Source organism: Mesoplodon densirostris, chromosome 19 (genome assembly GCF_025265405.1).
Source record: "Mesoplodon densirostris isolate mMesDen1 chromosome 19, mMesDen1 primary haplotype, whole genome shotgun sequence".
NCBI lineage: Eukaryota > Metazoa > Chordata > Mammalia > Artiodactyla > Ziphiidae > Mesoplodon > Mesoplodon densirostris.
In genome coordinates, this window is record NC_082679.1 from 23,578,227 (window position 1) to 23,648,836 (window position 70,610).

Genomic DNA, 70,610 nt, shown 5'->3' on the forward strand with positions numbered 1-70,610 from the left:
CAGAGTTCTACCGTTAAAACTGAGTGGTTTGGGAGAGGATATGCTTACGGTCCTCGCTAGAGCCTGCCTTGGTTGAGGCAGTTCGCTCCACGTCGGAAACCCTGCATATAGAAGTTCGTTCGTGGACGAACCCAAAGAGTACACAGTGGGAGAAAAGCTGCTTTTGTTATCCCTGCAACTAAAGCAGAGTTCTACCGTTAAAACTGCGTGGTTTGGGAGAGGATATGCTTACAGTCCTCGCTACAGCCTGCCATGGTGGAGGCAGTTCGCTCCTCGTGGGAATCCTTGCATAAAGAAGTTCATTCGTGTAAGAGCCCAAAGAGTACACAGTGGGAATAATGCTGCTTGTATTCCACCTGCAACTAAAGCAGAATTCTTTGGTAAAACTGCCGTGCTTTGGAAGAGGAAATGCTTACAGTCCTCGCTACAGCCTGCCTTGGTTGAGGCAGTGCGCTCGACGTCGGAAACCCTGCATATAGAATTCATTCGTGGAAGAGCCCAAAGAGTACACAGTGGGAGAAAAGCTGCTTGTGTTACCCCTGCAACTAAAGCAGAGTTCTACCGTTAAAACTGCGTGGTTTGGGACAGGATATGATTACAGTCCTCGCTACAGCCTGCCTTGGTTGAGGCAGTTCGCTCCACGTCGGAAACCCTGCATAAAGAAGTTCATTCGTGGAAGAGCCCAAAGAATACACAGTGGGAGAAAAGCTGCTTGTGTTACCCCTGCAACTAAAGCAGAGTTCTACCGTTAAAACTGCGTGGTTTGGGAGAGGATATGCTTACAGTCCTCGCTACAGCCTGCCTTGGTTGAGGCAGTTCCCTCCACGTCGCAAACCCTGCATATAGAAGTTCATTCGTGGAAGAGCCCAAAGAGTACACAGTGGGAGAAAAACTGCTTGTGTTACCCCTGCAACTAAAGCAGAGTTCTACCGTTAAAACTGCGTGGTTTGGGAGAGGATATGCTTACAGTTCTCGCTACAGCCTGCATTGGTTGAGGCAGTTCCCTCCACGTCGCAAACCCTGCATATAGAAGTTCATTCGTGGAAGAGCCCAAAGAGTACACAGTGGGAGAAAAACTGCTTGTGTTACCCCTGCAACTAAAGCAGAGCTGTACCATTAAAACTGCGTGGTTTGGGAGAGGATATGCTTAGAGTCCTCGCTACAGCCTGCCATGGTGGAGGCAGTTCGCTCCTCGTGGGAATCCCTGCATAAAGAAGTTCATTCGTGTAAGAGCCCAAAGAGTACACAGTGGTAGTAATGCTGCTTGTATTCCACCTGCAACTAAAGCAGAATTCTTTGGTAAAACTGCCATGTTTTGTAAGAGGAAATGCTTACATGCCTCGCTACAGCCTGCCTTGGTTGAGGCAGTTCGCTCCACGTCGGAAACCCTGCATATAGAAGTTCATTCGTGGAAGAGCCCAAAGAGTACACAGTGGGAGAAAAGCTGCTTGTGTTACCCCTGCAACTAAAGCAGAGTTCTACCGTTAAAACGGCGTGTATTGGGAGAGGATATGCTTACAGTCCTCGCTACAGCCTGCCTTGGTTGAGGCAGTTCCCTCCACGTCGGAAAACCTGCATATAGAAGTTCATTCGTGGAAGAGCCCAAAGAGTACACAGTGGGAGAAAAGCTGCTTGTGTTACCCCTGCAACAAAAGCAGAGTTCTACCATTAAAACTGCGTGGTTTGGGAGAGGATATGCTTACAGTCCTCGCTAGAGCCTGCCATGGTGGAGGCAGTTCACTCCTCGTGGGAATCCCTGCATAAAAATGTTCATTCGTGTAAGAGCCCCCAAGAGAACACAGTGGGAGTAATGCTGCTTGTATTCCACCTGCAACTAAAGCAGAATTCTTTGGTAAAACTGCCATGTTTTGTAAGAGGAAATGCTTACAGTCCTCGCTACAGCCTGCCTTGGTTGAGGCAGTTCGCTCCACGTCGCAAACCCTGCATATAGAAGTTCATTCGTGGAAGAGCCCAAAGAGTACACAGTGGGAGAAAAGCTGCTTGTGTTACCCCTGCAACTAAAGCAGAGATCTACCATGAAAACTGCGTGGTTTGGGAGAGGATATGCTTACAGTCCTCGCTACAGCCTTCCACGGTTGAGGCAGTTCGATCCACGTGGGAATCCCTGCATAAAGAAGTTCATTCGTGTAAGAGCCCAAAGAGTACACAGTGGGAGAAAAGCTGCTTGTGTTACCCCTGCAACTAAAGCAGAGTTCTACCGTTAAAACTGAGTGGTTTGGGAGAGGATATGCTTACGGTCCTCGCTAGAGCCTGCCTTGGTTGAGGCAGTTCGCTCCACGTCGGAAACCCTGCATATAGAAGTTCATTCGTGGACGAACCCAAAGAGTACAGAGTGGGAGAAAAGCTGCTTTTGTTATCCGTGCAACTAAAGCGGAGTTCTACCGTTAAAACTGCGTGGTTTGGGAGAGGATATGCTTACAGTCCTCGCTACAGCCTGCCATGGTGGAGGCAGTTCGCTCCTCGTGGGAATCCTTGCATAAAGAAGTTCATTCGTGTAAGAGCCCAAAGAGTACACAGTGGGAATAATGCTGCTTGTATTCCACCTGCAACTAAAGCAGAATTCTTTGGTAAAACTGCCGTGCTTTGGAAGAGGAAATGCTTACAGTCCTCGCTACAGCCTGCCTTGGTTGAGGCAGTTCGCTCCACGTCGGAAACCCTGCATATAGTATTCATTCGTGGAAGAGCCCAAAGAGTACACAGTGGGAGAAAACCTGCTTGTGTTACCCCTGCAACTAAAGCAGAGTTCTACCGTTAAAACTGCGTGGTTTGGGACAGGATATGCTTACAGTCCTCGCTACAGCCTGCCTTGGTTGAGGCAGTTCGCTCCACGTCGGAAACCCTGCATATAGAAGTTCATTCGTGGAAGAGCCCAAAGAGTACACAGTGGGAGAAAAGCTGCTTGTGTTACCCCTACAACTAAAGCAGAGTTCTACCTTTAAAACTGCGTGTTTTGGGAGAGGATATGCTTACAGTCCTTTCTACAGCCTGCCTTGGTTGAGGCAGTTCGCTCCACGTCGGAAAACCTGCATATAGAAGTTCATTCGTGGAAGAGCCCAAAGAGTACACAGTGGGAGAAAAGCTTCTTGTGTTACCCCTGCAACTAAAGCAGAGTTCTACCGTTAAAACTGCGTGGTGTGGGAGAGGATATGCCTACGGTCCTCGCTACAGCCTGCCATGGTGGAGGCAGTTCGCTCCTCGTAGGAATCCCTGCATATAGAAGTTCATTCGTGGAAGAGCCCAAAGAGTACACAGTGGGAGAAAAACTGCTTGTGTTACCCCTGCACTAAAGCAGAGTTCTACCGTTAAAACTGCGGGGTTTGGGAGAGGATATGCTTACAGTCCTTGCTACAGCCTGCCTTGGTTGAGGCAGTTCGCTCCACGTCGGAAAACCTGCATATAGAAGTTCATTCGTGGAAGAGCCCAAAGAGTACACAGGGGAGAAAAGCTTCTTGTGTTACCCCTGCAACTAAAGCAGAGTTCTACCGTTAAAACTGCGTGGTTTGGGAGAGGATATGCTTAGAGTCCTCGCTACAGCCTGCCATGGTCGTGGCAGTTCGCTCCTCGTAGGAATCCCTGCATAATGAAGTTCATTCGTGGAAGAGCCCAAAGAGTACACAGTGGGAGAAAAACTGCTTGTGTTACCCCTACAACTATAGCAGAGTTCTACCGTTAAAACTGCGGGGTTTGGGAGAGGATATGCTTACAGTCCTCACTACAGCCTGCCGTGGTGGAGGCAGTTCGCTCCTCGTAGGAATCCCTGCATAAAGAAATTCATTCGTGTAAGAGCCCAAAGAGTACACAGTGGGAGTCATGCTGCTTGTATTCCACCTGCAACTAAAACAGAATTCTTTGGTAAAACTGCAGTGTTTTGGAAGAGGAAATGCTTACAGTCCTCGCTACAGACTGCCTTGGTTGAGGCAGTTCGCTCCACGTCGGAAACCCTGCATATAGAAGTTCATTCGTGGAAGAGCTCAAAGAGTACACAGTGGGAGAAAAGCTGCTTGTGTTACCCCTGCAACTAAAGCAGAGTTCTCCCGTTAAAACTGCGTGGTTTGGGAGTGGATATGCTTACAATCCTCGCTACAGCCTGCCTTGGTTGAGGCAGTTCGCTCCACGTCGCAAACCCTGCGTATAGAAGTTCATTCGTGGAAGAGCCCAAAGAGTACACAGTGGGAGAAAAACTGCTTGTGTTACCCCTGCAACTAAAGCAGAGTTCTATCATTAAAACTGCGTGGTTTGGGAGAGGATATGCTTACAGTCCTCGCTACAGCCTGCCATGGTGGAGGCAGTTCGCTCCTCGTGGGAATCCTTGCATAAAGAAGTTCATTCGTGTAAGAGCCCAAAGAGTACACAGTGGTAGTAATGCTGCTTGTACTCCACCTGCAACTAAAGCAGAATTCTTTGGTAAAACTGCCGTGCTTTGGAAGAGGAAATGCTTACAGTCCTCGCTACAGCCTGCCTTGGTTGAGGCAGTTCGCTCGACGTCGGAAACCCTGCATATAGAATTCATTCGTGGAAGAGCCCAAAGAGTACACAGTGGGAGAAAACCTGCTTGTGTTACCCCTGCAACTAAAGCAGAGTTCTACCGTTAAAACTGCGTGGTTTGGGACAGGATATGCTTACAGTCCTCGCTACAGCCTGCCTTGGTTGAGGCAGTTCGCTCCACGTCGGAAACCCTGCATATAGAAGTTCATTCGTGGAAGAGCCCAAAGAGTACACAGTGGGAGAAAAGCTGCTTGTGTTACCCCTGCAACTAAAGCAGAGTTCTACCGTTAAAACGGCGTGGTTTGGGAGAGGATATGCTTACAGTCCTCGCTACAGCCTGCCTTGGTTGAGGCAGTTCCCTCCACGTCGCAAACCCTGCATATAGAAGTTCATTCGTGGAAGAGCCCAAAGAGTACACAGTGGGAGAAAAACTGCTTGTGTTACCCCTGCAACTAAAGCAGAGTTCTACCGTTAAAACTGCGTGATTTGGGAGAGGATATGCTTACAGTCCTCGCTAGAGCCTGCCATGTTGGAGGCAGTTCACTCCTCGTGGGAATCCCTGCATAAAAATGTTCATTCGTGTAAGAGCCCCCAAGAGAACACAGTGGGAGTAATGCTGCTTGTATTCCACCTGCAACTAAAGCAGAATTCTTTGGTAAAACTGCCGTGCTTTGGAAGAGGAAATGCTTACAGTCCTCGCTACAGCCTGCCTTGGTTGAGGCAGTTCGCTCCACGTCGGAAACCCTGCATATAGAATTCATTCGTGGAAGAGCCCAAAGAGTACACAGTGGGAGAAAACCTGCTTGTGTTACCCCTGCAACTAAAGCAGAGTTCTACCGTTAAAACTGCGTGGTTTGGGACAGGATATGCTTACAGTCCTCGCTACAGCCTTCCTTGGTTGAGGCAGTTCGCTCCATTTCGCAAACCCTGCATATAGAAGTTCATTCGTGGACGAGCCCAAAGAGTACACAGTGGGAGAAAAGCTGCTTGTGTTACCCCTGCAACTAAAGCAGAGTTCTACCGTTAAAACTGCGTGGTTTGGGAGAGGATATGCTTACAGTCCTCGCTAGAGCCTGCCATGGTGGAGGCAGTTCACTCCTCGTGGGAATCCCTGCATAAAAATGTTCATTCGTGTAAGAGCCCCCAAGAGAACACAGTGGGAGTAATGCTGCTTGTATTCCACCTGCAACTAAAGCAGAATTCTTTGGTAAAACTGCCATATTTTGTAAGAGGAAATGCTTACAGTCCTCGCTACAGCCTGCCTTGGTTGAGGCAGTTCGCTCCACGTCGCAAACCCTGCATATAGAAGTTCATTTGTGGAAGAGCCCAAAGAGTACACAGTGGGAGAAAAACTGCTTGTGTTACCCCTGCAACTAAAGCAGAGTTCTACCATTAAAACTGCGTGGCTTGGGAGAGGATATGCTTACAGTCCTCGCTACAGCCTGCCTTGGTTTAGGCAGTTCGCTCCACGTCACAAACCCTGCATATAGAAGTTCATTCGTGGAAGAGCCCAAAGAGTACACAGTGGGAGAAAAGCTGCTTGTGTTACCCCTGCAACTAAAGCAGAGTTCTACCGTTAAAACTGAGTGGTTTGGGAGAGGATATGCTTACGGTCCTCGCTAGAGCCTGCCTTGGTTGAGGCAGTTCGCTCCACGTCGGAAACCCTGCATATAGAAGTTCGTTCGTGGACGAACCCAAAGAGTACACAGTGGGAGAAAAGCTGCTTTTGTTATCCCTGCAACTAAAGCAGAGTTCTACCGTTAAAACTGCGTGGTTTGGGAGAGGATATGCTTACAGTCCTCGCTACAGCCTGCCATGGTGGAGGCAGTTCGCTCCTCGTGGGAATCCTTGCATAAAGAAGTTCATTCGTGTAAGAGCCCAAAGAGTACACAGTGGGAATAATGCTGCTTGTATTCCACCTGCAACTAAAGCAGAATTCTTTGGTAAAACTGCCGTGCTTTGGAAGAGGAAATGCTTACAGTCCTCGCTACAGCCTGCCTTGGTTGAGGCAGTGCGCTCGACGTCGGAAACCCTGCATATAGAATTCATTCGTGGAAGAGCCCAAAGAGTACACAGTGGGAGAAAAGCTGCTTGTGTTACCCCTGCAACTAAAGCAGAGTTCTACCGTTAAAACTGCGTGGTTTGGGACAGGATATGATTACAGTCCTCGCTACAGCCTGCCTTGGTTGAGGCAGTTCGCTCCACGTCGGAAACCCTGCATATAGAAGTTCATTCGTGGAAGAGCCCAAAGAGTACACAGTGGGAGAAAAGCTGCTTGTGTTACCCCTGCAACTAAAGCAGTGTTCTACCGTTAAAACGGCGTGGTTTGGGAGAGGATATGCTTACAGTCCTCGCTACAGCCTGCCTTGGTTGAGGCAGTTCGCTCCACGTCGGAAACCCTGCATATAGAAGTTCATTCGTGGAAGAGCCCAAAGAATACACAGTGGGAGAAAAGCTGCTTGTGTTACCCCTGCAACTAAAGCAGAGTTCTACCGTTAAAACTGCGTGGTTTGGGAGAGGATATGCTTACAGTCCTCGCTACAGCCTGCCTTGGTTGAGGCAGTTCCCTCCACGTCGCAAACCCTGCATATAGAAGTTCATTCGTGGAAGAGCCCAAAGAGTACACAGTGGGAGAAAAACTGCTTGTGTTACCCCTGCAACTAAAGCAGAGTTCTACCGTTAAAACTGCGTGGTTTGGGAGAGGATATGCTTACAGTTCTCGCTACAGCCTGCATTGGTTGAGGCAGTTCCCTCCACGTCGCAAACCCTGCATATAGAAGTTCATTCGTGGAAGAGCCCAAAGAGTACACAGTGGGAGAAAAACTGCTTGTGTTACCCCTGCAACTAAAGCAGAGCTGTACCATTAAAACTGCGTGGTTTGGGAGAGGATATGCTTAGAGTCCTCGCTACAGCCTGCCATGGTGGAGGCAGTTCGCTCCTCGTGGGAATCCCTGCATAAAGAAGTTCATTCGTGTAAGAGCCCAAAGAGTACACAGTGGTAGTAATGCTGCTTGTATTCCACCTGCAACTAAAGCAGAATTCTTTGGTAAAACTGCCATGTTTTGTAAGAGGAAATGCTTACATGCCTCGCTACAGCCTGCCTTGGTTGAGGCAGTTCGCTCCACGTCACAAACCCTGCATATAGAAGTTCATTCATGGAAGAGCCCAAAGAGTACACAGTGGGAGAAAAGCTGCTTGTGTTACCCCTGCAACTAAAGCAGAGTTCTACCGTTAAAACGGCGTGTTTTGGGAGAGGATATGCTTACAGTCCTCGCTACAGCCTGCCTTGGTTGAGGCAGTTCCCTCCACGTCGGAAAACCTGCATATAGAAGTTCATTCGTGGAAGAGCCCAAAGAGTACACAGTGGGAGAAAAGCTGCTTGTGTTACCCCTGCAACAAAAGCAGAGTTCTACCATTAAAACTGCGTGGTTTGGGAGAGGATATGCTTACAGTCCTCGCTAGAGCCTGCCATGGTGGAGGCAGTTCACTCCTCGTGGGAATCCCTGCATAAAAATGTTCATTCGTGTAAGAGCCCCCAAGAGAACACAGTGGGAGTAATGCTGCTTGTATTCCACCTGCAAATAAAGCAGAATTCTTTGGTAAAACTGCCATGTTTTGTAAGAGGAAATGCTTACAGTCCTCGCTACAGCCTGCCTTGGTTGAGGCAGTTCGCTCCACGTCGCAAACCCTGCATATAGAAGTTCATTCGTGGAAGAGCCCAAAGACTACACAGTGGGAGAAAAGCTGCTTGTGTTACCCCTGCAACTAAAGCAGAGATCTACCATGAAAACTGCGTGGTTTGGGAGAGGATATGCTTACAGTCCTCGCTACAGCCTTCCACGGTTGAGGCAGTTCGATCCACGTGGGAATCCCTGCATAAAGAAGTTCATTCGTGTAAGAGCCCAAAGAGTACACAGTGGGAGAAAAGCTGCTTGTGTTACCCCTGCAACTAAAGCAGAGTTCTACCGTTAAAACTGAGTGGTTTGGGAGAGGATATGCTTACGGTCCTCGCTAGAGCCTGCCTTGGTTGAGGCAGTTCGCTCCACGTCGGAAACCCTGCATATAGAAGTTCATTCGTGGACGAACCCAAAGAGTACAGAGTGGGAGAAAAGCTGCTTTTGTTATCCGTGCAACTAAAGCGGAGTTCTACCGTTAAAACTGCGTGGTTTGGGAGAGGATATGCTTACAGTCCTCGCTACAGCCTGCCATGGTGGAGGCAGTTCGCTCCTCGTGGGAATCCTTGCATAAAGAAGTTCATTCGTGTAAGAGCCCAAAGAGTACACAGTGGGAATAATGCTGCTTGTATTCCACCTGCAACTAAAGCAGAATTCTTTGGTAAAACTGCCGTGCTTTGGAAGAGGAAATGCTTACAGTCCTCGCTACAGCCTGCCTTGGTTGAGGCAGTTCGCTCCACGTCGGAAACCCTGCATATAGAATTCATTCGTGGAAGAGCCCAAAGAGTACACAGTGGGAGAAAACCTGCTTGTGTTACCCCTGCAACTAAAGCAGAGTTCTACCGTTAAAACTGCGTGGTTTGGGACAGGATATGCTTACAGTCCTCGCTACAGCCTGCCTTGGTTGAGGCAGTTCGCTCCACGTCGGAAAACCTGCATATAGAAGTTCATTCGTGGAAGAGCCCAAAGAGTACACAGTGGGAGAAAAGCTTCTTGTGTTACCCCTGCAACTAAAGCAGAGTTCTACCGTTAAAACTGCGTGGTGTGGGAGAGGATATGCCTACGGTCCTCGCTACAGCCTGCCATGGTGGAGGCAGTTCGCTCCTCGTAGGAATCCCTGCATATAGAAGTTCATTCGTGGAAGAGCCCAAAGAGTACACAGTGGGAGAAAAACTGCTTGTGTTACCCCTGCACTAAAGCAGAGTTCTACCGTTAAAACTGCGGGGTTTGGGAGAGGATATGCTTACAGTCCTTGCTACAGCCTGCCTTGGTTGAGGCAGTTCGCTCCACGTCGGAAAACCTGCATATAGAAGTTCATTCGTGGAAGAGCCCAAAGAGTACAGAGTGGGAGAAAAGCTGCTTGTGTTACCCCTGCAACTAAAGCAGTGTTCTACCGTTAAAACGGCGTGGTTTGGGAGAGGATATGCTTACAGTCCTCGCTACAGCCTGCCTTGGTTGAGGCAGTTCGCTCCACGTCGGAAACCCTGCATATAGAAGTTCATTCGTGGAAGAGCCCAAAGAATACACAGTGGGAGAAAAGCTGCTTGTGTTACCCCTGCAACTAAAGCAGAGTTCTACCGTTAAAACTGCGTGGTTTGGGAGAGGATATGCTTACAGTCCTCGCTACAGCCTGCCTTGGTTGAGGCAGTTCCCTCCACGTCGCAAACCCTGCATATAGAAGTTCATTCGTGGAAGAGCCCAAAGAGTACACAGTGGGAGAAAAACTGCTTGTGTTACCCCTGCAACTAAAGCAGAGTTCTACCGTTAAAACTGCGTGGTTTGGGAGAGGATATGCTTACAGTTCTCGCTACAGCCTGCATTGGTTGAGGCAGTTCCCTCCACGTCGCAAACCCTGCATATAGAAGTTCATTCGTGGAAGAGCCCAAAGAGTACACAGTGGGAGAAAAACTGCTTGTGTTACCCCTGCAACTAAAGCAGAGCTGTACCATTAAAACTGCGTGGTTTGGGAGAGGATATGCTTAGAGTCCTCGCTACAGCCTGCCATGGTGGAGGCAGTTCGCTCCTCGTGGGAATCCCTGCATAAAGAAGTTCATTCGTGTAAGAGCCCAAAGAGTACACAGTGGTAGTAATGCTGCTTGTATTCCACCTGCAACTAAAGCAGAATTCTTTGGTAAAACTGCCATGTTTTGTAAAAGGAAATGCTTACATGCCTCGCTACAGCCTGCCTTGGTTGAGGCAGTTCGCTCCACGTCGGAAACCCTGCATATAGAAGTTCATTCATGGAAGAGCCCAAAGAGTACACAGTGGGAGAAAAGCTGCTTGTGTTACCCCTGCAACTAAAGCAGAGTTCTACCGTTAAAACGGCGTGTTTTGGGAGAGGATATGCTTACAGTCCTCGCTACAGCCTGCCTTGGTTGAGGCAGTTCCCTCCACGTCGGAAAACCTGCATATAGAAGTTCATTCGTGGAAGAGCCCAAAGAGTACACAGTGGGAGAAAAGCTGCTTGTGTTACCCCTGCAACAAAAGCAGAGTTCTACCATTAAAACTGCGTGGTTTGGGAGAGGATATGCTTACAGTCCTCGCTAGAGCCTGCCATGGTGGAGGCAGTTCACTCCTCGTGGGAATCCCTGCATAAAAATGTTCATTCGTGTAAGAGCCCCCAAGAGAACACAGTGGGAGTAATGCTGCTTGTATTCCACCTGCAAATAAAGCAGAATTCTTTGGTAAAACTGCCATGTTTTGTAAGAGGAAATGCTTACAGTCCTCGCTACAGCCTGCCTTGGTTGAGGCAGTTCGCTCCACGTCGCAAACCCTGCATATAGAAGTTCATTCGTGGAAGAGCCCAAAGAGTACACAGTGGGAGAAAAGCTGCTTGTGTTACCCCTGCAACTAAAGCAGAGATCTACCATGAAAACTGCGTGGTTTGGGAGAGGATATGCTTACAGTCCTCGCTACAGCCTTCCACGGTTGAGGCAGTTCGATCCACGTGGGAATCCCTGCATAAAGAAGTTCATTCGTGTAAGAGCCCAAAGAGTACACAGTGGGAGATAAGCTGCTTGTGTTACCCCTGCAACTAAAGCAGAGTTCTACCGTTAAAACTGAGTGGTTTGGGAGAGGATATGCTTACGGTCCTCGCTAGAGCCTGCCTTGGTTGAGGCAGTTCGCTCCACGTCGGAAACCCTGCATATAGAAGTTCATTCGTGGACGAACCCAAAGAGTACAGAGTGGGAGAAAAGCTGCTTTTGTTATCCGTGCAACTAAAGCGGAGTTCTACCGTTAAAACTGCGTGGTTTGGGAGAGGATATGCTTACAGTCCTCGCTACAGCCTGCCATGGTGGAGGCAGTTCGCTCCTCGTGGGAATCCTTGCATAAAGAAGTTCATTCGTGTAAGAGCCCAAAGAGTACACAGTGGGAATAATGCTGCTTGTATTCCACCTGCAACTAAAGCAGAATTCTTTGGTAAAACTGCCGTGCTTTGGAAGAGGAAATGCTTACAGTCCTCGCTACAGCCTGCCTTGGTTGAGGCAGTTCGCTCCACGTCGGAAACCCTGCATATAGTATTCATTCGTGGAAGAGCCCAAAGAGTACACAGTGGGAGAAAAGCTGCTTGTGTTACCCCTGCAACTAAAGCAGTGTTCTACCGTTAAAACGGCGTGGTTTGGGAGAGGATATGCTTACAGTCCTCGCTACAGCCTGCCTTGGTTGAGGCAGTTCGCTCCACGTCGGAAACCCTGCATATACAAGTTCATTCGTGGAAGAGCCCAAAGAATACACAGTGGGAGAAAAGCTGCTTGTGTTACCCCTGCAACTAAAGCAGAGTTCTACCGTTAAAACTGCGTGGTTTGGGAGAGGATATGCTTACAGTCCTCGCTACAGCCTGCCTTGGTTGAGGCAGTTCCCTCCACGTCGCAAACCCTGCATATAGAAGTTCATTCGTGGAAGAGCCCAAAGAGTACACAGTGGGAGAAAAACTGCTTGTGTTACCCCTGCAACTAAAGCAGAGTTCTACCGTTAAAACTGCGTGGTTTGGGAGAGGATATGCTTACAGTTCTCGCTACAGCCTGCATTGGTTGAGGCAGTTCCCTCCACGTCGCAAACCCTGCATATAGAAGTTCATTCGTGGAAGAGCCCAAAGAGTACACAGTGGGAGAAAAACTGCTTGTGTTACCCCTGCAACTAAAGCAGAGCTGTACCATTAAAACTGCGTGGTTTGGGAGAGGATATGCTTAGAGTCCTCGCTACAGCCTGCCATGGTGGAGGCAGTTCGCTCCTCGTGGGAATCCCTGCATAAAGAAGTTCATTCGTGTAAGAGCCCAAAGAGTACACAGTGGTAGTAATGCTGCTTGTATTCCACCTGCAACTAAAGCAGAATTCTTTGGTAAAACTGCCATGTTTTGTAAGAGGAAATGCTTACATGCCTCGCTACAGCCTGCCTTGGTTGAGGCAGTTCGCTCCACGTCGGAAACCCTGCATATAGAAGTTCATTCGTGGAAGAGCCCAAAGAGTACACAGTGGGAGAAAAGCTGCTTGTGTTACCCCTGCAACTAAAGCAGAGTTCTACCGTTAAAACGGCGTGTTTTGGGAGAGGATATGCTTACAGTCCTCGCTACAGCCTGCCTTGGTTGAGGCAGTTCCCTCCACGTCGGAAAACCTGCATATAGAAGTTCATTCGTGGAAGAGCCCAAAGAGTACACAGTGGGAGAAAAGCTGCTTGTGTTACCCCTGCAACAAATGCAGAGTTCTACCATTAAAACTGCGTGGTTTGGGAGAGGATATGCTTACAGTCCTCGCTAGAGCCTGCCATGGTGGAGGCAGTTCACTCCTCGTGGGAATCCCTGCATAAAAATGTTCATTCGTGTAAGAGCCCCCAAGAGAACACAGTGGGAGTAATGCTGCTTGTATTCCACCTGCAACTAAAGCAGAATTCTTTGGTAAAACTGCCATGTTTTGTAAGAGGAAATGCTTACAGTCCTCGCTACAGCCTGCCTTGGTTGAGGCAGTTCGCTCCACGTCGCAAACCCTGCATATAGAAGTTCATTCGTGGAAGAGCCCAAAGAGTACACAGTGGGAGAAAAGCTGCTTGTGTTACCCCTGCAACTAAAGCAGAGATCTACCATGAAAACTGCGTGGTTTGGGAGAGGATATGCTTACAGTCCTCGCTACAGCCTTCCACGGTTGAGGCAGTTCGATCCACGTGGGAATCCCTGCATAAAGAAGTTCATTCGTGTAAGAGCCCAAAGAGTACACAGTGGGAGAAAAGCTGCTTGTGTTACCCCTGCAACTAAAGCAGAGTTCTACCGTTAAAACTGAGTGGTTTGGGAGAGGATATGCTTACGGTCCTCGCTAGAGCCTGCCTTGGTTGAGGCAGTTCGCTCCACGTCGGAAACCCTGCATATAGAAGTTCATTCGTGGACGAACCCAAAGAGTACAGAGTGGGAGAAAAGCTGCTTTTGTTATCCGTGCAACTAAAGCGGAGTTCTACCGTTAAAACTGCGTGGTTTGGGAGAGGATATGCTTACAGTCCTCGCTACAGCCTGCCATGGTGGAGGCAGTTCGCTCCTCGTGGGAATCCTTGCATAAAGAAGTTCATTCGTGTAAGAGCCCAAAGAGTACACAGTGGGAATAATGCTGCTTGTATTCCACCTGCAACTAAAGCAGAATTCTTTGGTAAAACTGCCGTGCTTTGGAAGAGGAAATGCTTACAGTCCTCGCTACAGCCTGCCTTGGTTGAGGCAGTTCGCTCCACGTCGGAAACCCTGCATATAGTATTCATTCGTGGAAGAGCCCAAAGAGTACACAGTGGGAGAAAACCTGCTTGTGTTACCCCTGCAACTAAAGCAGAGTTCTACCGTTAAAACTGCGTGGTTTGGGACAGGATATGCTTACAGTCCTCGCTACAGCCTGCCTTGGTTGAGGCAGTTCGCTCCACGTCGGAAACTCTGCATATAGAAGTTCATTCGTGGAAGAGCCCAAAGAGTACACAGTGGGAGAAAAGCTGCTTGTGTTACCCCTGCAACTAAAGCAGAGTTCTACCTTTAAAACTGCGTGTTTTGGGAGAGGATATGCTTACAGTCCTTTCTACAGCCTGCCTTGGTTGAGGCAGTTCGCTCCACGTCGGAAAACCTGCATATAGAAGTTCATTCGTGGAAGAGCCCAAAGAGTACACAGTGGGAGAAAAGCTTCTTGTGTTACCCCTGCAACTAAAGCAGAGTTCTACCGTTAAAACTGCGTGGTGTGGGAGAGGATATGCCTACGGTCCTCGCTACAGCCTGCCATGGTGGAGGCAGTTCGCTCCTCGTAGGAATCCCTGCATATAGAAGTTCATTCGTGGAAGAGCCCAAAGAGTACACAGTGGGAGAAAAACTGCTTGTGTTACCCCTGCACTAAAGCAGAGTTCTACCGTTAAAACTGCGGGGTTTGGGAGAGGCCTGCATATAGAAGTTCATTCGTGGAAGAGCTCAAAGAGTACACAGTGGGAGAAAAGCTGCTTGTGTTACCCCTGCAACTAAAGCAGAGTTCTCCCGTTAAAACTGCGTGGTTTGGGAGTGGATATGCTTACAATCCTCGCTAAGGCCTGCCTTGGTTGAGGCAGTTCGCTCCACGTCGCAAACCCTGCGTATAGAAGTTCATTCGTGGAAGAGCCCAAAGAGTACACAGTGGGAGAAAAACTGCTTGTGTTACCCCTGCAACTAAAGCAGAGTTCTATCATTAAAACTGCGTGGTTTGGGAGAGGATATGCTTACAGTCCTCGCTACAGCCAGCCATGGTGGAGGCAGTTCGCTCCTCGTGGGAATCCTTGCATAAAGAAGTTCATTCGTGTAAGAGCCCAAAGAGTACACAGTGGTAGTAATGCTGCTTGTATTCCACCTGCAACTAAAGCAGAATTCTTTGGTAAAACTGCCGTGTTTTGTAAGAGGAAATGCTTACAGTCCTCGCTACAGCCTTCCTTGGTTGAGGCAGTTCGCTCCACTTCGGAAACCCTGCATATAGAAGTTCATTCGTGGAAGAGCCCAAAGAGTACACAGTGGGAGAAAAGCTGCTTGTGTTACCCCTGCAACTAAAGCAGAGTTCTACCGTTAAAACTGCGTGGTTTGGGAGAGGATATGCTTAGAGTCCTCGCTAGAGCCTGCCATGGTGGAGGCAGTTCACTCCTCGTGGGAATCCCTGCATAAAAAAGTTCATTCTTGTAAGAGCCCAAAAGAGAACACAGTGGGAGTAATGCTGCTTGTATTCCACCTGCAACTAAAGCAGAATTCTTTGGTAAAACTGCCATGTTTTGTAAGAGGAAATGCTTACAGTCCTCGCTACAGCCTGTCTTGTTTGAGGCAGTTCGCTCCACGTCGCAAACCCTGCATATAGAAGTTCATTCGTGGAAGAGCCCAAAGAGTACACAGTGGGAGAAAAGCTGCTTGTGTTACCCCTGCAACTAAAGCAGAGTTCTACCGTGAAAACTGCGTGGTTTGGGAGAGGATATGCTTACAGTCCTCGCTACAGCCTTCCACTGTTGAGGCAGTTCGATCCACGTGGGAATCCCTGCATAAAGAAGTTCATTCGTGTAAGAGCCCAAAGAGTACACAGTGGGAGAAAAGCTGCTTGTGTTACCCCTGCAACTAAAGCAGAGTTCTACCGTTAAAACTGTGTGGTTTGGGAGAGGATATGCTTACAGTCCTCGCTTCAGCCTGCCTTGGTTGAGGCAGTTCCCTCCACGTCGCAAACCCTGCATATAGAAGTTCATTCGTGGAAGAGCCCAAAGAGTACACAGTGGGAGAAAAACTGCTTGTGTTACCCCTGCAACTAAAGCAGAGTTCTACCGTTAAAACTGCGTGATTTGGGAGAGGATATGCTTACAGTCCTCTCTAGAGCCTGCCATGGTGGAGGCAGTTCACTCCTCGTGGGAATCCCTGCATAAAAATGTTCATTCGTGTAAGAGCCCCCAAGAGAACACAGTGGGAGTAATGCTGCTTGTATTCCACCTGCAACTAAAGTAGAATTCTTTGGTAAAACTGCCGTGCTTTGGAAGAGGAAATGCTTACAGTCCTCGCTACAGCCTGCCTTGGTTGAGGCAGTTCGCTCCACGTCGGAAACCCTGCATATAGAATTCATTCGTGGAAGAGCCCAAAGAGTACACAGTGGGAGAAAACCTGCTTGTGTTACCCCTGCAACTAAAGCAGAGTTCTACCGTTAAAACTGCGTGGTTTGGGACAGGATATGCTTACAGTCCTCGCTACAGCCTGCCTTGGTTGAGGCCGTTCGCTCCACGTCGCAAACCCTGCATATTGAAGTTCATTCGTGGAAGAGCCCAAAGAGTACACAGTGGGAGAAAAGCTTCTTGTGTTACCCCTGCAACTAAAGCAGAGTTCTACCGTTAAAACTGCGTGGTTTGGGAGAGGATATGCCTACGGTCCTCGCTACAGCCTGCCATGGTGGAGGCAGTTCGCTCCTCGTAGGAATCCCTGCATATAGAAGTTCATTCGTGGAAGAGCCCAAAGAGTACACAGTGGGAGAAAAACTGCTTGTGTTACCCCTGCAACTAAAGCAGAGTTCTACCGTGAAAACTGCGTGGTTTGGGAGAGGATATGCTTACAGTCCTCGCTACAGCCTTCCACGGTTGAGGCAGTTCGATCCACGTGGGAATCCCTGCATAAAGAAGTTCATTCGTGTAAGAGCCCAAAGAGTACACAGTGGGAGAAAAGCTGCTTGTGTTACCCCTGCAACTAAAGCAGAGTTCTACCGTTAAAACGGCGTGTTTGGGAGAGGATATGCTTACAGTCCTCGCTACAGCCTGCCTTGGTTGAGGCAGTTCCCTCCACGTCGGAAAACCTGCATATAGAAGTTCATTCGTGGAAGAGCCCAAAGAGTACACAGTGGGAGAAAAGCTTCTTGTGTTACCCCTGCAACTAAAGCAGAGTTCTACTGTTAAAACTGCGTCGTTTGGGAGAGGATAAGCTTACGGTCCTCGCTACAGCCTGCCATGGTGGAGGCAGTTCGCTCCTCGTAGGAATCCCTGCATATAGAAGTTCATTCGTGGAAGAGCTCAAAGAGTACACAGTGGGAGAAAAGCTGCTTGTGTTACCCCTGCAACTAAAGCAGAGTTCTCCCGTTAAAACTGCGTGGTTTGGGAGTGGATATGCTTACAATCCTCGCTAAGGCCTGCCTTGGTTGAGGCAGTTCGCTCCAAGTCGCAAACCCTGCGTATAGAAGTTCATTCGTGGAAGAGCCCAAAGAGTACACAGTGGGAGAAAAACTGCTTGTGTTACCCCTGCAACTAAAGCAGAGTTCTACCGTTAAAACTGCGTGGTTTGGGAGAGGATATGCTTACAGTCCTCGCTAGAGCCTGCCATGGTGGAGGCAGTTCACTCCTCGTGGGAATCCTTGCATAAAGAAGTTCATTCGTGTAAGAGCCCAAAGAGTACACAGTGGTAGTAATGCTGCTTGTATTCCACCTGCAACTAAAGCAGAATTCTTTGGTAAAACTGCCGTGTTTTGTAAGAGGAAATGCTTACAGTCCTCGCTACAGCCTTCCTTGGTTGAGGCAGTTCGCTCCACTTCGGAAACCCTGCATATAGAAGTTCATTCGTGGAAGAGCCCAAAGAGTACACAGTGGGAGAAAAGCTGCTTGTGTTACCCCTGCAACTAAAGCAGAGTTCTACCGTTAAAACTGCGTGGTTTGGGAGAGGATATGCTTACAGTCCTCGCTAGAGCCTGCCATGGTGGAGGCAGTTCACTCCTCGTGGGAATCCCTGCATAAAAAAGTTCATTCTTGTAAGAGCCCAAAAGAGAACACAGTGGGAGTAATGCTGCTTGTATTCCACCTGCAACTAAAGCAGAATTCTTTGGTAAAACTGCCATGTTTTGTAAGAGGAAATGCTTACAGTCCTCGCTACAGCCTGCCTTGTTTGAGGCAGTTCGCTCCACGTCGCAAACCCTGCATATAGAAGTTCATTCGTGGAAGAGCCCAAAGAGTACACAGTGGGAGAAAAGCTGCTTGTGTTACCCCTGCAACTAAAGCAGAGTTCTACCGTGAAAACTGCGTGGTTTGGGAGAGGATATGCTTACAGTCCTCGCTACAGCCTTCCACGGTTGAGGCAGTTCGATCCACGTGGGAATCCCTGCATAAAGAAGTTCATTCGTGTAAGAGCCCAAAGAGTATACAGTGGGAGAAAAGCTGCTTGTGTTACCCCTGCAACTAAAGCAGAGTTCTACCGTTAAAACTGCGTGGTTTGGGAGAGGATATGCTTACAGTCCTCGCTACAGCCTTCCACGGTTGAGGCAGTTCGATCCACGTGGGAATCCCTGCATATAGAAGTTCATTCGTGGACGAACCCAAAGAGTACACAGTGGGAGAAAAGCTGCTTTTGTTATCCCTGCAACTAAAGCAGAGTTGTACCGTTAAAACTGCGTGGTTTGGGAGAGGATATGCTTACAGTCCTCGCTACAGCCTGCCATGGTGGAGGCAGTTCGCTCCTCGTGGGAATCCTTGCATAAAGAAGTTCATTCGTGTAAGAGCCCAAAGAGTACACAGTGGGAATAATGCTGCTTGTATTCCACCTGCAACTAAAGCAGAATTCTTTGGTAAAACTGCCGTGCTTTGGAAGAGGAAATGCTTACAGTCCTCGCTACAGCCTGCCTTGGTTGAGGCAGTTCGCTCGACGTCGGAAACCCTGCATATAGAATTCATTCGTGGAAGAGCCCAAAGAGTACACAGTGGGAGAAAACCTGCTTGTGTTACCCCTGCAACTAAAGCAGAGTTCTACCGTTAAAACTGCGTGGTTTGGGACAGGATATGCTTACAGTCCTCGCTACAGCCTGCCTTGGTTGAGGCAGTTCGCTCCACGTCGGAAACCCTGCATATAGAAGTTCATTCGTGGAAGAGCCCAAAGAGTACACAGTGGGAGAAAAGCTGCTTGTGTTACCCCTGCAACTAAAGCAGAGTTCTACCGTTAAAACGGCGTGGTTTGGGAGAGGATATGCTTACAGTCCTCGCTACAGCCTGCCTTGGTTGAGGCAGTTCCCTCCACGTCGCAAACCCTGCATATAGAAGTTCATTCGTGGAAGAGCCCAAAGAGTACACAGTGGGAGAAAAACTGCTTGTGTTACCCCTGCAACTAAAGCAGAGTTCTACCGTTAAAACTGCGTGATTTGGGAGAGGATATGCTTACAGTCCTCGCTAGAGCCTGCCATGGAGGAGGCAGTTCACTCCTCGTGGGAATCCCTGCATAAAAATGTTCATTCGTGTAAGAGCCCCCAAGAGAACACAGTGGGAGTAATGCTGCTTGTATTCCACCTGCAACTAAAGCAGAATTCTTTGGTAAAACTGCCGTGCTTTGGAAGAGGAAATGCTTACAGTCCTCGCTACAGCCTGCCTTGGTTGAGGCAGTTCGCTCCACGTCGGAAACCCTGCATATAGAATTCATTCCTGGAAGAGCCCAAAGAGTACACAGTGGGAGAAAACCTGCTTGTGTTACCCCTGCAACTAAAGCAGAGTTCTACCGTTAAAACTGCGTGGTTTGGGACAGGATATGCTTACAGTCCTCGCTACAGCCTTCCTTGGTTGAGGCAGTTCGCTCCACTTCGGAAACCCTGCATATAGAAGTTCATTCGTGGACGAGCCCAAAGAGTACACAGTGGGAGAAAAGCTGCTTGTGTTACCCCTGCAACTAAAGCAGAGTTCTACCGTTAAAACTGCGTGGTTTGGGAGAGGATATGCTTACAGTCCTCTCTAGAGCCTGCCATGGTGGAGGCAGTTCACTCCTCGTGGGAATCCCTGCATAAAAATGTTCATTCGTGTAAGAGCCCCCAAGAGAACACAGTGGGAGTAATGCTGCTTGTATTCCACCTGCAACTAAAGCAGAATTCTTTGGTAAAACTGCCATGTTTTGTAAGAGGAAATGCTTACAGTCCTCGCTACAGCCTGCCTTGGTTGAGGCAGTTCGCTCCACGTCGCAAACCCTGCATATAGAAGTTCATTTGTGGAAGAGCCCAAAGAGTACACAGTGGGAGAAAAACTGCTTGTGTTACCCCTGCAACTAAAGCAGAGTTCTACCGTTAAAACTGCGTGGTTTGGGAGAGGATATGCTTACAGTCCTCGCTACAGCCTGCCTTGGTTTAGGCAGTTCGCTCCACGTCACAAACCCTGCATATAGAAGTTCATTCGTGGAAGAGCCCAAAGAGTACACAGTGGGAGAAAAGCTGCTTGTGTTACCCCTGCAACTAAAGCAGAGTTCTACCGTTAAAACTGAGTGGTTTGGGAGAGGATATGCTTACGGTCCTCGCTAGAGCCTGCCTTGGTTGAGGCAGTTCGCTCCACGTCGGAAACCCTGCATATAGAAGTTCATTCGTGGAAGAGCCCAAAGAGTACACAGTGGGAGAAAAGCTTCTTGTGTTACCCCTGCAACTAAAGCAGCGTTCTACCGTTAAAACTGCGTGGTTTGGGAGAAGATAATCTTACGGTCCTCGCTACAGCCTGCCATGGTGGAGGCAGTTCGCTCCACGTCGGAAACCCTGCATATAGAAGTTCATTCGTGGAAGAGCCCAAAGAATACACAGTGGGAGAAAAGCTGCTTGTGTTACCCCTGCAACTAAAGCAGAGTTCTACCGTTAAAACTGCGTGGTTTGGGAGAGGATATGCTTACAGTCCTCGCTACAGCCTGCCTTGGTTGAGGCAGTTCCCTCCACGTCGCAAACCCTGCATATAGAAGTTCATTCGTGGAAGAGCCCAAAGAGTACACAGTGGGAGAAAAACTGCTTGTGTTACCCCTGCAACTAAAGCAGAGTTCTACCGTTAAAACTGCGTGGTTTGGGAGAGGATATGCTTACAGTCCTCGCTACAGCCTGCATTGGTTGAGGCAGTTCCCTCCACGTCGCAAACCCTGCATATAGAAGTTCATTCGTGGAAGAGCCCAAAGAGTACACAGTGGGAGAAAAACTGCTTGTGTTACCCCTGCAACTAAAGCAGAGCTGTACCATTAAAACTGCGTGGTTTGGGAGAGGATATGCTTAGAGTCCTCGCTACAGCCTGCCATGGTGGAGGCAGTTCGCTCCTCGTGGGAATCCCTGCATAAAGAAGTTCATTCGTGTAAGAGCCCAAAGAGTACACAGTGGTAGTAATGCTGCTTGTATTCCACCTGCAACTAAAGCAGAATTCTTTGGTAAAACTGCCATGTTTTGTAAGAGGAAATGCTTACATTCCTCGCTACAGCCTGCCTTGGTTGAGGCAGTTCGCTGCACGTCGGAAACCCTGCATATAGAAGTTCATTCGTGGAAGAGCCCAAAGAGTACACAGTGGGAGAAAAGCTGCTTGTGTTACCCCTGCAACTAAAGCAGAGTTCTACCGTTAAAACGGCGTGTTTTGGGAGAGGATATGCTTACAGTCCTCGCTACAGCCTGCCTTGGTTGAGGCAGTTCCCTCCACGTCGGAAAACCTGCATATAGAAGTTCATTCGTGGAAGAGCCCAAAGAGTACACAGTGGGAGAAAAGCTTCTTGTGTTACCCCTGCAACTAAAGCAGCGTTCTACCGTTAAAACTGCGTGGTTTGGGAGAGGATAATCTTACGGTCCTCGCTACAGCCTGCCATGGTGGAGGCAGTTCGCTCCTCGTAGGAATCCCTGCATATAGAAGTTCATTCGTGGAAGAGCTCAAAGAGTACACAGTGGGAGAAAAGCTGCTTGTGTTACCCCTGCAACTAAAGCAGAGTTCTCCCGTTAAAACTGCGTGGTTTGGGAGTGGATATGCTTACAATCCTCGCTAAGGCCTGCCTTGGTTGAGGCAGTTCGCTCCACGTCGCAAACCCTGCATATAGAAGTTCATTCGTGGAAGAGCCCAAAGAGTACACAGTGGGAGAAAAGCTGCTTGTGTTACCCCTGCAACTAAAGCAGAGTTCTACCGTTAAAACGGCGTGTTTTGGGAGAGGATATGCTTACAGTCCTCGCTACAGCCTGCCTTGGTTGAGGCAGTTCCCTCCACGTCGGAAAACCTGCATATAGAAGTTCATTCGTGGAAGAGCCCAAAGAGTACACAGTGGGAGAAAAGCTTCTTGTGTTACCCCTGCAACTAAAGCAGCGTTCTACCGTTAAAACTGCGTGGTTTGGGAGAGGATAAGCTTACGGTCCTCGCTACAGCCTGCCATGGTGGAGGCAGTTCGCTCCTCGTAGGAATCCCTGCATATAGAAGTTCATTCGTGGAAGAGCTCAAAGAGTACACAGTGGGAGAAAAGCTGCTTGTGTTACCCCTGCAACTAAAGCAGAGTTCTCCCGTTAAAACTGCGTGGTTTGGGAGTGGATATGCTTACAATCCTCGCTAAGGCCTGCCTTGGTTGAGGCAGTTCGCTCCACGTCGCAAACCCTGCGTATAAAAGTTCATTCGTGGAAGAGCCCAAAGAGTACACAGTGGGAGAAAAACTGCTTGTGTTACCCCTGCAACTAAAGCAGAGTTCTATCATTAAAACTGCGTGGTTTGGGAGAGGATATGCTTACAGTCCTCGCTACAGCCTGCCATGGTGGAGGCAGTTCGCTCCTCGTGGGAATCCCTGCATAAAGAAGTTCATTCGTGTAAGAGCCCAAAGAGTACACAGTGGTAGTAAAGCTGCTTGTATTCCACCTGCAACTAAAGCAGAATTCTTTGGTAAAACTGCCGTGTTTTGTAAGAGGAAATGCTTACAGTCCTCGCTACAGCCTTCCTTGGTTGAGGCAGTTCGCTCCACTTCGGAAACCCTGCATATAGAAGTTCATTCGTGGAAGAGCCCAAAGAGTACACAGTGGGAGAAAAGCTGCTTGTGTTACCCCTGCAACTAAAGCAGAGTTCTACCGTTAAAACTGCGTGGTTTGGGAGAGGATATGCTTACAGTCCTCGCTAGAGCCTGCCATGGTGGAGGCAGTTCACTCCTCGTGGGAATCCCTGCATAAAAAAGTTCATTCTTGTAAGAGCCCAAAAGAGAACACAGTGGGAGTAATGCTGCTTGTATTCCACCTGCAACTAAAGCAGAATTCTTTGGTAAACTGCCATGTTTTGTAAGAGGAAATGCTTACAGTCCTCGCTACAGCCTGCCTTGGTTGAGGCAGTTCGCTCCACGTCGCAAACCCTGCATATAGAAGTTCATTCGTGGAAGAGCCCAAAGAGTACACAGTGGGAGAAAAGCTGCTTGTGTTACCCCTGCAACTAAAGCAGAGTTCTACCGTGAAAACTGCGTGGTTTGGGAGAGGATATGCTTACAGTCCTCGCTACAGCCTTCCACGGTTGAGGCAGTTCGATCCACGTGGGAATCCCTGCATAAAGAAGTTCATTCGTGTAAGAGCCCAAAGAGTATACAGTGGGAGAAAAGCTGCTTGTGTTACCCCTGCAACTAAAGCAGAGTTCTACCGTGAAAACTGCGTGGTTTGGGTGCGGATATGCTTACGGTCCTCGCTATAGCCTGCCTTGGTTGAGGCAGTTCGCTCCACGTCGGAAACCCTGCATATAGAAGTTCATTCGTGGACGAACCCAAAGAGTACACAGTGGGAGAAAAGCTGCTTTTGTTATCCCTGCAACTAAAGCAGAGTTCTACCGTTAAAACTGCGTGGTTTGGGAGAGGATATGCTTACAGTCCTCGCTACAGCCTGCCATGGTGGAGGCAGTTCGCTCCTCGTGGGAATCCTTGCATAAAGAAGTTCATTCGTGTAAGAGCCCAAAGAGTACACAGTGGGAATAATGCTGCTTGTATTCCACCTGCAACTAAAGCAGAATTCTTTGGTAAAACTGCCGTGCTTTGGAAGAGGAAATGCTTACAGTCCTCGCTACAGCCTGCCTTGGTTGAGGCAGTTCGCTCGACGTCGGAAACCCTGCATATAGAATTCATTCGTGGAAGAGCCCAAAGAGTACACAGTGGGAGAAAACCTGCTTGTGTTACCCCTGCAACTAAAGCAGAGTTCTACCGTTAAAACTGCGTGGTTTGGGACAGGATATGCTTACAGTCCTCGATACAGCCTGCCTTGGTTGAGGCAGTTCGCTCCACGTCGGAAACCCTGCATATAGAAGTTCATTCGTGGAAGAGCCCAAAGAGTACACAGTGGGAGAAAAGCTGCTTGTGTTACCCCTGCAACTAAAGCAGAGTTCTACCGTTAAAACGGCGTGGTTTGGGAGAGGATATGCTTACAGTCCTCGCTACAGCCTGCCTTGGTTGAGGCAGTTCCCTCCACGTCGCAAACCCTGCATATAGAAGTTCATTCGTGGAAGAGCCCAAAGAGTACACAGTGGGAGAAAAACTGCTTGTGTTACCCCTGCAACTAAAGCAGAGTTCTACCGTTAAAACTGCGTGATTTGGGAGAGGATATGCTTACAGTCCTCGCTAGAGCCTGCCATGGTGGAGGCAGTTCACTCCTCGTGGGAATCCCTGCATAAAAATGTTCATTCGTGTAAGAGCCCCCAAGAGAACACAGTGGGAGTAATGCTGCTTGTATTCCACCTGCAACTAAAGCAGAATTCTTTGGTAAAACTGCCGTGCTTTGGAAGAGGAAATGCTTACAGTCCTCGCTACAGCCTGCCTTGGTTGAGGCAGTTCGCTCCACGTCGGAAACCCTGCATATAGAATTCATTCGTGGAAGAGCCCAAAGAGTACACAGTGGGAGAAAACCTGCTTGTGTTACCCCTGCAACTAAAGCAGAGTTCTACCGTTAAAACTGCGTGGTTTGGGACAGGATATGCTTACAGTCCTCGATACAGCCTGCCTTGGTTGAGGCAGTTCGCTCCACGTCGGAAACCCTGCATATAGAAGTTCATTCGTGGAAGAGCCCAAAGAGTACACAGTGGGAGAAAAGCTGCTTGTGTTACCCCTGCAACTAAAGCAGAGTTCTACCGTTAAAACGGCGTGGTTTGGGAGAGGATATGCTTACAGTCCTCGCTACAGCCTGCCTTGGTTGAGGCAGTTCCCTCCACGTCGCAAACCCTGCATATAGAAGTTCATTCGTGGAAGAGCCCAAAGAGTACACAGTGGGAGAAAAACTGCTTGTGTTACCCCTGCAACTAAAGCAGAGTTCTACCGTTAAAACTGCGTGATTTGGGAGAGGATATGCTTACAGTCCTCGCTAGAGCCTGCCATGGTGGAGGCAGTTCACTCCTCGTGGGAATCCCTGCATAAAAATGTTCATTCGTGTAAGAGCCCCCAAGAGAACACAGTGGGAGTAATGCTGCTTGTATTCCACCTGCAACTAAAGCAGAATTCTTTGGTAAAACTGCCGTGCTTTGGAAGAGGAAATGCTTACAGTCCTCGCTACAGCCTGCCTTGGTTGAGGCAGTTCGCTCCACGTCGGAAACCCTGCATATAGAATTCATTCGTGGAAGAGCCCAAAGAGTACACAGTGGGAGAAAACCTGCTTGTGTTACCCCTGCAACTAAAGCAGAGTTCTAGCGTTAAAACTGCGTGGTTTGGGACAGGATATGTTTACAGTCCTCGCTACAGCCTGCCTTGGTTGAGGCAGTTCGCTCCACGTCGCAAACCCTGCATATTGAAGTTCATTCGTGGAAGAGCCCAAAGAGTACACAGTGGGAGAAAAGCTGCTTGTGTTACCCCTGCAACTAAAGCAGAGTTCTACCTTTAAAACTGCGTGTTTTGGGAGAGGATATGCTTACAGTCCTTGCTACAGCCTGCCTTGGTTGAGGCAGTTCGCTCCACGTCGGAAAACCTGCCTATAGAAGTTCATTCGTGGAAGAGCCCAAAGAGTACACAGTGGGAGAAAAGCTTCTTGTGTTACCCCTGCAACTAAAGCAGAGTTCTACCGTTAAAACTGCGTGGTTTGGGAGAGGATATGCCTACGGTCCTCGCTACAGCCTGCCATGGTGGAGGCAGTTCGCTCCTCGTAGGAATCCCTGCATATAGAAGTTCATTCGTGGAAGAGCCCAAAGAGTACACAGTTGGAGAAAAACTGCTTGTGTTACCCCTGCAACTAAAGCAGAGTTCTACCGTGAAAACTGCGTGGTTTGGGAGAGGATATGCTTACAGTCCTCGCTACAGCCTTCCACGGTTGAGGCAGTTCGATCCACGTGGGAATCCCTGCATAAAGAAGTTCATTCGTGTAAGAGCCCAAAGAGTATACAGTGGGAGAAAAGCTGCTTGTGTTACCCCTGCAACTAAAGCAGAGTTCTACCGTTAAAACTGCGTGGTTTGGGTGAGGATATGCTTACGGTCCTCGCTAGAGCCTGCCTTGGTTGAGGCAGTTCGCTCCATGTCGGAAACCCTGCATATAGAAGTTCATTCGTGGACGAACCCAAAGAGTACACAGTGGGAGAAAAGCTGCTTGTGTTACCCCTGCAACTAAAGCAGAGTTCTACCGTTAAAACTGCGTGGTTTGGGAGAGGATATGCTTACAGTCCTCGCTAGAGCCTGCCATGGTGGAGGCAGTTCACTCCTCGTGGGAATCCCTGCATAAAAAAGTTCATTCTTGTAAGAGCCCAAAAGAGAACACAGTGGGAGTAATGCTGCTTGTATTCCACCTGCAACTAAAGCAGAATTCTTTGGTAAAACTGCCATGTTTTGTAAGAGGAAATGCTTACAGTCCTCGCTACAGCCTGCCTTGGTTGAGGCAGTTCGCTCCACGTCGCAAACCCTGCATATAGAAGTTCATTCGTGGAAGAGCCCAAAGAGTACACAGTGGGAGAAAAGCTGCTTGTGTTACCCCTGCAACTAAAGCAGAGTTCTACCGTGAAAACTGCGTGGTTTGGGAGAGGATATGCTTACAGTCCTCGCTACAGCCTTCCACGGTTGAGGCAGTTCGATCCACGTGGGAATCCCTGCATAAAGAAGTTCATTCGTGTAAGAGCCCAAAGAGTATACAGTGGGAGAAAAGCTGCTTGTGTTACCCCTGCAACTAAAGCAGAGTTCTACCGTGAAAACTGCGTGGTTTGGGTGAGGATATGCTTACGGTCCTCGCTATAGCCTGCCTTGGTTGAGGCAGTTCGCTCCACGTCGGAAACCCTGCATATAGAAGTTCATTCGTGGACGAACCCAAAGAGTACACAGTGGGAGAAAAGCTGCTTTTGTTATCCCTGCAACTAAAGCAGAGTTCTACCGTTAAAACTGCGTGGTTTGGGAGAGGATATGCTTACAGTCCTCGCTACAGCCTGCCATGGTGGAGGCAGTTCGCTCCTCGTGGGAATCCTTGCATAAAGAAGTTCATTCGTGTAAGAGCCCAAAGAGTACACAGTGGGAATAATGCTGCTTGTATTCCACCTGCAACTAAAGCAGAATTCTTTGGTAAAACTGCCGTGCTTTGGAAGAGGAAATGCTTACAGTCCTCGCTACAGCCTGCCTTGGTTGAGGCAGTTCGCTCCACGTCGGAAACCCTGCATATAGAATTCATTCGTGGAAGAGCCCAAAGAGTACACAGTGGGAGAAAACCTGCTTGTGTTACCCCTGCAACTAAAGCAGAGTTCTACCGTTAAAACTGCGTGGTTTGGGACAGGATATGCTTACAGTCCTCGCTACAGCCTGCCTTGGTTGAGGCAGTTCGCTCCACGTCGGAAACCCTGCATATAGAAGTTCATTCGTGGAAGAGCCCAAAGAGTACACAGTGGGAGAAAAGCTGCTTGTGTTACCCCTGCAACTAAAGCAGAGTTCTACCGTTAAAACGGCGTGGTTTGGGAGAGGATATGCTTACAGTCCTCGCTACAGCCTGCCTTGGTTGAGGCAGTTCCCTCCACGTCGCAAACCCTGCATATAGAAGTTCATTCGTGGAAGAGCCCAAAGAGTACACAGTGGGAGAAAAACTGCTTGTGTTACCCCTGCAACTAAAGCAGAGTTCTACCGTTAAAACTGCGTGATTTGGGAGAGGATATGCTTACAGTCCTCGCTAGAGCCTGCCATGGTGGAGGCAGTTCACTCCTCGTGGGAATCCCTGCATAAAAATGTTCATTCGTGTAAGAGCCCCCAAGAGAACACAGTGGGAGTAATGCTGCTTGTATTCCACCTGCAACTAAAGCAGAATTCTTTGGTAAAACTGCCGTGCTTTGGAAGAGGAAATGCTTACAGTCCTCGCTACAGCCTGCCTTGGTTGAGGCAGTTCGCTCCACGTCGGAAACCCTGCATATAGAATTCATTCGTGGAAGAGCCCAAAGAGTACACAGTGGGAGAAAACCTGCTTGTGTTACCCCTGCAACTAAAGCAGAGTTCTAGCGTTAAAACTGCGTGGTTTGGGACAGGATATGTTTACAGTCCTCGCTACAGCCTGCCTTGGTTGAGGCAGTTCGCTCCACGTCGCAAACCCTGCATATTGAAGTTCATTCGTGGAAGAGCCCAAAGAGTACACAGTGGGAGAAAAGCTGCTTGTGTTACCCCTGCAACTAAAGCAGAGTTCTACCTTTAAAACTGCGTGTTTTGGGAGAGGATATGCTTACAGTCCTTGCTACAGCCTGCCTTGGTTGAGGCAGTTCGCTCCACGTCGGAAAACCTGCCTATAGAAGTTCATTCGTGGAAGAGCCCAAAGAGTACACAGTGGGAGAAAAGCTTCTTGTGTTACCCCTGCAACTAAAGCAGAGTTCTACCGTTAAAACTGCGTGGTTTGGGAGAGGATATGCCTACGGTCCTCGCTACAGCCTGCCATGGTGGAGGCAGTTCGCTCCTCGTAGGAATCCCTGCATATAGAAGTTCATTCGTGGAAGAGCCCAAAGAGTACACAGTTGGAGAAAAACTGCTTGTGTTACCCCTGCAACTAAAGCAGAGTTCTACCGTGAAAACTGCGTGGTTTGGGAGAGGATATGCTTACAGTCCTCGCTACAGCCTTCCACGGTTGAGGCAGTTCGATCCACGTGGGAATCCCTGCATAAAGAAGTTCATTCGTGTAAGAGCCCAAAGAGTATACAGTGGGAGAAAAGCTGCTTGTGTTACCCCTGCAACTAAAGCAGAGTTCTACCGTTAAAACTGCGTGGTTTGGGTGAGGATATGCTTACGGTCCTCGCTAGAGCCTGCCTTGGTTGAGGCAGTTCGCTCCATGTCGGAAACCCTGCATATAGAAGTTCATTCGTGGACGAACCCAAAGAGTACACAGTGGGAGAAAAGCTGCTTGTGTTACCCCTGCAACTAAAGCAGAGTTCTACCGTTAAAACTGCGTGGTTTGGGAGAGGATATGCTTACAGTCCTCGCTAGAGCCTGCCATGGTGGAGGCAGTTCACTCCTCGTGGGAATCCCTGCATAAAAAAGTTCATTCTTGTAAGATCCCAAAAGAGAACACAGTGGGAGTAATGCTGCTTGTATTCCACCTGCAACTAAAGCAGAATTCTTTGGTAAAACTGCCATGTTTTGTAAGAGGAAATGCTTACAGTCCTCGCTACAGCCTGCCTTGGTTGAGGCAGTTCGCTCCACGTCGCAAACCCTGCATATAGAAGTTCATTCGTGGAAGAGCCCAAAGAGTACACAGTGGGAGAAAAGCTGCTTGTGTTACCCCTGCAACTAAAGCAGAGTTCTACCGTGAAAACTGCGTGGTTTGGGAGAGGATATGCTTACAGTCCTCGCTACAGCCTTCCACGGTTGAGGCAGTTCGATCCACGTGGGAATCCCTGCATAAAGAAGTTCATTCGTGTAAGAGCCCAAAGAGTATACAGTGGGAGAAAAGCTGCTTGTGTTACCCCTGCAACTAAAGCAGCGTTCTACCGTTAAAACTGCGTGGTTTGGGTGAGAATATGCTTACGGTCCTCGCTAGAGCCTGCCTTGGTTGAGGCAGTTCGCTCCACGTCGGAAACCCTGCATATAGAAGTTCATCCGTGGACGAACCCAAAGAGTACACAGTGGGAGAAAAGCTGCTTTTGTTATCCCTGCAACTAAAGCAGAGTTCTACCGTTAAAACTGCGTGGTTTGGGAGAGGATATGCTTACAGTCCTCGCTACAGCCTGCCATGGTGGAGGCAGTTCGATCCTCGTGGGAATCCTTGCATAAAGAAGTTCATTCGTGTAAGAGCCCAAAGAGTACACAGTGGGAATAATGCTGCTTGTATTCCACCTGCAACTAAAGCAGAATTCTTTGGTAAAACTGCCGTGCTTTGGAAGAGGAAATGCTTACAGTCCTCGCTACAGCCTGCCTTGGTTGAGGCAGTTCGCTCCACGTCGGAAACCCTGCATATAGAATTCATTCGTGGAAGAGCCCAAAGAGTACACAGTGGGAGAAAAGCTGCTTGTGTTACCCCTGCAACTAAAGCAGAGTTCTACCGTTAAAACGGCGTGATTTGGGAGAGGATATGCTTACAGTCCTCGCTACAGCCTGCCTTGGTTGAGGCATTTCCCTCCACATCGCAAACCCTGCATATAGAAGTTCATTCGTGGAAGAGCCCAAAGAGTACACAGTGGGAGAAAAACTGCTTGTGTTACCCCTGCAACTAAAGCAGAGTTCTACCGTTAAAACTGCGTGATTTGGGAGAGGATATGCTTACAGTCCTCGCTAGAGCCTGCCATGGTGGAGGCAGTTCGCTCCTCGTGGGAATCCCTGCATAAAAATGTTCATTCGTGTAAGAGCCCAAAGAGTACACAGTGGTAGTAATGCTGCTTGTATTCCACCTGCAACTAAAGCAGAATTCTTTGGTAAATCTGCCGTGTTTTGTAAGAGGAAATGCTTACAGTCCTCGCTACAGCCTTCCTTGGTTGAGGCAGTTCGCTCCACTTCGGAAACCCTGCATATAGAAGTTCATTCGTGGAAGAGCCCAAAGAGTACACAGTGGGAGAAAAGCTGCTTGTGTTACCCCTGCAACTAAAGCAGAGTTCTACCGTTAAAACTGCGTGGTTTGGGAGAGGATATGCTTACAGTCCTCGCTAGAGCCTGCCATGGTGGAGGCAGTTCACTCCTCGTGGGAATCCCTGCATAAAAATGTTCATTCGTGTAAGAGCCCCCAAGAGAACACAGTGGGAGTAATGCTGCTTGTATTCCACCTGCAACTAAAGCAGAATTCTTTGGTAAAACTGCCGTGCTTTGGAAGAGGAAATGCTTACAGTCCTCGCTACAGCCTGCCTTGGTTGAGGCAGTTCGCTCCACGTCGGAAACCCTGCATATAGAATTCATTCGTGGAAGAGCCCAAAGAGTACACAGTGGGAGAAAACCTGCTTGTGTTACCCCTGCAACTAAAGCAGAGTTCTACCGTTAAAACTGCGTGGTTTGGGACAGGATATGCTTACAGTCCTCGCTACAGCCTTCCTTGGTTGAGGCAGTTCGCTCCACTTCGGAAACCCTGCATATAGAAGTTCATTCGTGGACGAGCCCAAAGAGTACACAGTGGGAGAAAAGCTGCTTGTGTTACCCCTGCAACTAAAGCAGAGTTCTACCGTTAAAACTGCGTGGTTTGGGAGAGGATATGCTTACAGTCCTCGCTAGAGCCTGCCATGGTGGAGGCAGTTCACTCCTCGTGGGAATCCCTGCATAAAAATGTTCATTCGTGTAAGAGCCCCCAAGAGAACACAGTGGGAGTAATGCTGCTTGTATTCCACCTGCAACTAAAGCAGAATTCTTTGGTAAAACTGCCATGTTTTGTAAGAGGAAATGCTTACAGTCCTCGCTACAGCCTGCCTTGGTTGAGGCAGTTCGCTCCACGTCGCAAACCCTGCATATAGAAGTTCATTTGTGGAAGAGCCCAAAGAGTACACAGTGGGAGAAAAACTGCTTGTGTTACCCCTGCAACTAAAGCAGAGTTCTACCGTTAAAACTGCGTGGTTTGGGAGAGGATATGCTTACAGTCCTCGCTAGAGCCTGCCTTGGTTTAGGCAGTTCGCTCCACGTCACAAACCCTGCATATAGAAGTTCATTCGTGGAAGAGCCCAAAGAGTACACAGTGGGAGAAAAGCTGCTTGTGTTACCCCTGCAACTAAAGCAGAGTTCTACCATTAAAACTGAGTGGTTTGGGAGAGGATATGCTTACGGTCCTCGCTAGAGCCTGCCTTGGTTGAGGCAGTTCGCTCCACGTCGGAAACCCTGCATATAGAAGTTCATTCGTGGACGAACCCAAAGAGTACACAGTGGGAGAAAAGCTGCTTTTGTTATCCCTGCAACTAAAGCAGAGTTCTACCGTTAAAACTGCGTGGTTTGGGAGAGGATATGCTTACAGTCCTCGCTACAGCCTGCCATGGTGGAGGCAGTTCTCTCCTCGTGGGAATCCTTGCATAAAGAAGTTCATTCGTGTAAGAGCCCAAAGAGTACACAGTGGGAATAATGCTGCTTGTATTCCACCTGCAACTAAAGCAGAATTCTTTGGTAAAACTGCCGTGCTTTGGAAGAGGAAATGCTTACAGTCCTCGCTACAGCCTGCCTTGGTTGAGGCAGTGCGCTCGACGTCGGAAACCCTGCATATAGAATTCATTCGTGGAAGAGCCCAAAGAGTACACAGTGGGAGAAAAGCTGCTTGTGTTACCCCTGCAACTAAAGCAGAGTTCTACCGTTAAAACTGCGTGGTTTGGGACAGGATATGATTACAGTCCTCGCTACAGCCTGCCTTGGTTGAGGCAGTTCGCTCCACGTCGGAAACCCTGCATATAGAAGTTCATTCGTGGAAGAGCCCAAAGAGTACACAGTGGGAGAAAAGCTGCTTGTGTTACCCCTGCAACTAAAGCAGTGTTCTACCGTTAAAACGGCGTGGTTTGGGAGAGGATATGCTTACAGTCCTCGCTACAGCCTGCCTTGGTTGAAGCAGTTCGCTCCTCGTCGGAAACCCTGCATATAGAAGTTCATTCGTGGAAGAGCCCAAAGAATACACAGTGGGAGAAAAGCTGCTTGTGTTACCCCTGCAACTAAAGCAGAGTTCTACCGTTAAAACTGCGTGGTTTGGGAGAGGATATGCTTACAGTCCTCGCTACAGCCTGCCTTGGTTGAGGCAGTTCCCTCCACGTCGCAAACCCTGCATATAGAAGTTCATTCGTGGAAGAGCCCAAAGAGTACACAGTGGGAGAAAAACTGCTTGTGTTACCCCTGCAACTAAAGCAGAGTTCTACCGTTAAAACTGCGTGGTTTGGGAGAGGATATGCTTACAGTCCTCGCTACAGCCTGCATTGGTTGAGGCAGTTCCCTCCACGTCGCAAACCCTGCATATAGAAGTTCATTCGTGGAAGAGCCCAAAGAGTACACAGTGGTAGTAATGCTGCTTGTATTCCACCTGCAACTAAAGCAGAATTCTTTGGTAAAACTGCCATGTTTTGTAAGAGGAAATGCTTACATTCCTCGCTACAGCCTGCCTTGGTTGAGGCAGTTCGCACCACGTCGGAAACCCTGCATATAGAAGTTCATTCGTGGAAGAGCCCAAAGAGTACACAGTGGGAGAAAAGCTGCTTGTGTTACCCCTGCAACTAAAGCAGAGTTCTACCGTTAAAACGGCGTGTTTTGGGAGAGGATATGCTTACAGTCCTCGCTACAGCCTGCCTTGGTTGAGGCAGTTCCCTCCACGTCGGAAAACCTGCATATAGAAGTTCATTCGTGGAAGAGCCCAAAGAGTACACAGTGGGAGAAAAGCTTCTTGTGTTACCCCTGCAACTAAAGCAGCGTTCTACCGTTAAAACTGCGTGGTTTGGGAGAGGATAATCTTACGGTCCTCGCTACAGCCTGCCATGGTGGAGGCAGTTCGCTCCTCGTAGGAATCCCTGCATATAGAAGTTCATTCGTGGAAGAGCTCAAAGAGTACACAGTGGGAGAAAAGCTGCTTGTGTTACCCCTGCAACTAAAGCAGAGTTCTCCCGTTAAAACTGCGTGGTTTGGGAGTGGATATGCTTACAATCCTCGCTAAGGCCTGCCTTGGTTGAGGCAGTTCGCTCCACGTCGCAAACCCTGCGTATAGAAGTTCATTCGTGGAAGAGCCCAAAGAGTACACAGTGGGAGAAAAACTGCTTGTGTTACCCCTGCAACTAAAGCAGAGTTCTATCATTAAAACTGCGTGGTTTGGGAGAGGATATGCTTACAGTCCTCGCTACAGCCTGCCATGGTGGAGGCAGTTCGCTCCTCGTGGGAATCCCTGCATAAAGAAGTTCATTCGTGTAAGAGCCCAAAGAGTACACAGTGGTAGTAATGCTGCTTGTATTCCACCTGCAACTAAAGCAGAATTCTTTGGTAAAACTGCCGTGTTTTGTAAGAGGAAATGCTTACAGTCCTCGCTACAGCCTTCCTTGGTTGAGGCAGTTCGCTCCACTTCGGAAACCCTGCATATAGAAGTTCATTCGTGGAAGAGCCCAAAGAGTACACAGTGGGAGAAAAGCTGCTTGTGTTACCCCTGCAACTAAAGCAGAGTTCTACCGTTAAAACTGCGTGGTTTGGGAGAGGATATGCTTACAGTCCTCGCTAGAGCCTGCCATGGTGGAGGCAGTTCACTCCTCGTGGGAATCCCTGCATAAAAAAGTTCATTCTTGTAAGAGCCCAAAAGAGAACACAGTGGGAGTAATGCTGCTTGTATTCCACCTGCAACTAAAGCAGAATTCTTTGGTAAAACTGCCATGTTTTGTAAGAGGAAATGCTTACAGTCCTCGCTACAGCCTGCCTTGGTTGAGGCAGTTCGCTCCACGTCGCAAACCCTGCATATAGAAGTTCATTCGTGGAAGAGCCCAAAGAGTACACAGTGGGAGAAAAGCTGCTTGTGTTACCCCTGCAACTAAAGCAGAGTTCTACCTTGAAAACTGCGTGGTTTGGGAGAGGATATGCTTACAGTCCTCGCTACAGCCTTCCACGGTTGAGGCAGTTCGATCCACGTGGGAATCCCTGCATAAAGAAGTTCATTCGTGTAAGAGCCCAAAGAGTATACAGTGGGAGAAAAGCTGCTTGTGTTACCCCTGCAACTAAAGCAGAGTTCTACCGTTAAAACTGCGTGGTTTGGGTGAGGATATGCTTACGGTCCTCGCTATAGCCTGCCTTGGTTGAGGCAGTTCGCTCCACGTCGGAAACCCTGCATATAGAAGTTCATTCGTGGACGAACCCAAAGAGTACACAGTGGGAGAAAAGCTGCTTTTGTTATCCCTGCAACTAAAGCAGAGTTCTACCGTTAAAACTGCGTGGTTTGGGAGAGGATATGCTTACAGTCCTCGCTACAGCCTGCCATGGTGGAGGCAGTTCGCTCCTCGTGGGAATCCTTGCATAAAGAAGTTCATTCGTGTAAGAGCCCAAAGAGTACACAGTGGGAATAATGCTGCTTGTATTCCACCTGCAACTAAAGCAGAATTCTTTGGTAAAACTGCCGTGCTTTGGAAGAGGAAATGCTTACAGTCCTCGCTACAGCCTGCCTTGGTTGAGGCAGTTCGCTCGACGTCGGAAACCCTGCATATAGAATTCATTCGTGGAAGAGCCCAAAGTGTACACAGTGGGAGAAAAGCTGCTTGTGTTACCCCTGCAACTAAAGCAGAGTTCTACCGTTAAAACTGCGTGGTTTGGGACAGGATATGCTTACAGTCCTCGCTACAGCCTGCCTTGGTTGAGGCAGTTCGCTCCACGTCGGAAACCCTGCATATAGAAGTTCATTCGTGGAAGAGCCCAAAGAGTACACAGTGGGAGAAAAGCTGCTTGTGTTACCCCTGCAACTAAAGCAGAGTTCTACCGTTAAAACGGCGTGTTTTGGGAGAGGATATGCTTACAGTCCTCGCTAGAGCCTGCCTTGGTTGAGGCAGTTCCCTCCACGTCGGAAAACCTGCATATAGAAGTTCATTCGTGGAAGAGCCCAAAGAGTACACAGTGGGAGAAAAGCTTCTTGTGTTACCCCTGCAACTAAAGCAGCGTTCTACCGTTAAAACTGCGTGGTTTGGGAGAGGATAAGCTTACGGTCCTCGCTACAGCCTGCCATGGTGGAGGCAGTTCGCTCCTCGTAGGAATCCCTGCATATAGAAGTTCATTCGTGGAAGAGCTCAAAGAGTACACAGTGGGAGAAAAGCTGCTTGTGTTACCCCTGCAACTAAAGCAGAGTTCTCCCGTTAAAACTGCGTGGTTTGGGAGTGGATATGCTTACAATCCTCGCTAAGGCCTGCCTTGGTTGAGGCAGTTCGCTCCACGTCGCAAACCCTGCGTATAGAAGTTCATTCGTGGAAGAGCCCAAAGAGTACACAGTGGGAGAAAAACTGCTTGTGTTACCCCTGCAACTAAAGCAGAGTTCTATCATTAAAACTGCGTGGTTTGGGAGAGGATATGCTTACAGTCCTCGCTACAGCCTGCCATGGTGGAGGCAGTTCGCTCCTCGTGGGAATCCCTGCATAAAGAAGTTCATTCGTGTAAGAGCCCAAAGAGTACACAGTGGTAGTAATGCTGCTTGTATTCCACCTGCAACTAAAGCAGAATTCTTTGGTAAAACTGCCGTGTTTTGTAAGAGGAAATGCTTACAGTCCTCGCTACAGCCTTCCTTGGTTGAGGCAGTTCGCTCCACTTCGGAAACCCTGCATATAGAAGTTCATTCGTGGAAGAGCCCAAAGAGTACACAGTGGGAGAAAAGCTGCTTGTGTTACCCCTGCAACTAAAGCAGAGTTCTACCGTTAAAACTGCGTGGTTTGGGAGAGGATATGCTTACAGTCCTCGCTAGAGCCTGCCATGGTGGAGGCAGTTCACTCCTCGTGGGAATCCCTGCATAAAAAAGTTCATTCTTGTAAGAGCCCAAAAGAGAACACAGTGGGAGTAATGCTGCTTGTATTCCACCTGCAACTAAAGCAGAATTCTTTGGTAAACTGCCATGTTTTGTAAGAGGAAATGCTTACAGTCCTCGCTACAGCCTGCCTTGGTTGAGGCAGTTCGCTCCACGTCGCAAACCCTGCATATAGAAGTTCATTCGTGGAAGAGCCCAAAGAGTACACAGTGGGAGAAAAGCTGCTTGTGTTACCCCTGCAACTAAAGCAGAGTTCTACCGTGAAAACTGCGTGGTTTGGGAGAGGATATGCTTACAGTCCTCGCTACAGCCTTCCACGGTTGAGGCAGTTCGATCCACGTGGGAATCCCTGCATAAAGAAGTTCATTCGTGTAAGAGCCCAAAGAGTATACAGTGGGAGAAAAGCTGCTTGTGTTACCCCTGCAACTAAAGCAGAGTTCTACCGTGAAAACTGCGTGGTTTGGGTGAGGATATGCTTACGGTCCTCGCTATAGCCTGCCTTGGTTGAGGCAGTTCGCTCCACGTCGGAAACCCTGCATATAGAAGTTCATTCGTGGACGAACCCAAAGAGTACACAGTGGGAGAAAAGCTGCTTTTGTTATCCCTGCAACTAAAGCAGAGTTCTACCGTTAAAACTGCGTGGTTTGGGAGAGGATATGCTTACAGTCCTCGCTACAGCCTGCCATGGTGGAGGCAGTTCGCTCCTCGTGGGAATCCTTGCATAAAGAAGTTCATTCGTGTAAGAGCCCAAAGAGTACACAGTGGGAATAATGCTGCTTGTATTCCACCTGCAACTAAAGCAGAATTCTTTGGTAAATCTGCCGTGCTTTGGAAGAGGAAATGCTTACAGTCCTCGCTACAGCCTGCCTTGGTTGAGGCAGTTCGCTCCACGTCGGAAACCCTGCATATAGAATTCATTCGTGGAAGAGCCCAAAGAGTACACAGTGGGAGAAAACCTGCTTGTGTTACCCCTGCAACTAAAGCAGAGTTCTACCGTTAAAACTGCGTGGTTTGGGACAGGATATGCTTACAGTCCTCGCTACAGCCTGCCTTGGTTGAGGCAGTTCGCTCCACGTCGGAAACCCTGCATATAGAAGTTCATTCGTGGAAGAGCCCAAAGAGTACACAGTGGGAGAAAAGCTGCTTGTGTTACCCCTGCAACTAAAGCAGAGTTCTACCGTTAAAACGGCGTGGTTTGGGAGAGGATATGCTTACAGTCCTCGCTACAGCCTGCCTTGGTTGAGGCAGTTCCCTCCACGTCGCAAACCCTGCATATAGAAGTTCATTCGTGGAAGAGCCCAAAGAGTACACAGTGGGAGAAAAACTGCTTGTGTTACCCCTGCAACTAAAGCAGAGTTCTACCGTTAAAACTGCGTGATTTGGGAGAGGATATGCTTACAGTCCTCGCTAGAGCCTGCCATGGTGGAGGCAGTTCACTCCTCGTGGGAATCCCTGCATAAAAATGTTCATTCGTGTAAGAGCCCCCAAGAGAACACAGTGGGAGTAATGCTGCTTGTATTCCACCTGCAACTAAAGCAGAATTCTTTGGTAAAACTGCCGTGCTTTGGAAGAGGAAATGCTTACAGTCCTCGCTACAGCCTGCCTTGGTTGAGGCAGTTCGCTCCACGTCGGAAACCCTGCATATAGAATTCATTCGTGGAAGAGCCCAAAGAGTACACAGTGGGAGAAAACCTGCTTGTGTTACCCCTGCAACTAAAGCAGAGTTCTAGCGTTAAAACTGCGTGGTTTGGGACAGGATATGTTTACAGTCCTCGCTACAGCCTGCCTTGGTTGAGGCAGTTCGCTCCACGTCGCAAACCCTGCATATTGAAGTTCATTCGTGGAAGAGCCCAAAGAGTACACAGTGGGAGAAAAGCTGCTTGTGTTACCCCTGCAACTAAAGCAGAGTTCTACCTTTAAAACTGCGTGTTTTGGGAGAGGATATGCTTACAGTCCTTGCTACAGCCTGCCTTGGTTGAGGCAGTTCGCTCCACGTCGGAAAACCTGCATATAGAAGTTCATTCGTGGAAGAGCCCAAAGAGTACACAGTGGGAGAAAAGCTTCTTGTGTTACCCCTGCAACTAAAGCAGAGTTCTACCGTTAAAACTGCGTGGTTTGGGAGAGGATATGCCTACGGTCCTCGCTACAGCCTGCCATGGTGGAGGCAGTTCGCTCCTCGTAGGAATCCCTGCATATAGAAGTTCATTCGTGGAAGAGCCCAAAGAGTACACAGTTGGAGAAAAACTGCTTGTGTTACCCCTGCAACTAAAGCAGAGTTCTACCGTGAAAACTGCGTGGTTTGGGAGAGGATATGCTTACAGTCCTCGCTACAGCCTTCCACGGTTGAGGCAGTTCGATCCACGTGGGAATCCCTGCATAAAGAAGTTCATTCGTGTAAGAGCCCAAAGAGTATACAGTGGGAGAAAAGCTGCTTGTGTTACCCCTGCAACTAAAGCAGAGTTCTACCGTTAAAACTGCGTGGTTTGGGTGAGGATATGCTTACGGTCCTCGCTAGAGCCTGCCTTGGTTGAGGCAGTTCGCTCCATGTCGGAAACCCTGCATATAGAAGTTCATTCGTGGACGAACCCAAAGAGTACACAGTGGGAGAAAAGCTGCTTGTGTTACCCCTGCAACTAAAGCAGAGTTCTACCGTTAAAACTGCGTGGTTTGGGAGAGGATATGCTTACAGTCCTCGCTAGAGCCTGCCATGGTGGAGGCAGTTCACTCCTCGTGGGAATCCCTGCATAAAAAAGTTCATTCTTGTAAGAGCCCAAAAGAGAACACAGTGGGAGTAATGCTGCTTGTATTCCACCTGCAACTAAAGCAGAATTCTTTGGTAAAACTGCCATGTTTTGTAAGAGGAAATGCTTACAGTCCTCGCTACAGCCTGCCTTGGTTGAGGCAGTTCGCTCCACGTCGCAAACCCTGCATATAGAAGTTCATTCGTGGAAGAGCCCAAAGAGTACACAGTGGGAGAAAAGCTGCTTGTGTTACCCCTGCAACTAAAGCAGAGTTCTACCGTGAAAACTGCGTGGTTTGGGAGAGGATATGCTTACAGTCCTCGCTACAGCCTTCCACGGTTGAGGCAGTTCGATCCACGTGGGAATCCCTGCATAAAGAAGTTCATTCGTGTAAGAGCCCAAAGAGTATACAGTGGGAGAAAAGCTGCTTGTGTTACCCCTGCAACTAAAGCAGAGTTCTACCTTTAAAACTGCGTGGTTTGGGTGAGGATATGCTTACGGTCCTCGCTAGAGCCTGCCTTGGTTGAGGCAGTTCGCTCCACGTCGGAAACCCTGCATATAGAAGTTCATTCGTGGACGAACCCAAAGAGTACACAGTGGGAGAAAAGCTGCTTTTGTTATCCCTGCAACTAAAGCAGAGTTCTACCGTTAAAACTGCGTGGTTTGGGAGAGGATATGCTTACAGTCCTCGCTACAGCCTGCCATGGTGGAGGCAGTTCGCTCCTCGTGGGAATCCTTGCATAAAGAAGTTCATTCGTGTAAGAGCCCAAAGAGTACACAGTGGGAATAATGCTGCTTGTATTCCACCTGCAACTAAAGCAGAATTCTTTGGTAAAACTGCCGTGCTTTGGAAGAGGAAATGCTTACAGTCCTCGCTACAGCCTGCCTTGGTTGAGGCAGTTCGCTCCACGTCGGAAACCCTGCATATAGAATTCATTCGTGGAAGAGCCCAAAGAGTACACAGTGGGAGAAAAGCTGCTTGTGTTACCCCTGCAACTAAAGCAGAGTTCTACCGTTAAAACGGCGTGGTTTGGGAGAGGATATGCTTACAGTCCTCGCTACAGCCTGCCTTGGTTGAGGCATTTCCCTCCACGTCGCAAACCCTGCATATAGAAGTTCATTCGTGGAAGAGCCCAAAGAGTACACAGTGGGAGAAAACTGCTTGTGTTACCCCTGCAACTAAAGCAGAGTTCTACCGTTAAAACTGCGTGATTTGGGAGAGGATATGCTTACAGTCCTCGCTAGAGCCTGCCATGGTGGAGGCAGTTCGCTCCTCGTGGGAATCCCTGCATAAAAATGTTCATTCGTGTAAGAGCCCAAAGAGTACACAGTGGTAGTAATGCTGCTTGTATTCCACCTGCAACTAAAGCAGAATTCTTTGGTAAACCTGCCGTGTTTTGTAAGAGGAAATGCTTACAGTCCTCGCTACAGCCTTCCTTGGTTGAGGCAGTTCGCTCCACTTCGGAAACCCTGCATATAGAAGTTCATTCGTGGAAGAGCCCAAAGAGTACACAGTGGGAGAAAAGCTGCTTGTGTTACCCCTGCAACTAAAGCAGAGTTCTACCGTGAAAACTGCGTGGTTTGGGAGAGGATATGCTTACAGTCCTAGCTACAGCCTTCCACGGTTGAGGCAGTTCGATCCACGTGGGAATCCCTGCATAAAGAAGTTCATTCGTGTAAGAGCCCAAAGAGTATACAGTGGGAGAAAAGCTGCTTGTGTTACCCCTGCAACTAAAGCAGAGTTCTACTGTTAAAACTGCGTGGTTTGGGTGCGGATATGCTTACGGTCCTCGCTATATCCTGCCTTGGTTGAGGCAGTTCGCTCCACGTCGGAAACCCTGCATATAGAAGTTCATTCGTGGACGAACCCAAAGAGTACACAGTGGGAGAAAAGCTGCTTTTGTTATCCCTGCAACTAAAGCAGAGTTCTACCGTTAAAACTGCGTGGTTTGGGAGAGGATATGCTTACAGTCCTCGCTACAGCCTGCCATGGTGGAGGCAGTTCGCTCCTCGTGGGAATCCTTGCATAAAGAAGTTCATTCGTGTAAGAGCCCAAAGAGTACACAGTGGGAATAATGCTGCTTGTATTCCACCTGCAACTAAAGCAGAATTCTTTGGTAAAACTGCCGTGCTTTGGAAGAGGAAATGCTTACAGTCCTCGCTACAGCCTGCCTTGGTTGAGGCAGTTCGCTCCACGTCGGAAACCCTGCATATAGAATTCATTCGTGGAAGAGCCCAAAGAGTACACAGTGGGAGAAAAGCTGCTTGTGTTACCCCTGCAACTAAAGCAGAGTTCTACCGTTAAAACGGCGTGGTTTGGGAGAGGATATGCTTACAGTCCTCGCTACAGCCTGCCTTGGTTGAGGCAGTTCCCTCCACGTCGCAAACCCTGCATATAGAAGTTCATTCGTGGAAGAGCCCAAAGAGTACACAGTGGGAGAAAAACTGCTTGTGTTACCCCTGCAACTAAAGCAGAGTTCTACCGTTAAAACTGCGTGATTTGGGAGAGGATATGCTTACAGTCCTCGCTAGAGCCTGCCATGGTGGAGGCAGTTCACTCCTCGTGGGAATCCCTGCATAAAAATGTTCATTCGTGTAAGAGCCCCCAAGAGAACACAGTGGGAGTAATGCTGCTTGTATTCCACCTGCAACTAAAGCAGAATTCTTTGGTAAAACTGCCGTGCTTTGGAAGAGGAAATGCTTACAGTCCTCGCTACAGCCTGCCTTGGTTGAGGCAGTTCGCTCCACGTCGGAAACCCTGCATATAGAATTCATTCGTGGAAGAGCCCAAAGAGTACACAGTGGGAGAAAACCTGCTTGTGTTACCCCTGCAACTAAAGCAGAGTTCTAGCGTTAAAACTGCGTGGTTTGGGACAGGATATGTTTACAGTCCTCGCTACAGCCTGCCTTGGTTGAGGCAGTTCGCTCCACGTCGCAAACCCTGCATATTGAAGTTCATTCGTGGAAGAGCCCAAAGAGTACACAGTGGGAGAAAAGCTGCTTGTGTTACCCCTGCAACTAAAGCAGAGTTCTACCTTTAAAACTGCGTGTTTTGGGAGAGGATAGGCTTACAGTCCTTGCTACAGCCTGCCTTGGTTGAGGCAGTTCGCTCCACGTCGGAAAACCTGCATATAGAAGTTCATTCGTGGAAGAGCCCAAAGAGTACACAGTGGGAGAAAAGCTTCTTGTGTTACCCCTGCAACTAAAGCAGAGTTCTACCGTTAAAACTGCGTGGTTTGGGAGAGGATATGCCTACGGTCCTCGCTACAGCCTGCCATGGTGGAGGCAGTTCGCTCCTCGTAGGAATCCCTGCATATAGAAGTTCATTCGTGGAAGAGCCCAAAGAGTACACAGTTGGAGAAAAACTGCTTGTGTTACCCCTGCAACTAAAGCAGAGTTCTACCGTGAAAACTGCGTGGTTTGGGAGAGGATATGCTTACAGTCCTCGCTACAGCCTTCCACGGTTGAGGCAGTTCGATCCACGTGGGAATCCCTGCATAAAGAAGTTCATTCGTGTAAGAGCCCAAAGAGTATACAGTGGGAGAAAAGCTGCTTGTGTTACCCCTGCAACTAAAGCAGAGTTCTACCGTTAAAACTGCGTGGTTTGGGTGAGGATATGCTTACGGTCCTCGCTAGAGCCTGCCTTGGTTGAGGCAGTTCGCTCCATGTCGGAAACCCTGCATATAGAAGTTCATTCGTGGACGAACCCAAAGAGTACACAGTGGGAGAAAAGCTGCTTGTGATACCCCTGCAACTAAAGCAGAGTTCTACCGTTAAAACTGCGTGGTTTGGGAGAGGATATGCTTACAGTCCTCGCTAGAGCCTGCCATGGTGGAGGCAGTTCACTCCTCGTGGGAATCCCTGCATAAAAAAGTTCATTCTTGTAAGAGCCCAAAAGAGAACACAGTGGGAGTAATGCTGCTTGTATTCCACCTGCAACTAAAGCAGAATTCTTTGGTAAAACTGCCATGTTTTGTAAGAGGAAATGCTTACAGTCCTCGCTACAGCCTGCCTTGGTTGAGGCAGTTCGCTCCACGTCGCAAACCCTGCATATAGAAGTTCATTCGTGGAAGAGCCCAAAGAGTACACAGTGGGAGAAAAGCTGCTTGTGTTACCCCTGCAACTAAAGCAGAGTTCTACCGTGAAAACTGCGTGGTTTGGGAGAGGATATGCTTACAGTCCTCGCTACAGCCTTCCACGGTTGAGGCAGTTCGATCCACGTGGGAATCCCTGCATAAAGAAGTTCATTCGTGTAAGAGCCCAAAGAGTATACAGTGGGAGAAAAGCTGCTTGTGTTACCCCTGCAACTAAAGCAGAGTTCTACCGTTAAAACTGCGTGGTTTGGGTGAGGATATGCTTACGGTCCTCGCTAGAGCCTGCCTTGGTTGAGGCAGTTCGCTCCACGTCGGAAACCCTGCATATAGAAGTTCATTCGTGGACGAACCCAAAGAGTACACAGTGGGAGAAAAGCTGCTTTTGTTATCCCTGCAACTAAAGCAGAGTTCTACCGTTAAAACTGCGTGGTTTGGGAGAGGATATGCTTACAGTCCTCGCTACAGCCTGCCATGGTGGAGGCAGTTCGCTCCTCGTGGGAATCCTTGCATAAAGAAGTTCATTCGTGTAAGAGCCCAAAGAGTACACAGTGGGAATAATGCTGCTTGTATTCCACCTGCAACTAAAGCAGAATTCTTTGGTAAAACTGCCGTGCTTTGGAAGAGGAAATGCTTACAGTCCTCGCTACAGCCTGCATTGGTTGAGGCAGTTCGCTCCACGTCGGAAACCCTGCATATAGAATTCATTCGTGGAAGAGCCCAAAGAGTACACAGTGGGAGAAAACCTGCTTGTGTTACCCCTGCAACTAAAGCAGAGTTCTACCGTTAAAACTGCGTGGTTTGGGACAGGATATGCTTACAGTCCTCGCTACAGCCTGCCTTGGTTGAGGCAGTTCGCTCCACGTCGGAAACCCTGCATATAGAAGTTCATTCGTGGAAGAGCCCAAAGAGTACACAGTGGGAGAAAAGCTGCTTGTGTTACCCCTGCAACTAAAGCAGAGTTCTACCGTTAAAACGGCGTGGTTTGGGAGAGGATATGCTTACAGTCCTCGCTACAGCCTGCCTTGGTTGAGGCAGTTCCCTCCACGTCGCAAACCCTGCATATAGAAGTTCATTCGTGGAAGAGCCCAAAGAGTACACAGTGGGAGAAAAACTGCTTGTGTTACCCCTGCAACTAAAGCAGAGTTCTACCGTTAAAACTGCGTGATTTGGGAGAGGATATGCTTACAGTCCTCGCTAGAGCCTGCCATGGTGGAGGCAGTTCACTCCTCGTGGGAATCCCTGCATAAAAATGTTCATTCGTGTAAGAGCCCCCAAGAGAACACAGTGGGAGTAATGCTGCTTGTATTCCACCTGCAACTAAAGCAGAATTCTTTGGTAAAACTGCCGTGCTTTGGAAGAGGAAATGCTTACAGTCCTCGCTACAGCCTGCCTTGGTTGAGGCAGTTCGCTCCACGTCGGAAACCCTGCATATAGAATTCATTCGTGGAAGAGCCCAAAGAGTACACAGTGGGAGAAAACCTGCTTGTGTTACCCCTGCAACTAAAGCAGAGTTCTAGCGTTAAAACTGCGTGGTTTGGGACAGGATATGTTTACAGTCCTCGCTACAGCCTGCCTTGGTTGAGGCAGTTCGCTCCACGTCGCAAACCCTGCATATTGAAGTTCATTCGTGGAAGAGCCCAAAGAGTACACAGTGGGAGAAAAGCTGCTTGTGTTACCCCTGCAACTAAAGCAGAGTTCTACCTTTAAAACTGCGTGTTTTGGGAGAGGATATGCTTACAGTCCTTGCTACAGCCTGCCTTGGTTGAGGCAGTTCGCTCCACGTCGGAAAACCTGCATATAGAAGTTCATTCGTGGAAGAGCCCAAAGAGTACACAGTGGGAGAAAAGCTTCTTGTGTTACCCCTGCAACTAAAGCAGAGTTCTACCGTTAAAACTGCGTGGTTTGGGAGAGGATATGCCTACGGTCCTCGCTACAGCCTGCCATGGTGGAGGCAGTTCGCTCCTCGTAGGAATCCCTGCATATAGAAGTTCATTCGTGGAAGAGCCCAAAGAGTACACAGTGGGAGAAAAACTGCTTGTGTTACCCCTGCAACTAAAGCAGAGTTCTACCGTGAAAACTGCGTGGTTTGGGAGAGGATATGCTTACAGTCCTCGCTAGAGCCTTCCACGGTTGAGGCAGTTCGATCCACGTGGGAATCCCTGCATAAAGAAGTTCATTCGTGTAAGAGCCCAAAGAGTATACAGTGGGAGAAAAGCTGCTTGTGTTACCCCTGCAACTAAAGCAGAGTTCTACCGTTAAAACTGCGTGGTTTGGGTGAGGATATGCTTACGGTCCTCGCTAGAGCCTGCCTTGGTTGAGGCAGTTCGCTCCACGTCGGAAACCCTGCATATAGAAGTTCATTCGTGGACGAACCCAAAGAGTACACAGTGGGAGAAAAGCTGCTTTTGTTATCCCTGCAACTAAAGCAGAGTTCTACCGTTAAAACTGCGTGGTTTGGGAGAGGATATGCTTACAGTCCTGGCTACAGCCTGCCATGGTGGAGGCAGTTCGCTCCTCGTGGGAATCCTTGCATAAAGAAGTTCATTCGTGTAAGAGCCCAAAGAGTACACAGTGGGAATAATGCTGCTTGTATTCCACCTGCAACTAAAGCAGAATTCTTTGGTAAAAATGCCGTGCTTTGGAAGAGGAAATGCTTACAGTCCTCGCTACAGCCTGCCTTGGTTGAGGCAGTTCGCTCGACGTCGGAAACCCTGCATATAGAATTCATTCGTGGAAGAGCCCAAAGAGTACACAGTGGGAGAAAACCTGCTTGTGTTACCCCTGCAACTAAAGCAGAGTTCTACCGTTAAAACTGCGTGGTTTGGGACAGGATATGCTTACAGTCCTCGCTACAGCCTGCCTTGGTTGAGGCAGTTCGCTCCACGTCGGAAACCCTGCATATAGAAGTTCATTCGTGGAAGAGCCCAAAGAGTACACAGTGGGAGAAAAGCTGCTTGTGTTACCCCTGCAACTAAAGCAGAGTTCTACCGTTAAAACGGCGTGGTTTGGGAGAGGATATGCTTACAGTCCTCGCTACAGCCTGCCTTGGTTGAGGCAGTTCCCTCCACGTCGCAAACCCTGCATATAGAAGTTCATTCGTGGAAGAGCCCAAAGAGTACACAGTGGGAGAAAAACTGCTTGTGTTACCCCTGCAACTAAAGCAGAGTTCTACCGTTAAAACTGCGTGATTTGGGAGAGGATATGCTTACAGTCCTCGCTAGAGCCTGCCATGGTGGAGGCAGTTCACTCCTCGTGGGAATCCCTGCATAAAAATGTTCATTCGTGTAAGAGCCCCCAAGAGAACACAGTGGGAGTAATGCTGCTTGTATTCCACCTGCAACTAAAGCAGAATTCTTTGGTAAAACTGCCGTGCTTTGGAAGAGGAAATGCTTACAGTCCTCGCTACAGCCTGCCTTTGTTGAGGCAGTTCGCTCCACGTCGGAAACCCTGCATATAGAATTCATTCGTGGAAGAGCCCAAAGAGTACACAGTGGGAGAAAACCTGCTTGTGTTACCCCTGCAACTAAAGCAGAGTTCTACCGTTAAAACTGCGTGGTTTGGGACAGGATATGCTTACAGTCCTCGCTACAGCCTGCCTTGGTTGAGGCAGTTCGCTCCACGTCGCAAACCCTGCATATTGAAGTTCATTCGTGGAAGAGCCCAAAGAGTACACAGTGGGAGAAAAGCTGCTTGTGTTACCCCTGCAACTAAAGCAGAGTTCTACCTTTAAAACTGCGTGTTTTGGGAGAGGATATGCTTACAGTCCTTGCTACAGCCTGCCTTGGTTGAGGCAGTTCGCTCCACGTCGGAAAACCTGCATATAGAAGTTCATTCGTGGAAGAGCCCAAAGAGTACACAGTGGGAGAAAAGCTTCTTGTGTTACCCCTGCAACTAAAGCAGAGTTCTACCGTTAAAACTGCGTGGTTTGGGAGAGGATATGCCTACGGTCCTCGCTACAGCCTGCCATGGTGGAGGCAGTTCGCTCCTCGTAGGAATCCCTGCATATAGAAGTTCATTCGTGGAAGAGCCCAAAGAGTACACAGTGGGAGAAAAACTGCTTGTGTTACCCCTGCAACTAAAGCACAGTTCTACAGTTAAAACTGCGGGGTTTGGGAGAGGATATGCTTACAGTCCTTGCTACAGCCTGCCTTGGTTGAGGCAGTTCGCTCCACGTCGGAAAACCTGCATATAGAAGTTCATTCGTGGAAGAGCCCAAAGAGTACACAGTGGGAGAAAAACTGCTTGTGTTACCCCTACAACTATAGCAGAATTCTACCGTTAATACTGCGGGGTTTGGTAGAGGATATGCTTACAGTCCTCACTACAGCCTGCCGTGGTGGAGGCAGTTCGCTCCTCGTAGGAATCCCTGCATAAAGAAATTCATTCGTGTAAGAGCCCAAAGAGTACACAGTGGGAGTCATGCTGCTTGTATTCCACCTGCAACTAAAACAGAATTCTTTGGTAAAACTGCAGTGTTTTGGAAGAGGAAATGCTTACAGTCCTCGCTACAGACTGCCTTGGTTGAGGCAGTTCGCTCCACGTCGGAAACCCTGCATATAGAAGTTCATTCGTGGAAGAGCTCAAAGAGTACACAGTGGGAGAAAAGCTGCTTGTGTTACCCCTGCAACTAAAGCAGAGTTCTCCCGTTAAAACTGCGTGGTTTGGGAGTGGATATGCTTACAATCCTCGCTACAGCCTGCCTTGGTTGAGGCAGTTCGCTCCACGTCGCAAACCCTGCGTATAGAAGTTCATTCGTGGAAGAGCCCAAAGAGTACACAGTGGGAGAAAAACTGCTTGTGTTACCCCTGCAACTAAAGCAGAGTTCTATCATTAAAACTGCGTGGTTTGGGAGAGGATATGCTTACAGTCCTCGCTACAGCCTGCCATGGTGGAGGCAGTTCGCTCCTCGTGGGAATCCTTGCATAAAGAAGTTCATTCGTGTAAGAGCCCAAAGAGTACACAGTGGTAGTAATGCTGCTTGTATTCCAGCTGCAACTAAAGCAGAATTCTTTGGTAAAACTGCCGTGTTTTGTAAGAGGAAATGCTTACAGTCCTCGCTACAGCCTTCCTTGGTTGAGGCAGTTCGCTCCACTTCGGAAACCCTGCATATAGAAGTTCATTCGTGGAAGAGCCCAAAGAGTACACAGTGGGAGAAAAGCTGCTTGTGTTACCCCTGCAACTAAAGCAGAGTTCTACCGTTAAAACTGCGTGGTTTGGGAGAGGATATGCTTACAGTCCTCGCTAGAGCCTGCCATGGTGGAGGCAGTTCACTCCTCGTGGGAATCCCTGCATAAAAATGTTCATTCGTGTAAGAGCCCCCAAGAGAACACAGTGGGAGTAATGCTGCTTGTATTCCACCTGCAACTAAAGCAGAATTCTTTGGTAAAACTGCCATGTTTTGTAAGAGGAAATGCTTACAGTCCTCGCTACAGCCTGCCTTGGTTGAGGCAGTTCGCTCCACGTCGCAAACTCTGCATATAGAAGTTCATTCGTGGAAGAGCCCAAAGAGTACACAGTGGGAGAAAAGCTTCTTGTGTTACCCCTGCAACTAAAGCAGAGTTCTACCGTTAAAACTGCGTGGTTTGGGAGAGGATATGCTTACAGTCCTCGCTAGAGCCTGCCTTGGTTGAGGCAGTTCCCTCCACGTCGCAAACCCTGCATATAGAAGTTCATTCGTGGAAGAGCCCAAAGAGTACACAGTGGGAGAAAAGCTGCTTGTGTTACCCCTGCAACTAAAGAAGAGTTCTACCGTTAAAACTGCGTGGTTTGGGAGAGGATATGCTTACGGTCCTCTCTACAGCCTGCACTGGTTGAGGCAGTTCGCTCCACGTCGCAAACCCTGCATATAGAAGTTCATTTGTGGAAGAGCCCAAAGAGTACACAGTGGGAGAAAACCTGCTTGTGTTACCCCTGCAACTAAAGCAGAGTTCTACCGTTAAAACTGCGGGGTTTGGGAGAGGATATGCTTAGAGTCCTCGCTACAGCCTGCCGTGGTTTAGGCAGTTCGCTCCACGTCACAAACCCTGCATATAGAAGTTCATTCGTGGAAGAGCCCAAAGAGTACACAGTGGGAGAAAAGCTGCTTGTGTTACCCCTGCAACTAAAGCAGAGTTCTACCATTAAAACTGAGTGGTTTGGGAGAGGATATGCTTACGGTCCTCGCTAGAGCCTGCCTTGGTTGAGGCAGTTCGCTCCACGTCGGAAACCCTGCATATAAAAGTTCATTCGTGGACGAACCCAAAGAGTACACAGTGGGAGAAAAGCTGCTTTTGTTATCCCTGCAACTAAAGCAGAGTTCTACCGTTAAAACTGCGTGGTTTGGGAGAGGATATGCTTAGAGTCCTCGCTACAGCCTGCCATGGTCGTGGCAGTTCGCTCCTCGTAGGAATCCCTGCATAAAGAAGTTCATTCGTGGAAGAGCCCAAAGAGTACACAGTGGGAGAAAAACTGCTTGTGTTACCCCTACAACTATAGCAGAGTTCTACTGTTAAAACTGCGGGGTTTGGGAGAGGATATGCTTACAGTCCTCGCTACAGCCTGCCGTGGTGGAGGCAGTTCGCTCCTCGTAGGAATCCCTGCATAAAGAAATTCATTCGTGTAAGAGCCCAAAGAGTACACAGTGGGAGTCATGCTGCTTGTATTCCACCTGCAACTAAACAGAATTCTTTGGTAAAACTGCAGTGTTTTGGAAGAGGAAAGGCTTACAGTCCTCGCTACAGACTGCCTTGGTTGAGGCAGTTCGCTCCACGTCGGAAACCCTGCATATAGAAGTTCATTCGTGGAGGAGCTCAAAGAGTACACAGTGGGAGAAAAGCTGCTTGTGTTACCCCTGCAACTAAAGCAGAGTTCTCCCGTTAAAACTGCGTGGTTTGGGAGTGGATATGCTTACAATCCTCGCTACAGCCTGCCTTGGTTGAGGCAGTTCGCGCCACGTCGCAAACCCTGCGTATAGAAGTTCATTCGTGGAAGAGCCCAAAGAGTACACAGTGGGAGAAAAACTGCTTGTGTTACCCCTGCAACTAAAGCAGAGTTCTATCATTAAAACTGCGTGGTTTGGGAGAGGATATGCTTACAGTCCTCGCTACAGCCTGCCATGGTGGAGGCAGTTCACTCCTCGTGGGAATCCTTGCATAAAGAAGTTCATTCGTGTAAGAGCCCAAAGAGTACACAGTGGTAGTAATGCTGCTTGTATTCCACCTGCAACTAAAGCAGAATTCTTTGGTAAAACTGCCGTGTTTTGTAAGAGGAAATGCTTACAGTCCTCGCTACAGCCTTCCTTGGTTGAGGCCGTTCGCTCCACTTCGGAAACCCTGCATATAGAAGTTCATTCGTGGAAGAGCCCAAAGAGTACACAGTGGGAGAAAAGCTGCTTGTGTTACCCCTGCAACTAAAGCAGAGTTCTACCGTTAAAACTGCGTGGTTTGGGAGAGGATATGCTTACAGTCCTCGCTAGAGCCTGCCATGGTGGAGGCAGTTCACTCCTCGTGGGAATCCCTGCATAAAAATGTTCATTCGTGTAAGAGCCCCCAAGAGAACTCAGTGGGAGTAATGCTGCTTGTATTCCACCTGCAACTAAAGCAGAATTCTTTGGTAAAACTGCCATGATTTGTAAGAGGAAATGCTTACAGTTCTCGCTACAGCCTGCCTTGGTTGAGGCAGTTCGCTCCACGTCGCAAACCCTGCATATAGAAGTTCATTCGTGGAAGAGCCCAAAGAGTACACAGTGGGAGAAAAGCTGCTTGTGTTACCCCTGCAACTAAAGCAGAGTTCTACCATGAAAACTGCGTGGTTTGGGAGAGGATATGCTTACAGTCCTCGCTACAGCCTTCCACGGTTGAGGCAGTTCGATCCACGTGGGAATCCCTGCATAAAGAAGTTCATTCATGTAAGAGCCCAAAGAGTACACAGTGGGAGAAAAGCTGCTTGTGTTACCCCTGCAACTAAAGCAGAGTTCTACCGTTAAAACTGAGTGGTTTGGGAGAGGATATGCTTACGGTCCTCGCTAGAGCCTGCCTTGGTTGAGGCAGTTCGCTCCACGTCGGAAACCCTGCATATAGAAGTTCATTCGTGGAAGAGCCCAAAGAGTACACAGTGGGAGAAAAGCTGCTTGTGTTACTCCTGCAACTAAAGCAGAGTTCTACCGTTAAAACTGCGTGGTTTGGGAGAGGATATGCTTACAGTCCTCGCTAGAGCCTGCCATGGTGGAGGCAGTTCACTCCTCGTGGGAATCCCTGCATAAATATGTTCATTCGTGTAAGAGCCCCCAAGAGAACTCAGTGGGAGTAATGCTGCTTGTATTCCACCTGCAACTAAAGCAGAATTCTTTGGTAAAACTGCCATGATTTGTAAGAGGAAATGCTTACAGTCCTCGCTACAGCCTGCCTTGGTTGAGGCAGTTCGCTCCACGTCGCAAACCCTGCATATAGAAGTTCATTCGTGGAAGAGCCCAAAGAGTACACAGTGGGAGAAAAGCTGCTTGTGTTACCCCTGCAACTAAAGCAGAGTTCTACCATGAAAACTGCGTGGTTTGGGAGAGGATATGCTTACAGTCCTCGCTACAGCCTTCCACGCTTGAGGCAGTTCGATCCACGTGGGAATCCCTGCATAAAGAAGTTCATTCGTGTAAGAGCCCAAAGAGTACACAGTGGGAGAAAAGCTGCTTGTGTTACCCCTGCAACCAAAGCAGAGTTCTACCGTTAAAACTGAGTGGTTTGGGAGAGGATATGCTTACGGTCCTCGCTAGAGCCTGCCTTGGTTGAGGCTGTTCGCTCCACGTCGGAAACCCTGCATATAGAAGTTCATTCGTGGAAGAGCCCAAAGAGTACACAGTGGGAGAAAAGCTGCTTGTGTTACCCCTGCAACTAAAGCAGAGTTCTACCGTTAAAACTGCGTGGTTTTGGAGAGGATATGCTTACAGTCCTCGCTAGAGCCTGCCATGGTGGAGGCAGTTCACTCCTCGTGGGAATCCCTGCATAAAAATGTTAATTCGTGTAAGAGCCCCCAAGAGAACACAGTGGGAGTAATGCTGCTTGTATTCCACCTGCAACTAAAGCAGAATTCTTTGGTAAAACTGCCATGATTTGTAAGAGGAAATGCTTACAGTCCTCGCTACAGCCTGCCTTGGTTGAGGCAGTTCGCTCCACGTCGCAAACCCTGCATATAGAAGTTCATTCGTGGAAGAGCCCAAAGAGTACACAGTGGGAGAAAAGCTGCTTGTGTTACCCCTGCAACTAAAGCAGAGTTCTACCATGAAAACTGCGTGGTTTGGGAGAGGATATGCTTACAGTCCTCGCTACAGCCTTCCACGGTTGAGGCAGTTCGATCCACGTGGGAATCCCTGCATAAAGAAGTTCATTCGTGTAAGAGCCCAAAGAGTACACAGTGGGAGAAAAGCTGCTTGTGTTACCCCTGCAACTAAAGCAGAGTTCTACCGTTAAAACTGAGTGGTTTGGGAGAGCATATGCTTACGGTCCTCGTTAGAGCCTGCCTTGGTTGAGGCAGTTCGCTCCACGTCGGAAACCCTGCATATAGAAGTTCATTCGTGGACGAACCCAAAGAGTACACAGTGGGAGAAAAGCTGCTTTTGTTATCCCTGCAACTAAAGCAGAGTTCTACCGTTAAAACTGCGTGGTTTGGGAGAGGATATGCTTACAGTCCTCGCTACAGCCTGCCATGGTGGAGGCAGTTCGCTCCTCGTGGGAATCCTTGCATAAAGAAGTTCATTCGTGTAAGAGCCCAAAGAGTACACAGTGGGAATAATGCTGCTTGTATTCCACCTGCAACTAAAGCAGAATTCTTTGGTAAAACTGCCGTGCTTTGGAAGAGGAAATGCTTACAGTCCTCGCTACAGCCTGCCTTGGTTGAGGCAGTTCGCTCCACGTCGGAAACCCTGCATATAGAATTCATTCGTGGAAGAGCCCAAAGAGTACACAGTGGGAGAAAACCTGCTTGTGATACCCCTGCAACTAAAGCAGAGTTCTACCGTTAAAACTGCGTGGTTTGGGACAGGATATGCTTACAGTCCTCGCTACAGCCTGCCTTGGTTGAGGCAGTTCGCTCCACGTCGGAAACCCTGCATATAGAAGTTCATTCGTGGAAGAGCCCAAAGAGTACACAGTGGCAGAAAAGCTGCTTGTGTTACCCCTGCAACTAAAGCAGAGTTCTACCTTTAAAACTGCGTGTTTTGGGAGAGGATATGCTTACAGTCCTTGCTACAGCCTGCCTTGGTTGAGGCAGTTCGCTCCACGTCGGAAAACCTGCATATAGAAGTTCATTCGTGGAAGAGCCCAAAGAGTACACAGTGGGAGAAAAGCTTCTTGTGTTACCCCTGCAACTAAAGCAGAGTTCTACCGTTAAAACTGCGTGGTTTGGGAGAGGATATGCCTACGGTCCTCGCTACAGCCTGCCATGGTGGAGGCAGTTCGCTCCTCGTAGGAATCCCTGCATATAGAAGTTCATTCGTGGAAGAGCCCAAAGAGTACACAGTGGGAGAAAAACTGTTTGTGTTACCCCTGCAACTAAAGCAGAGTTCTACCGTTAAAACTGCGTGGTTTGGGAGAGGATATGCTTACAGTCCTTGCTACAGCCTGCCTTGGTTGAGGCAGTTCGCTCCACGTCGGAAAACCTGCATATAGAAGTTCATTCGTGGAAGAGCCCAAAGAGTACACAGGGGAGAAAAGCTTCTTGTGTTACCCCTGCAACTAAAGCAGAGTTCTACCGTTAAAACTGCGTGGTTTGGGAGAGGATATGCTTAGAGTCCTCGCTGCAGCCTGCCATGGTCGTGGCAGTTCGCTCCTCGTAGGAATCCCTGCATAAATAAGTTCATTCGTGGAAGAGCCCAAAGAGTACACAGTGGGAGAAAAACTGCTTGTGTTACCCCTACAACTATAGCAGAGTTCTACCGTTAAAACTGCGGGGTTTGGGAGAGGATATGCTTACAGTCCTCGCTACAGCCTGCCGTGGTGGAGGCAGTTCGCTCCTCGTAGGAATCCCTGCATAAAGAAATTCATTCGTGTAAGAGCCCAAAGAGTACACAGTGGGAGTCATGCTGCTTGTATTCCACCTGCAACTAAAACAGAATTCTTTGGTAAAACTGCAGTGTTTTGGAAGAGGAAATGCTTACAGTCCTCGCTACAGACTGCCTTGGTTGAGGCAGTTCGCTCCACGTCGGAAACCCTGCATATAGAAGTTCATTCGTGGAAGAGCTCAAAGAGTACACAGTGGGAGAAAAGCTGCTTGTGTTACCCCTGCAACTAAAGCAGAGTTCTCCCGTTAAAACTGCGTGGTTTGGGAGTGGATATGCTTACAATCCTCGCTACAGCCTGCCTTGGTTGAGGCAGTTCGCTCCACGTCGCAAACCCTGCGTATAGAAGTTCATTCGTGGAAGAGCCCAAAGAGTACACAGTGGGAGAAAAACTGCTTGTGTTACCCCTGCAACTAAAGCAGAGTTCTATCATTAAAACTGCGTGGTTTGGGAGAGGATATGCTTACAGTCCTCGCTACAGCCTGCCATGGTGGAGGCAGTTCGCTCCTCGTGGGAATCCTTGCATAAAGAAGTTCATTCGTGTAAGAGCCCAAAGAGTACACAGTGGGAAGAATGCTGCTTGTATTCCACCTGCAACTAAAGCAGAATTCTTTGGTAAAACTGCCGTGCTTTGGAAGAGAAAATGCTTACAGTCCTCGCTACAGCCTGCCTTGGTTGAGGCAGTTCGCTCCACGTCGGAAACCCTGCATATAGAATTCATTCGTGGAAGAGCCCAAAGAGTACACAGTGGGAGAAAACCTGCTTGTGTTACCCTTGCAACTAAAGCAGAGTTCTACCGTTAAAACTGCGTGGTTTGGGACAGGATATGCTTACAGTCCTCGCTACAGCCTGCCATGGTGGAGGCAGTTCGCTCCTCGTGGGAATCCTTGCATAAAGAAGTTCATTCGTGTAAGAGCCCAAAGAGTACACAGTGGGAATAATGCTGCTTGTATTCCACCTGCAACTAAAGCAGAATTCTTTGGTAAAACTGCCGTGCTTTGGAAGAGGAAATGCTTACAGTCCTCGCTACAGCCTGCCTTGGTTGAGGCAGTTCGCTCCACGTCGGAAACCCTGCATATAGAATTCATTCGTTTAAGAGCCCAAAGAGTACACAGTGGGAGAAAACCTGCTTGTGTTACCCCTGCAACTAAAGCAGAGTTCTACCGTTAAAACTGCGTGGTTTGGGACAGGATATGCTTACAGTCCTCGCTACAGCCTGCCTTGGTTGAGGCAGTTCGCTCCACGTCGGAAACCCTGCATATAGAAGTTCATTCGTGGAAGAGCCCAAAGAGTACACAGTGGGAGAAAAGCTGCTTGTGTTACCCCTGCAACTAAAGCAGAGTTCTACCTTTAAAACTGCGTGTTTTGGGAGAGGATATGCTTACAGTCCTTGCTACAGCCTGCCTTGGTTGAGGCAGTTCGCTCCACGTCGGAAAACCTGCATATAGAAGTTCATTCGTGGAAGAGCCCAAAGAGTACACAGTGGGAGAAAAGCTTCTTGTGTTACCCCTGCAACTAAAGCAGAGTTCTACCGTTAAAACTGCGTGGTTTGGGAGAGGATATGCCTACGGTCCTCGCTACAGCCTGCCATGGTGGAGGCAGTTCGCTCCTCGTAGGAATCCCTGCATATAGAAGTTCATTCGTGGAAGAGCCCAAAGAGTACACAGTGGGAGAAAAACTGTTTGTGTTACCCCTGCAACTAAAGCAGAGTTCTACCGTTAAAACTGCGGGGTTTGGGAGAGGATATGCTTACAGTCCTTGCTACAGCCTGCCTTGGTTGAGGCAGTTCGCTCCACGTCGGAAAACCTGCATATAGAAGTTCATTCGTGGAAGAGCCCAAAGAGTACACAGGGGAGAAAAGCTTCTTGTGTTACCCCTGCAACTAAAGCAGAGTTCTACCGTTAAAACTGCGTGGTTTGGGAGAGGATATGCTTAGAGTCCTCGCTACAGCCTGCCATGGTCGTGGCAGTTCGCTCCTCGTAGGAATCCCTGCATAATGAAGTTCATTCGTGGAAGAGCCCAAAGAGTACACAGTGGGAGAAAAACTGCTTGTGTTACCCCTACAACTATAGCAGAGTTCTACCGTTAAAACTGCGGGGTTTGGGAGAGGATATGCTTACAGTCCTCGCTACAGCCTGCCGTGGTGGAGGCAGTTCGCTCCTCATAGGAATCCCTGCATAAAGAAATTCATTCGTGTAAGAGCCCAAAGAGTACACAGTGGGAGTCATGCTGCTTGTATTCCACCTGCAACTAAAACAGAATTCTTTGGTAAAACTGCAGTGTTTTGGAAGAGGAAATGCTTACAGTCCTCGCTACAGACTGCCTTGGTTGAGGCAGTTCGCTCCACGTCGGAAACCCTGCATATAGAAGTTCATTCGTGGAAGAGCTCAAAGAGTACACAGTGGGAGAAAAGCTGCTTGTGTTACCCCTGCAACTAAAGCAGAGTTCTCCCGTTAAAACTGCGTGGTTTGGGAGTGGATATGCTTACAATCCTCGCTACAGCCTGCCTTGGTTGAGGCAGTTCGCTCCACGTCGAAAACCCTGCGTATAGAAGTTCATTCGTGGAAGAGCCCAAAGAGTACACAGTGGGAGAAAAACTGCTTGTGTTACCCCTGCAACTAAAGCAGAGTTCTATCATTAAAACTGCGTGGTTTGGGAGAGGATATGCTTACAGTCCTCGCTACAGCCTGCCATGGTGGAGGCAGTTCGCTCCTCGTGGGAATCCTTGCATAAAGAAGTTCATTCGTGTAAGAGCCCAAAGAGTACACAGTGGGAATAATGCTGCTTGTATTCCACCTGCAACTAAAGCAGAATTCTTTGGTAAAACTGCCGTGCTTTGGAAGAGGAAATGCTTACAGTCCTCGCTACAGCCTGCCTTGGTTGAGGCAGTTCGCTCCACGTCGGAAACCCTGCATATAGAATTCATTCGTGGAAGAGCCCAAAGAGTACACAGTGGGAGAAAACCTGCTTGTGTTACCCTTGCAACTAAAGCAGAGTTCTACCGTTAAAACTGCGTGGTTTGGGACAGGATATGCTTACAGTCCTCGCTACAGCCTGCCTTGGTTGAGGCAGTTCGCTCCACGTCGGAAACCCTGCATATAGAAGTTCATTCGTGGAAGAGCCCAAAGAGTACACAGTGGGAGAAAAGCTGCTTGTGTTACCCCTGCAACTAAAGCAGAGTTCTACCTTTAAAACTGCGTGTTTTGGGAGAGGATATGCTTACAGTCCTTGCTACAGCCTGCCTTGGTTGAGGCAGTTCGCTCCACGTCGGAAAACCTGCATATAGAAGTTCATTCGTGGAAGAGCCCAAAGAGTACACAGTGGGAGAAAGGCTTCTTGTGTTACCCCTGCAACTAAAGCAGAGTTCTACCGTTAAAACTGCGTGGTTTGGGAGAGGATATGCCTACAGTCCTCGCTACAGCCTGCCATGGTGGAGGCAGTTCGCTCCTCGTAGGAATCCCTGCATATAGAAGTTCATTCGTGGAAGAGCCCAAAGAGTACACAGTGGGAGAAAAACTGTTTGTGTTACCCCTGCAACTAAAGCAGAGTTCTACCGTTAAAACTGCGTGGTTTGGGAGAGGATATGCTTACAGTCCTTGCTACAGCCTGCCTTGGTTGAGGCAGTTCGCTCCACGTCGGAAAACCTGCATATAGAAGTTCATTCGTGGAAGAGCCCAAAGAATACACAGGGGAGAAAAGCTTCTTGTGTTACCCCTGCAACTAAAGCAGAGTTCTACCGTTAAAACTGCGTGGTTTGGGAGAGGATATGCTTAGAGTCCTCGCTACAGCCTGCCATGGTCGTGGCAGTTCGCTCCTCGTAGGAATCCCTGCATAAAGAAGTTCATTCGTGGAAGAGCCCAAAGAGTACACAGTGGGAGAAAAACTGCTTGTGTTTCCCCTACAACTATAGCAGAGTTCTACCGTTTAAACTGCGGGGTTTGGGAGAGGATATGCTTACAGTCCTCGCTACAGCCTGCCGTGGTGGAGGCAGTTCGCTCCTCGTAGGAATCCCTGCATAAAGAAATTCATTCGTGTAAGAGCCCAAAGAGTACACAGGGGGAGTCATGCTGCTTGTATTCCACCTGCAACTAAAACAGAATTCTTTGGTAAAACTGCAGTGTTTTGGAAGAGGAAATGCTTACAGTCCTCGCTACAGACTGCCTTGGTTGAGGCAGTTCGCTCCACGTCGGAAACCCTGCATATAGAAGTTCATTCGTGGAAGAGCTCAAAGAGTACACAGTGGGAGAAAAGCTGCTTGTGTTACCCCTGCAACTAAAGCAGAGTTCTCCCGTTAAAACTGCGTGGTTTGGGAGTGGATATGCTTACAATCCTCGCTACAGCCTGCCTTGGTTGAGGCAGTTCGCTCCACGTCGCAAACCCTGCGTATAGAAGTTCATTCGTGGAAGAGCCCAAAGAGTACACAGTGGGAGAAAAACTGCTTGTGTTACCCCTGCAACTAAAGCAGAGTTCTATCATTAAAACTGCGTGGTTTGGGAGAGGATATGCTTACAGTCCTCGCTACAGCCTGCCATGGTGGAGGCAGTTCGTTCCTCGTGGGAATCCTTGCATAAAGAAGTTCATTCGTGTAAGAGCCCAAAGAGTACACAGTGGTAGTAATGCTGCTTGTATTCCACCTGCAACTAAAGCAGAATTCTTTGGTAAAACTGCCGTGTTTTGTAAGAGGAAATGCTTACAGTCCTCGCTACAGCCTTCCTTGGTTGAGGCAGTTCGCTCCACTTCGGAAACCCTGCATATAGAAGTTCATTCGTGGAAGAGCCCAAAGAGTACACAGTGGGAGAAAAGCTGCTTGTGTTACCCCTGCAACTAAAGCAGAGTTCTACCGTTAAAACTGCGTGGTTTGGGAGAGGATATGCTTACAGTCCTCTCTAGAGCCTGCCATGGTGGAGGCAGTTCACTCCTCGTGGGAATCCCTGCATAAAAAAGTTCATTCGTGTAAGAGCCCCCAAGAGAACACAGTGGGAGTAATGCTGCTTGTATTCCACCTGCAACTAAAGCAGAATTCTTTGGTAAAACTGCCATGTTTTGTAAGAGGAAATGCTTACAGTCCTCGCTACAGCCTGCCTTGGTTGAGGCAGTTCGCTCCACGTCGCAAACCCTGCTTATAGAAGTTCATTCGTGGAAGAGCCCAAAGAGTACACAGTGGGAGAAAAGCTGCTTGTGTTACCCCTGCAACTAAAGCAGAGTTCTACCGTTAAAACTGAGTGGTTTGGGAGAGGATATGCTTACGGTCCTCGCTAGAGCCTGCCTTGGTTGAGGCAGTTCGCTCCACGTCGGAAACCCTGCATATAGAAGTTCATTCGTGGACGAACCCAAAGAGTACACAGTGGGAGAAAAGCTGCTTTTGTTATCCCTGCAACTAAAGCAGAGTTCTACCGTTAAAACTGCGTGGTTTGGGAGAGGATATGCTTAGAGTCCTCGCTACAGCCTGCCATGGTCGTGGCAGTTCGCTCCTCGTAGGAATCCCTGCATAAAGAAGTTCATTCGTGCAAGAGCCCAAAGAGTACACAGTGGGAGAAAAACTGCTTGTGTTACCCCTACAACTATAGCAGAGTTCTACCGTTAAAACTGCGGGGTTTGGTAGAGGATATGCTTACAGTCCTCGCTACAGCCTGCCGTGGTGGAGGCAGTTCGCTCCTCGTAGGAATCCCTGCATAAAGAAGTTCATTCGTGGAAGAGCCCAAAGAGTACACAGTGGGAGAAAAACTGCTTGTGTTACCCCTACAACTATAGCAGAGTTCTATCATTAAAACTGCGTGGTTTGGGAGAGGATATGCTTACAGTCCTCGCTACAGCCTGCCATGGTGGAGGCAGTTCGCTCCTCGTGGGAATCCTTGCATAAAGAAGTTCATTCGTGTAAGAGCCCAAAGAGTACACAGTGGGAATAATGCTGCTTGTATTCCACCTGCAACTAAAGCAGAATTCTTTGGTAAAACTGCCGTGCTTTGGAAGAGCAAATGCTTACAGTCCTCGCTACAGCCTGCCTTGGTTGAGGCAGTTCGCTCCACGTCGGAAACCCTGCATATAGAATTCATTCGTGGAAGAGCCCAAAGAGTACACAGTGGGAGAAAACCTGCTTGTGTTACCCTTGCAACTAAAGCAGAGTTCTACCGTTAAAACTGCGTGGTTTGGGACAGGATATGCTTACAGTCCTCGCTACAGCCTGCCATGGTGGAGGCAGTTCGCTCCTCGTGGGAATCCTTGCATAAAGAAGTTCATTCGTGTAAGAGCCCAAAGAGTACACAGTGGGAATAATGCTGCTTGTATTCCACCTGCAACTAAAGCAGAATTCTTTGGTAAAATGGCCGTGCTTTGGAAGAGGAAATGCTTACAGTCCTCGCTACAGCCTGCCTTGGTTGAGGCAGTTCGCTCCACGTCGGAAACCCTGCATGTAGAATTCATTCGTGGAAGAGCCCAAAGAGTACACAGTGGGAGAAAACCTGCTTGTGTTACCCCTGCAACTAAAGCAGAGTTCTACCGTTAAAACTGCGTGGTTTGGGACAGGATATGCTTACAGTCCTCGCTACAGCCTGCCTTGGTTGAGGCAGTTCGCTCCACGTCGGAAAACCTGCATATAGAAGTTCATTCGTGGAAGAGCCCAAAGAGTACACAGTGGGAGAAAAGCTTCTTGTGTTACCCCTGCAACTAAAGCAGAGTTCTACCGTTAAAACTGCGTGGTTTGGGAGAGGATATGCCTACGGTCCTCGCTACAGCCTGCCATGGTGGAGGCAGTTCGCTCCTCGTAGGAATCCCTGCATATAGAAGTTCATTCGTGGAAGAGCCCAAAGAGTACACAGTGGGAGAAAAACTGTGTTACCCCTGCAACTAAAGCAGAGTTCTACCGTTAAAACTGCGGGGTTTGGGAGAGGATATGCTTACAGTCCTTGCTACAGCCTGCCTTGGTTGAGGCAGTTCGCTCCACGTCGGAAAACCTGCATATAGAAGTTCATTCGTGGAAGAGCCCAAAGAGTACACAGGGGAGAAAAGCTTCTTGTGTTACCCCTGCAACTAAAGCAGAGTTCTACCGTTAAAACTGCGTGGTTTGGGAGAGGATATGCTTAGAGTCCTCGCTACAGCCTGCCATGGTCGTGGCAGTTCGCTCCTCGTAGGAATCCCTGCATAAAGAAGTTCATTCGTGGAAGAGCCCAAAGAGTACACAGTGGGAGAAAAACTGCTTGTGTTACCCCTACAACTATAGCAGAGTTCTACCGTTAAAACTGCGGGGTTTGGGAGAGGATATGCTTACAGTCCTCGCTACAGCCTGCCGTGGTGGAGGCAGTTCGCTCCTCGTAGGAATCCCTGCATAAAGAAATTCATTCGTGTAAGAGCCCAAAGAGTACACAGTGGGAGTCATGCTGCTTGTATTCCACCTGCAACTAAAACAGAATTCTTTGGTAAAACTGCAGTGTTTTGGAAGAGGAAATGCTTACAGTCCTCGCTACAGACTGCCTTGGTTGAGGCAGTTCGCTCCACGGCGGGAACCCTGCATATAGAAGTTCATTCGTGGAAGAGCTCAAAGAGTACACAGTGGGAGAAAAGCTGCTTGTGTTACCCCTGCAACTAAAGCAGAGTTCTCCCGTTAAAACTGCGTGGTTTGGGAGTGGATATGCTTACAATCCTCGCTACAGCCTGCCTTGGTTGAGGCAGTTCGCTCCACGTCGCAAACCCTGCGTATAGAAGTTCATTCGTGGAAGAGCCCAAAGAGTACACAGTGGGAGAAAAACTGCTTGTGTTACCCCTGCAACTAAAGCAGAGTTCTATCATTAAAACTGCGTGGTTTGGGAGAGGATATGCTTACAGTCCTCGCTACAGCCTGCCATGGTGGAGGCAGTTCGCTCCTCGTGGGAATCCTTGCATAAAGAAGTTCATTCGTGTAAGAGCCCAAAGAGTACACAGTGGGAATAATGCTGCTTGTATTCCACCTGCAACTAAAGCAGAATTCTTTGGTAAAACTGCCGTGCTTTGGAAGAGGAAATGCTTACAGTCCTCGCTACAGCCTGCCTTGGTTGAGGCAGTTCGCTCCACGTCGGAAACCCTGCATATAGAATTCATTCGTGGAAGAGCCCAAAGAGTACACAGTGGGAGAAAACCTGCTTGTGTTACCCTTGCAACTAAAGCAGAGTTCTACCGTTAAAACTGCGTGGTTTGGGACAGGATATGCTTACAGTCCTCGCTACAGCCTGCCTTGGTTGAGGCAGTTCGCTCCACGTCGGAAACCCTGCATATAGAAGTTCATTCGTGGAAGAGCCCAAAGAGTACACAGTGGGAGAAAAGCTGCTTGTGTTACCCCTGCAACTAAAGCAGAGTTCTACCTTTAAAACTGCGTGTTTTGGGAGAGGATATGCTTACAGTCCTTGCTACAGCCTGCCTTGGTTGAGGCAGTTCGCTCCACGTCGGAAAACCTGCATATAGAAGTTCATTCGTGGAAGAGCCCAAAGAGTACACAGTGGGAGAAAGGCTTCTTGTGTTACCCCTGCAACTAAAGCAGAGTTCTACCGTTAAAACTGCGTGGTTTGGGAGAGGATATGCCTACAGTCCTCGCTACAGCCTGCCATGGTGGAGGCAGTTCGCTCCTCGTAGGAATCCCTGCATATAGAAGTTCATTCGTGGAAGAGCCCAAAGAGTACACAGTGGGAGAAAAACTGTTTGTGTTACCCCTGCAACTAAAGCAGAGTTCTACCGTTAAAACTGCGTGGTTTGGGAGAGGATATGCTTACAGTCCTTGCTACAGCCTGCCTTGGTTGAGGCAGTTCGCTCCACGTCGGAAAACCTGCATATAGAAGTTCATTCGTGGAAGAGCCCAAAGAGTACACAGGGGAGAAAAGCTTCTTGTGTTACCCCTGCAACTAAAGCAGAGTTCTACCGTTAAAACTGCGTGGTTTGGGAGAGGATATGCTTAGAGTCCTCGCTACAGCCTGCCATGGTCGTGGCAGTTCGCTCCTCGTAGGAATCCCTGCATAAAGAAGTTCATTCGTGGAAGAGCCCAAAGAGTACACAGTGGGAGAAAAACTGCTTGTGTTACCCCTACAACTATAGCAGAGTTCTACCGTTAAAACTGCGGGGTTTGGGAGAGGATATGCTTACAGTCCTCGCTACAGCCTGCCGTGGTGGAGGCAGTTCGCTCCTCTTAGGAATCCCTGCATAAAGAAATTCATTCGTGTAAGAGCCCAAAGAGTACACAGTGGGAGTCATGCTGCTTGTATTCCACCTGCAACTAAAACAGAATTCTTTGGTAAAACTGCAGTGTTTTGGAAGAGGAAATGCTTACAGTCCTCGCTACAGACTGCCTTGGTTGAGGCAGTTCGCTCCACGTCGGAAACCCTGCATATAGAAGTTCATTCGTGGAAGAGCTCAAAGAGTACACAGTGGGAGAAAAGCTGCTTGTGTTACCCCTGCAACTAAAGCAGAGTTCTCCCGTTAAAACTGCGTGGTTTGGGAGTGGATATGCTTACAATCCTCGCTACAGCCTGCCTTGGTTGAGGCAGTTCGCTCCACGTCGCAAACCCTGCGTATAGAAGTTCATTCGTGGAAGAGCCCAAAGAGTACACAGTGGGAGAAAAACTGCTTGTGTTACCCCTGCAACTAAAGCAGAGTTCTATCATTAAAACTGCGTGGTTTGGGAGAGGATATGCTTACAGTCCTCGCTACAGCCTGCCATGGTGGAGGCAGTTCGTTCCTCGTGGGAATCCTTGCATAAAGAAGTTCATTCGTGTAAGAGCCCAAAGAGTACACAGTGGTAGTAATGCTGCTTGTATTCCACCTGCAACTAAAGCAGAATTCTTTGGTAAAACTGCCGTGTTTTGGAAGAGGAAATGCTTACAGTCCTCGCTACAGACTGCCTTGGTTGAGGCAGTTCGCTCCACGTCGGAAACCCTGCATATAGAAGTTCATTCGTGGAAGAGCTCAAAGAGTACACAGTGGGAGAAAAGCTGCTTGTGTTACCCCTGCAACTAAAGCAGAGTTCTCCCGTTAAAACTGCGTGGTTTGGGAGTGGATATGCTTACAATCCTCGCTACAGCCTGCCTTGGTTGAGGCAGTTCGCTCCACGTCGCAAACCCTGCGTATAGAAGTTCATTCGTGGAAGAGCCCAAAGAGTACACAGTGGGAGAAAAACTGCTTGTGTTACCCCTGCAACTAAAGCAGAGTTCTATCATTAAAACTGCGTGGTTTGGGAGAGGATATGCTTACAGTCCTCGCTACAGCCTGCCATGGTGGAGGCAGTTCGTTCCTCGTGGGAATCCTTGCATAAAGAAGTTCATTCGTGTAAGAGCCCAAAGAGTACACAGTGGTAGTAATGCTGCTTGTATTCCACCTGCAACTAAAGCAGAATTCTTTGGTAAAACTGCCGTGTTTTGTAAGAGGAAATGCTTACAGTCCTCGCTACAGCCTTCCTTGGTTGAGGCAGTTCGCTCCACTTCGGAAACCCTGCATATAGAAGTTCATTCGTGGAAGAGCCCAAAGAGTACACAGTGGGAGAAAAGCTGCTTGTGTTACCCCTGCAACTAAAGCAGAGTTCTACCGTTAAAACTGCGTGGTTTGGGAGAGGATATGCTTACAGTCCTCTCTAGAGCCTGCCATGGTGGAGGCAGTTCACTCCTCGTGGGAATCCCTGCATAAAAAAGTTCATTCGTGTAAGAGCCCCCAAGAGAACACAGTGGGAGTAATGCTGCTTGTATTCCACCTGCAACTAAAGCAGAATTCTTTGGTAAAACTGCCATGTTTTGTAAGAGGAAATGCTTACAGTCCTCGCTACAGCCTGCCTTGGTTGAGGCAGTTCGCTCCACGTCGCAAACCCTGCTTATAGAAGTTCATTCGTGGAAGAGCCCAAAGAGTACACAGTGGGAGAAAAGCTGCTTGTGTTACCCCTGCAACTAAAGCAGAGTTCTACCGTTAAAACTGAGTGGTTTGGGAGAGGATATGCTTACGGTCCTCGCTAGAGCCTGCCTTGGTTGAGGCAGTTCGCTCCACGTCGGAAACCCTGCATATAGAAGTTCATTCGTGGACGAACCCAAAGAGTACACAGTGGGAGAAAAGCTGCTTTTGTTATCCCTGCAACTAAAGCAGAGTTCTACCGTTAAAACTGCGTGGTTTGGGAGAGGATATGCTTAGAGTCCTCGCTACAGCCTGCCATGGTCGTGGCAGTTCGCTCCTCGTAGGAATCCCTGCATAAAGAAGTTCATTCGTGCAAGAGCCCAAAGAGTACACAGTGGGAGAAAAACTGCTTGTGTTACCCCTACAACTATAGCAGAGTTCTACCGTTAAAACTGCGGGGTTTGGTAGAGGATATGCTTACAGTCCTCGCTACAGCCTGCCGTGGTGGAGGCAGTTCGCTCCTCGTAGGAATCCCTGCATAAAGAAGTTCATTCGTGGAAGAGCCCAAAGAGTACACAGTGGGAGAAAAACTGCTTGTGTTACCCCTACAACTATAGCAGAGTTCTATCATTAAAACTGCGTGGTTTGGGAGAGGATATGCTTACAGTCCTCGCTACAGCCTGCCATGGTGGAGGCAGTTCGCTCCTCGTGGGAATCCTTGCATAAAGAAGTTCATTCGTGTAAGAGCCCAAAGAGTACACAGTGGGAATAATGCTGCTTGTATTCCACCTGCAACTAAAGCAGAATTCTTTGGTAAAACTGCCGTGCTTTGGAAGAGCAAATGCTTACAGTCCTCGCTACAGCCTGCCTTGGTTGAGGCAGTTCGCTCCACGTCGGAAACCCTGCATATAGAATTCATTCGTGGAAGAGCCCAAAGAGTACACAGTGGGAGAAAACCTGCTTGTGTTACCCTTGCAACTAAAGCAGAGTTCTACCGTTAAAACTGCGTGGTTTGGGACAGGATATGCTTACAGTCCTCGCTACAGCCTGCCATGGTGGAGGCAGTTCGCTCCTCGTGGGAATCCTTGCATAAAGAAGTTCATTCGTGTAAGAGCCCAAAGAGTACACAGTGGGAATAATGCTGCTTGTATTCCACCTGCAACTAAAGCAGAATTCTTTGGTAAAACGGCCGTGCTTTGGAAGAGGAAATGCTTACAGTCCTCGCTACAGCCTGCCTTGGTTGAGGCAGTTCGCTCCACGTCGGAAACCCTGCATGTAGAATTCATTCGTGGAAGAGCCCAAAGAGTACACAGTGGGAGAAAACCTGCTTGTGTTACCCCTGCAACTAAAGCAGAGTTCTACCGTTAAAACTGCGTGGTTTGGGACAGGATATGCTTACAGTCCTCGCTACAGCCTGCCTTGGTTGAGGCAGTTCGCTCCACGTCGGAAAACCTGCATATAGAAGTTCATTCGTGGAAGAGCCCAAAGAGTACACAGTGGGAGAAAAGCTTCTTGTGTTACCCCTGCAACTAAAGCAGAGTTCTACCGTTAAAACTGCGTGGTTTGGGAGAGGATATGCCTACGGTCCTCGCTACAGCCTGCCATGGTGGAGGCAGTTCGCTCCTCGTAGGAATCCCTGCATATAGAAGTTCATTCGTGGAAGAGCCCAAAGAGTACACAGTGGGAGAAAAACTGTGTTACCCCTGCAACTAAAGCAGAGTTCTACCGTTAAAACTGCGGGGTTTGGGAGAGGATATGCTTACAGTCCTTGCTACAGCCTGCCTTGGTTGAGGCAGTTCGCTCCACGTCGGAAAACCTGCATATAGAAGTTCATTCGTGGAAGAGCCCAAAGAGTACACAGGGGAGAAAAGCTTCTTGTGTTACCCCTGCAACTAAAGCAGAGTTCTACCGTTAAAACTGCGTGGTTTGGGAGAGGATATGCTTAGAGTCCTCGCTACAGCCTGCCATGGTCGTGGCAGTTCGCTCCTCGTAGGAATCCCTGCATAAAGAAGTTCATTCGTGGAAGAGCCCAAAGAGTACACAGTGGGAGAAAAACTGCTTGTGTTACCCCTACAACTATAGCAGAGTTCTACCGTTAAAACTGCGGGGTTTGGGAGAGGATATGCTTACAGTCCTCGCTACAGCCTGCCGTGGTGGAGGCAGTTCGCTCCTCGTAGGAATCCCTGCATAAAGAAATTCATTCGTGTAAGAGCCCAAAGAGTACACAGTGGGAGTCATGCTGCTTGTATTCCACCTGCAACTAAAACAGAATTCTTTGGTAAAACTGCAGTGTTTTGGAAGAGGAAATGCTTACAGTCCTCGCTACAGACTGCCTTGGTTGAGGCAGTTCGCTCCACGGCGGGAACCCTGCATATAGAAGTTCATTCGTGGAAGAGCTCAAAGAGTACACAGTGGGAGAAAAGCTGCTTGTGTTACCCCTGCAACTAAAGCAGAGTTCTCCCGTTAAAACTGCGTGGTTTGGGAGTGGATATGCTTACAATCCTCGCTACAGCCTGCCTTGGTTGAGGCAGTTCGCTCCACGTCGCAAACCCTGCGTATAGAAGTTCATTCGTGGAAGAGCCCAAAGAGTACACAGTGGGAGAAAAACTGCTTGTGTTACCCCTGCAACTAAAGCAGAGTTCTATCATTAAAACTGCGTGGTTTGGGAGAGGATATGCTTACAGTCCTCGCTACAGCCTGCCATGGTGGAGGCAGTTCGCTCCTCGTGGGAATCCTTGCATAAAGAAGTTCATTCGTGTAAGAGCCCAAAGAGTACACAGTGGGAATAATGCTGCTTGTATTCCACCTGCAACTAAAGCAGAATTCTTTGGTAAAACTGCCGTGCTTTGGAAGAGGAAATGCTTACAGTCCTCGCTACAGCCTGCCTTGGTTGAGGCAGTTCGCTCCACGTCGGAAACCCTGCATATAGAATTCATTCGTGGAAGAGCCCAAAGAGTACACAGTGGGAGAAAACCTGCTTGTGTTACCCTTGCAACTAAAGCAGAGTTCTACCGTTAAAACTGCGTGGTTTGGGAGAGGATATGCTTACAGTCCTCGCTAGAGCCTGCCATGGTGGAGGCAGTTCACTCCTCGTGGGAATCCCTGCATAAATATGTTCATTCGTGTAAGAGCCCCCAAGAGAACTCAGTGGGAGTAATGCTGCTTGTATTCCACCTGCAACTAAAGCAGAATTCTTTGGTAAAACTGCCATGATTTGTAAGAGGAAATGCTTACAGTCCTCGCTACAGCCTGCCTTGGTTGAGGCAGTTCGCTCCACGTCGCAAACCCTGCATATAGAAGTTCATTCGTGGAAGAGCCCAAAGAGTACACAGTGGGAGAAAAGCTGCTTGTGTTACCCCTGCAACTAAAGCAGAGTTCTACCATGAAAACTGCGTGGTTTGGGAGAGGATATGCTTACAGTCCTCGCTACAGCCTTCCACGCTTGAGGCAGTTCGATCCACGTGGGAATCCCTGCATAAAGAAGTTCATTCGTGTAAGAGCCCAAAGAGTACACAGTGGGAGAAAAGCTGCTTGTGTTACCCCTGCAACCAAAGCAGAGTTCTACCGTTAAAACTGAGTGGTTTGGGAGAGGATATGCTTACGGTCCTCGCTAGAGCCTGCCTTGGTTGAGGCTGTTCGCTCCACGTCGGAAACCCTGCATATAGAAGTTCATTCGTGGAAGAGCCCAAAGAGTACACAGTGGGAGAAAAGCTGCTTGTGTTACCCCTGCAACTAAAGCAGAGTTCTACCGTTAAAACTGCGTGGTTTTGGAGAGGATATGCTTACAGTCCTCGCTAGAGCCTGCCATGGTGGAGGCAGTTCACTCCTCGTGGGAATCCCTGCATAAAAATGTTAATTCGTGTAAGAGCCCCCAAGAGAACACAGTGGGAGTAATGCTGCTTGTATTCCACCTGCAACTAAAGCAGAATTCTTTGGTAAAACTGCCATGATTTGTAAGAGGAAATGCTTACAGTCCTCGCTACAGCCTGCCTTGGTTGAGGCAGTTCGCTCCACGTCGCAAACCCTGCATATAGAAGTTCATTCGTGGAAGAGCCCAAAGAGTACACAGTGGGAGAAAAGCTGCTTGTGTTACCCCTGCAACTAAAGCAGAGTTCTACCATGAAAACTGCGTGGTTTGGGAGAGGATATGCTTACAGTCCTCGCTACAGCCTTCCACGGTTGAGGCAGTTCGATCCACGTGGGAATCCCTGCATAAAGAAGTTCATTCGTGTAAGAGCCGAAAGAGTACACAGTGGGAGAAAAGCTGCTTGTGTTACCCCTGCAACTAAAGCAGAGTTCTACCGTTAAAACTGAGTGGTTTGGGAGAGCATATGCTTACGGTCCTCGTTAGAGCCTGCCTTGGTTGAGGCAGTTCGCTCCACGTCGGAAACCCTGCATATAGAAGTTCATTCGTGGACGAACCCAAAGAGTACACAGTGGGAGAAAAGCTGCTTTTGTTATCCCTGCAACTAAAGCAGAGTTCTACCGTTAAAACTGCGTGGTTTGGGAGAGGATATGCTTACAGTCCTCGCTACAGCCTGCCATGGTGGAGGCAGTTCGCTCCTCGTGGGAATCCTTGCATAAAGAAGTTCATTCGTGTAAGAGCCCAAAGAGTACACAGTGGGAATAATGCTGCTTGTATTCCACCTGCAACTAAAGCAGAATTCTTTGGTAAAACTGCCGTGCTTTGGAAGAGGAAATGCTTACAGTCCTCGCTACAGCCTGCCTTGGTTGAGGCAGTTCGCTCCACGTCGGAAACCCTGCATATAGAATTCATTCGTGGAAGAGCCCAAAGAGTACACAGTGGGAGAAAACCTGCTTGTGTTACCCCTGCAACTAAAGCAGAGTTCTACCGTTAAAACTGCGTGGTTTGGGACAGGATATGCTTACAGTCCTCGCTACAGCCTGCCTTGGTTGAGGCAGTTCGCTCCACGTCGGAAACCCTGCATATAGAAGTTCATTCGTGGAAGAGCCCAAAGAGTACACAGTGGCAGAAAAGCTGCTTGTGTTACCCCTGCAACTAAAGCAGAGTTCTACCTTTAAAACTGCGTGTTTTGGGAGAGGATATGCTTACAGTCCTTGCTACAGCCTGCCTTGGTTGAGGCAGTTCGCTCCACGTCGGAAAACCTGCATATAGAAGTTCATTCGTGGAAGAGCCCAAAGAGTACACAGTGGGAGAAAAGCTTCTTGTGTTACCCCTGCAACTAAAGCAGAGTTCTACCGTTAAAACTGCGTGGTTTGGGAGAGGATATGC